Source organism: Aegilops tauschii, chromosome 3 (assembly GCF_002575655.3).
Source record: "Aegilops tauschii subsp. strangulata cultivar AL8/78 chromosome 3, Aet v6.0, whole genome shotgun sequence".
NCBI lineage: Eukaryota > Viridiplantae > Streptophyta > Magnoliopsida > Poales > Poaceae > Aegilops > Aegilops tauschii.
In genome coordinates, this window is record NC_053037.3 from 365,381,893 (window position 1) to 365,453,981 (window position 72,089).

General features: G+C 45.5%; 1 protein-coding gene across 1 annotated transcript; it reads right to left on the minus strand.

The window, feature by feature from the left end:
* Positions 1 to 27,063: 27,063 nt before the first annotated feature.
* Positions 27,064 to 29,323, minus strand: LOC109768685 (transcription factor ABA-INDUCIBLE bHLH-TYPE-like). Its single transcript, XM_020327430.4, has one exon. The coding sequence runs from the start codon at positions 28,688 to 28,690 to the stop codon at positions 27,293 to 27,295; it is 1,398 nt and encodes a 465-aa protein (XP_020183019.1). The 5' UTR covers positions 28,691 to 29,323; the 3' UTR covers positions 27,064 to 27,292.
* Between the last annotated feature and the right edge of the window lie 42,766 nt (positions 29,324 to 72,089).

Genomic DNA, 72,089 nt, shown 5'->3' on the forward strand with positions numbered 1-72,089 from the left:
AGAATACCTACTAAATAAAATATGAAACTACTTTTCATGATGGATCAAATGATATAAATTTCGTATTGTTGATATTGATATCTTTTTCTAAAAAGTCGGTCAAACTTGCACTCATTTGACTTTTCAAAAACAACTACACCTTATATAAAGGAAAGGAGGGAGTATGTTGCATGTAATTGTATGGATTTGATGATTTGAAATGAGGTATGACACGTCTCCAACGTATCTATAATTTTTTTATTGTTTTATGCTATTAATTATATTATCAATCTCGCATGCTTTATATACCATTTTATATCATTTTTGGGAACTAACCTATTAACTCAGTGCCAAGTGTAAGTTGTTGTTTTCTGCTTGTTTTTGGTTTGATAGAAAAATTCAAGTGTCAGTCCGAACACGATGAAACTTTTTGATGATTTTTTTGGACCAAAAGAGACCCAGGAAGCTTTGAGGGGAATCCAGACGATACATGAGGAGGCGACAAGGTAGGGGGCATGCCCTGCCCCTTGTGCCCCCCTTGCTGCTCCCCATAAATTTCCAAATATTCATAAACCCTCGAGGGAGGTCCCGAAACTTTTATTCCACCGCCGCAAGCCTCTGTTCTTCCACGATCCCGTCTGGAGGCCTTTTTTGGTACTCTGCCAGAGGGGGTATCCATCGCGGAGGACCTCTACATCAAACTTGTTGCCATCCCAATGATGTGTTAGTAGTTCCCCACAGGACCTACGGCTCCATAGAAGTAGCTAGATGGCTCCCTCTCTCCTTTTGATCCTCAATACAATGTTCTCTTCGGAGAACGGTTCGATGTAATCCTTTTGTGGTGTGTTTGTTGGGATCTGATGAATTGTACATTTATGATAAGATTATTCATTGAAAGTAACTGAGATTTTTCTGAACTTTATTATGTGTGATTTTATAGCTATGTATGCTTTCCGATCTATGATTTTTCTTTGGCCAAGTTGATGACTAGATCTTCAGAGGAAGTGGTGCATAGTAGTAGGCTCAATCTTGCGGTATCCTCTCGCAGTGACAGAAGGGGTAGCGAGGCACGTATTTGTATTGTTGGTACTAAGGGTAAAAGGACGGGGTTTGAACCTATTATTTGGTCTTAATTTGTCTACATTATGTCATCATGCTCCAAGCATTACTCTCTTTGTTATGAACTTAATAACTTAAGATGCATGCTGGATAGCGGTCGAGTGGTGGAGTAATAGTAATAGATACATAATCGTTTCGGTCTACTTGTCACGGACGTAATGCCTATGTATTGATAATGCCATGAATAACATCATAACTATGCACTTTTCTATCAATTTCCCAACAGTAATCATATCCACCATTGTTATGCTCATGAGAGAGATGCCTCTAGTGAAAGCTATGGGTCCCGGGTTCATTCATCTTATATTACTAAAAATCCTAAATACCTTGCTGCAGTTTATTTACTTTTATTTTCATTTGTAATTTATCTATCTATCATTATCAGAATTAATCTTTGCAATTAACGAGTACAAGGGGATTGACAACCCTCTTCCCGTGTTGGGTGCAAGTATTTGTTTTGTGTGTGTAGGTATTGTTGACATTTGTTTGCGTGAGTCTCCTATTGGTTTGATAACCTCAGTTCTTAGCTGAGGGGGATACTTTCTGCTACTATACTACATCACCCTTCCTCTCCGGGGAAAACCCAACGCCTATCACAAGTAGCTGGTTTCCGGTTGTGGAATAGAATATTTGACTCCTGACCGGTCATTGTCTGCGGACACACCCTAGCGCGTCTGCGGACGTTTGGGGGCGGATTTTGCTAGGTCCAGTTGTAGATGTTCACTGTTAGTTTAATCTCAAAGATCTTATACAAGAGAAAAAGTCCACAAAGAGGGAAAAATCCTAGCTAACACCCACAAAACCCTAGTCCTTGTCGGGTGATTTTGGCAGCCTCCCGTGTTTCTGGTGGTTTGTTTCGATGTTGCAAGGCAGTGTGCACAGGGAGACAATGTGTAACACCCCGGATGTAACTTGCCATATTTGTAACTCCGACTCTTGCCATTCTCGGCTATGTGCTATGATATTCCCTTCGTGGGCGGGTTTTGTTTTTCGTTTTGTATTTTGTTCATGTCATGCATTTCATATCATGTCATCATGTGCATTGCATTCGCATACGTGTTCGTCTCTTGCATCCGAGCATTTTCCCCGTTGTCCGTTTTCCAATCCGGCGCTCCTATCTCCTCCGGTGCAGCCCTCTTGTTTTCATTCATGTGCGGGTGTCAAACATTCTCGGAATGGACCGAGGCTTGTCAAGTGGCCCTAGTATACCACCCAGAGACCACCGGTCAAGTTTCGTTCCATTTGGAGGTCGTTTGGTACTCCAACGGTTAACCGGGCATCCGCAAAGTCCATTTGAGTGTCCAGCCAAAACCCCCTCAAAAACCAGCCCAAAACCCACCAAACTCTCTTCCATGCTCTAGGTCGTTCGATCACGATCGTGTGGGCGAAAACCGCACCTCATTTGGACTCTCCTAGCTCCCTCTACCTATTTATATGCATCTCCCCCGAAAACGAATCGCAGATCGAACCCTAACCCTCATCCCCGTGCGCCGCCGGACGCGTCCGCCTCCCTCGCCGCTGCCACGTGGCGCGCCTCCGTACGTCGCCGCCGCCGAGGCCCGCCGGCCCGCCCGCGGCCCTCCCCGGCCCGCGTGCCCGCGCCTGCCCGAGTCGCGCGCCTCGCCTCGCCGCCACCGGCGCCGCCGTGCTCGCCGGCCGGCCCCGCCGTCCTCGCCCCGCCGCGGCCGGACCTCGCCGTCGTCGCCGCACCGCACCGCCGTCGCCGCGTCCTCTCCCTCCGGCGCCGCCGCGTCCTCCTCCTCCCGCCGGCCCGCCGTCTCCTTCCTTCGGCGAGGGCTCCGGCCACCGCGTGCCCAAACCCTACCTAGCCCGATAGGATCTGGTGGTACTGTAGCGTTAACTTCCCCCGACCCCCTCAAATTTCTAAGTCTTTGTATTTTCTCAGCATGTGCCCATCTTCGTCAGTGCATAACTCCTTGCATGTAGCTCTGATTCGCGCGTGTAATATGTCAAATTGTTCACCTCGTGATGCTCTTCATTTTGTTCAATTGCATCATGTTCATTAGAGGTCATCTTGATGCCCAAATCTCTGTTGGAAGAGGGCTAGTTGCTGTTATCTTCTGGTTCTTATCAGAACTTGGAGATTTGTCATTTTTGTATCATTTAATCTGTGCATCTTATGGGCATGAGCTCTACATGTGTTTTGTTGTATGCCATGCAATCTTTCCAAGGGTGTATGCTATGTATTTTTGTGATCTCTGTGGTGACTAGCACAAGCATGCAAAGTAGGCTCCGTAATGTTTCTGATTTCAGGGACTTAGTGATTTCTCAAGTCTTTGTCTGCTGTTATTTTGTTGCCATGTAAACTTGATGCTACAGAGAGATCCATGCATATTTTGGAGATGTTCAGTAAGGATGTTTTGTAGATATAGTTGTAATTGATCCATTGCTGCCCTTGTTTGCAATTATGGAGTGCCATAACATGACTCAATCTTGCTCTACATTTGCTATAAAATATTTCTGGCAGATTCTTAACATGATATTCATTTTTGCCAAGCTTATTGTAGTTGATCCACACATGCTATGCTTTTGTTCTTGCCATGGTTAGCTTCATAAACATGTCATCTTGCTGTAGGTATAATTTTTTTGTCATGAATTGCTCTTTAGTGAGTGCATCAAGCTCACCAACAGGCCTTCATATTATTATTTCTGCCATGCTCTGTTTTCTGCTAAGTCTGAAACCTGATAACGAAACTTGCTATGTTTACATGCTTGCCATCATATCTTCTGGTCCTTTTTGGCTTATGGTCAGTAAGGCACTTTTGTCATATGTATTTAGTAGAACACTGCCATGCCTTGTTTTGCTATGTTAAGTTCCTGTAGCATGTTTATTTCGTGCTCTGAACATTGCTACCTGATGCTGTTTTCTGCCATGTCCAGTTTTTCACTAAGTCTGTGATCCTGTTATCTTTTGCACTTTTGCCATGCTTGTTTTAGCTTGATATTTTGTGAACTAGCAGTAGCTCAGTGTTCATCTTTCGTCAAGGATCTCCTGTAGATTACGCCATATGCATTGTTGCTATGTTGGAGTGCTGTAGCATTGTTTCTTGTTACATTTTAAGTGCTATCATGCTGTTAATCACAGATTCGTGTCATTCTTGTTTTGCTTGCCATTTGCAAACCGTGCATCCGTTTCCGGTGATCTTTATATCGATTTCGACCGAAATCATCTCATCTTTCCAGTGGCATGCTTGGTTTGCCAAGTTACTGCCATGTTCATCATTTTCCTTCCGGAGCACGCATATGCATCGCATATCATATCTCGCATATCATACATGTTTTGCATCATGTCGCTTGTGCATTCCTCGTGATTGATTGTGGTTCCGTTGCTTGTGTTCTTGTCTTGGGTAGAGCCCGGAGACGAGTTCATGAACGAGGAACCTGTTGAGTACGCTTACGAGGATCAAGCTTTCGACAACTCTGAGAACCTTGCAAGCAAGATGACCACCCCTCGAAATCACTTCTATCTTTGCTTTGCTAGTTGTTCGCTCTATTGCCATGATACGCTACCTATCACTTGCTATATCATGCCTCCCATATTGCCATGTCAGCCTCTAACCATCCTTTCCTGGCAAACCGTTGTTTGGCTAAGTTACCGCTTTTGCTCAGCCCTTCTTATAGCATTGCTAGTTGCAGGTGAAGTTGAAGTTGGTTCTATGTTGGAACATGGATATGTTGGGATATCACAATATCTCTTATTTAATTAATGCATCTATATATATTTGGTTAAGGGTGGAAGGCTCGGCCTTATGCCTGGTGTTCTGTTCCACTCTTGCCGCCCTAGTTACTGTTATACCGGGATTATGTTCCTTGAGTTTGCGTTCCGTACGCGGTCGGGTGATTTATGGGACCCCCTTGACAGTTCGCCTTGAATAAAACTCCACCAGCAAGGCCCAACCTTGGTTTTACCATTTGCCACCTAAGCCTTTTTCCCCCGGGTTTTCTAGAGCCCGAGGGTCATCTTTATTTTAAACCCCCGGGCCAGTGTTCCTCTGAGTGCTGGTCCAAACTAGAGCCCTTTGCAGCGCCACCTTGGGGAAACTCGAGGATTGGTTTTAGTTGTACGGACTGCTCATCCGGTGTGCCCTGAGAACGAGATATGTGCAGCTCCTATCGGGATTTGTCGGCACATTCGGGCGGCTTTGCTGGTCTTGTTTTACCATTGTCGAAATGTCTTGTAAACCGGGATTCCGAGACTGATCGGGTTTTTCCGGGAGAAGGTTTATCCTTCATTGACCGTGAGAGCTTATGATGGGCTAAGTTGGGACACCCCTGCAGGGTATTATCTTTCGAAAGCCGTGCCCGCGGTTAAGAGGCAGATGGGAATTTGTTAATGTCCGGTTGTAGATAACTTGTCACTTGACCCAATTAAAATACATCAACTGCGTGTGTAGCCGTGATGGTCTCTTCTCGGCGGAGTCCGAGAGGTGAACACGGTCTGAGTTATGTCTGGCGTAAGTAGGTGTTCAGGATCACTTCTTGGTCATTGCTAGATGACGACCGCTCCGTTGCTTCTCTTCTCGCTCTCTTTTGCGTATGTTAGCCACCATATATGCTTATTGCCGCTGCAGCTCCACCTCATGACACCATCCTTCCTTTAAGCTTAAATAGTCTTGATCTCGCGGGTGTGAGATTGCTGAGTCCTCGTGACTCACAGATTCTACCAAAACAGTTGCAGGTGCCGACGATGCCAGTGCAGATGATGGGGTCGATCTCAAGTGGGAGTTCGACGAGGAACGTGGTCGTTATTATGTGTCTTTTCCTGATGATCAGTAGTGGAGCCCAGTTGGGTCGATCGGGGATCTAGCATTTGGGGTTATCTTATTTTCATCTGGATTTTGACCATAGTCGGTCTATATGTTTGTATTCTGGATGATGTATGAATTTTATTTATGTATTGTGTGAAGTGGCGATTGTAAGCCAACTCTTTATCCCATTCTTGTTCATTACATGGGATTGTGTGAAGATGACCTTTCTTGCGACAAAACCACAATGCGGTTATGCCTCTAAGTCGTGCCTCGACACGTGGGAGATATAGCCGCATCGTGGGTGTTACACAATGGATCTTCACAACCGTGTGAATTTGTTTATTAGGTTTTTGTGTCTTTGTGTTGTTCGCACAAGCTGTGGAGGCGACACCCAGAAGTTCAAACTATTTCCGGCATCATCGCGGGGGAGGGGGCGTGTGAGCGTTGGTTTCCCCAGACCCGACCCATTAGGTGTGGGGGAGAGTCGTCAACCAGGATGCTTCCGCCTCGTTTGTGATACGTTCATTTTGCATCATGTTTTCCTACCGTTACTTATAATATTCTTGGTCATTTTTTAACTATATGATGCAATTCTAATGCCTTTCTATCTTAATTTGCAAGATTTACATGGAGAGGAAAATTACCGATAGTTGGAATTCTGGACCCAAAAGAGCGACAACAGAGATAGCTATTCTACGGAGCTCCAAATGACTTGAAACTTTTTGAGGATTTTTTATTGAATATATAAAAGTAATGGAGCAAATAAATACCAGAGGGGGGCCACCTACTGCTCACAAAGCAACAGGGCGCGGCCACCCCCGTTGGCCCGCCCTGATGCCTTGTGAGACTCACAGCTGGGCTCCGGTGCCCATCTTCTGCTACATGAAGGGTCTTTCCCTAAAAAATAAATGAGAAGAAGACGTTCGCGATGAAGCACCGCCGTCTTGAGGTGAAACCTGGGTGGGAGCACTTTTGCTCTCTGATATGTCTCCGTCGTATCTATAATTTTTTATTGTTCCATGCCAATATTATACAACTTTCATATACTTTTGGCAACTTTTTATACTATTTATGGGACTAACATATTGATCCAGTGCCCAGTGCCAGTTCCTGTTTGTTGCGTGTTTTTTGTTTCACAGAAAATCCATATCAAACGGAGTCCGAACGGGATAAAAACCGATGGAGAATTTTTTTGGAATATATCTGAATTTTGAGAAGTGGAATCAACGCGAGACGATGCGCGAGGGGCCCATGAGGCAGGGGGCATGCCCGAGGGGGTTGGGCGCGCCCCTGACCCTCGTGGACACCCCGTAAGGCGGTTGTGCCCTTCTTTCGCCGCAAGAAAGCTAATATCCGGAAAAAAATCATGTTCAAAGTTTCAATCCAATCGGAGTTACGGATCTCCGGGAATATAAGAAACGGTGAAAGACCAGAATCTGGGAGCGCAGAAATAGAGAGAGACAGAGAGACAGATCCAATCTCGGAGGGGTTCTTGCCCCTCCCATGCCATGGAGACCAAGGACCAGAGGGAGAACCCTTCTCCCACCTAGGGAGAAGGCCAAGGAAGAATAAGAAGGAGGGGGCTCTCTCCCCCTCGCTTCCGGTGGTGCCAGAACGCCGCCGGGGCCATCATCATCATCGCGATCTACACCAACACCTCCGTCATCTTCACCAACATCTCCACCAACTCTTTCCCCCTCTATGCAGCGGTATAACCCCTCTTTTACCCGCTGTAATCTCTACTTAAACATGGTGCTCAACGCTATATATTATTTCCCAATGATGTACGGCTATCCTATGATGTTTGAGTAAATCCGTTTTGTCCTATGGGTTAATTGATGATCGTGATTGGTTTGAGCTGCATGTTTTATTATTGGTGTTGTCCTATGGTGCTCTCCATGTCGCGCAAGCGTGAGGGATCCCCGCTGTAGGGTTTGCAATATGTTCATGGTTTGCTTATTGTTTGCGTTGCGTGAGTGACTAAAACACAAACACGGATAAGTGGGTCATGGCGTATGGGAATAAAGAGGACTTCATACTTTAATGCTATGGTTGGGTTTTACCTTAATGATCTTTAGTAGTTGCGGATGCTTGCTAGAGTTCCAATCATAAGTGCATATGATCCAAGAAGAGATAGTATGTTAGCTTATGCCTCTCCCTCAAATAAAATTGCAATAGTGATTACCGATCTAGTTATCGATTGCCTAGGGACAATTAACTTTCTCGTGACAAAAAGCTCTCTACTAAAACTATCTTTATTGCTTCTTTATCTAAACAGCCCCTACTTTTTATTTACGCGCTCTTTATTATCTTGCAAACCTATCCAAAAACACCTACAAAGTACTTCTAGTTTCATACTTGTTCTAGGTAAAGAGAACGTTAAGCGTGCGTAGAGTTGTATCGGTGGTCGATAGAACTTGAGGGAATATTTGTTCTACCTTTAGCTCCTCGTTGGGTTCGACACTCTTACTTATCGAAAAAGGGTACAATTGATCCCCTATACTTGTGGGTTATCAAGACCTTTTTCTGGCGCCGTTGCCGGGGAGTCATAGCGTGGGTTGAATATTCTCGTGTGTGCTTGTTTGCTTTATCACTAAGTAATTTTTATTTGCTGTTCTAAGTTGTTCTCTATCTTTAGTTATGGATATGGAACACGAAATACCAAAAAAATTAGGTTTACTTGCTACCCATGGAGATGGGGAACCTCCTAAAACCCTTGATGCTCATTATGTGAAAGATATTATGTACTACTTTGATAATCCTGAGAAAACCCCATTCAATTATGTTATGGGAGACACGTTGGATCAACGTGAATACTTTAGGGATTATCGCTTGACTCAAATAGGGAAACTATTATGGGATCAACTTTATATGTTGTATTGGTATGCTAGGCAACTATGCTTGAGATATTATTATACTTGTTGCTCTAGGATGAAGGCTCCACACCTTCCCTTTTCATGCAAATTTAATGATAATGAAACCTTAGCTTCTTATGCTAACGGTATATATGATTACTATGATGTGGAACGAATAGAAGAATTTGTTGCTTTTAAGGGTGCTTGTGAAATTGAATCTTTGTTTAAAGAGTTTGAAGATTTTGATGATTCAGTTTCTAGACCTGAAAATTTAGCTATCCTTAAATATTGCTATGAGAATTATAAATACAATTACGATATTGATGAATTTATTGAGAAAGTCTCCGCTGTCCAAGAAGAGACTAATATTTTGTAGGAGTCTATGGAAGAAGAGATTAATGAAACTATGAACCCATTGGATGAAAAAGATGATGAGGAGAGCGAAGAACAAAAGGAGGAAGAGCGGATTAGCTACCCGTGCCCACCTTCTAATGAGAGTAACTCTTCAACTCATACATTGTTTAATTTCCCTTCGTGCTTACCGAAGGATGATTGCTATGATGATTGTTATGATCCCGTTGATTCTTTTGAAATATCCCTTTTTGATGATGCTTGCTATGATTGTGGCCAAGATGCCAATATGAATTATGCTTATGGAGATGAACTTTCTATAGTTCCTTATGTTAAACATGAAATTGTTGCTATTGCACCCACGCATGATAGTCCTATTATCTTTTTGAATTCTCCCAACTACAATATAACGGAGAAGTTTGCCCTTATTAAGGATTATATTGATGGGTTGCGTTTTACTACTACACATGATGATTTTGATAGATATAATATGCATGTGCTTGCTGCTCCTACTTGCAATTATTATGAGAGAGGAACTACATCTCCGCCTCTCCATGTTTCCAATATGATAAAATTGCAAGAAACTATTTATACTATGCATTGGCCTTTACTATGTGTGCATGAATTGTTCTTTTATGACATGCCGATGCATAGGAAGAGAGTTAGACTTCGTCATTGCATGATATATGTTACTTTGTGCTCACTACTAAATCACAAATCGTTGTTAATTAACATTGGCTTTGATATACCTTGGGATCCGGGTGGATCCATTACTTGAGCACTATATGCCTAGCTTAATGGCTTTAAAGAAAGCGCTGCCAGGGAGACAACCTGGAAGTTTTAGAGAGTCATTTATTTCTGTTGATTGCTTTCATAAAGTTTAAAAACAAAAAAAAATAGAGGGGACCCAAAACTTTTCAAAAAGGAAAGTGAAAGTGAGAAAGATAAGCATTGTTGAAGTGGGGGAGCTCCTTGAACTTTGTTCATGCTCACGGAAACTTTGTGAATCTTAATTACAGATACTTCTCAACAAAAATAATTATCCCCTTGTACAATTCCATTGTATTATAAAAATAATTTGCCAAGGTTTGCCTTTAGGATGTTTAGATTGCTTGTTGGTTTGTGCGGTGCAAGACAGAAACTTTGGCTGTAGTGCGCGATTTTACATTTTTTACTGGAATGTCAAACGGTTCTGAAAATATTTGCACTGTCTTTATATAAATTTTTTTTATTTTTCCTAATTTTGGTAGAATTTTTTGAGTACCAGAGGTATGGTGAATGTTCAGATTACTACAGACTGTCCTGTTTAAGACAGATTCTGTTTTTGATGCATAGTTTGCTTGTTTTGATGAAACTATCAATTTCTATCAGTGGATTAAGCCATGAAAAAGTTATATTACAGTAGATACAATGCAAAAACAAAATATGAATTGGTTTGCAACAGTACTTAGAGTAGTGATTTGCTTTATTATACTAACGGAGCTTACCGAGTTTTCTGTTGAGTTTTGTGTGGATGAAGTGTTCGAAGATCGAGGAGCTCTCGATACGAGGAGAAGGAGGAGAGGCAAGAGCTCAAGCTTGGGGATTCCCAAGGCACCCCAAGTAAATATTCAAGGAGACTCAAGTGTCTAAGCTTGGGGATGCCCCAGAAGGCATCCCATCTTTCTTCAACAAGTATCGGTATGTTTTCGGATTCCTTTCGTTCATGCAATATGTGCAAATCTTGGAGCGTCTTTTGCATTTAGTTTTCACTTTTCTTTTATGCACCATGCTGGTATGAGATAGTCCTTGGTTGATTTATAGAATGCTCATTGCACTTCACTTATATCTTTTGAGTATGGCTTTATAGAATGCTTCATGTGCTTCACTTATATCATTTGAAGTTTGGATTGCCTGTTTCTCTTCACATAGAAAACCGCCATTTGTAGAATGCTCTTTTGCTTCACTTATATTTGTTAGAGAGTGGGCATATCTTTTGTAGAAAGAATTAAACTCTCTTGCTTCACTTATACCTATTTAGAGAGATGACAGGAATTGGTCATTCACATGGTTAGTCATAAAATCCTACATAAAATTTGTAGATCACTGAATATGATATGTTTGATTCCTTGCAATAGTTTTGCGATATAAAGATGGTGATATTAGAGTCATGCTAGTGGGTAGTTGTGGGCTGTAGAAATACTTGAGTTGAAGTTTGTGATTCCCATAGCATGCACGTATGGTGAACAGTTATGTAGCGAAGTCGGAGCATGATTTATTTATTGATTGTCTTCCTTATGAGTGGTGGTTGGGGACGAGCGATGGTATTTTCCTACCAATCTATCCCCCTAGGAGCATGCGCGTAGTACTTTGTTTTGATGACTAATAGATTTTTGCAATAAGTATGTGAGTTCTTTATGACTAATGTTGAGTCCATGGATTATACGCACTCTCACCCTTCCATCATTGCTAGCCTCTTCGGTACCATGCATTGCCCTTTCTCACCTCGAGAGTTGGTGCAAACTTCGCCGGTGCATCCAAACCCAGTGATACGATACACTCTATCACACATAAGCCTCCTTATATCTTCCTCAAAACAGCCACCATACCTACCTATTATGGCATTTCCATATCCATTCCGAGATATATTGCCATGCGACTTCCATCATCATCATATACATGACTTGAGCATTCATTGTCATACTGCTTTGCATGATCGTAAGATAGCTAGCATGATGTTTTCATGGCTTGTCTGTTTTTTGATGTCATTGCTACGCTAGATCATTGCACATCCCGGTACACCGCCGGAGGCATTCATATAGAGTCATACTTTGTTCTAGACATCGAGTTGTAATATTGAGTTGTAAGTAAATAAAAGTGTGATGATCATCATTATTAGAACATTGTCCCATGTGAGGTTATCAAAATAAAAGAGGCCAAAGACGCCCAAATAAAAAAGAGGCCAAAGGAGCCCACCAAAAAAAGAGAAAAAAAAGAAAACAAAAAAATGAGAGAAAAAGAGAGAAGGGGCAATGTTACTATACTTTTACCACACTTGTGCTTCAAATTAGCACCATGTTCTTCATATAGAGAGTCTCTCGAGTTATCACTTTCATATACTAGTGGAAATTTTCATTATAGAACTTGGCTTGTATATTCTGATGATGGGCTTCCTAAAATGCCCGAGGTCTTCATGAGCAAGCAAGTTGGATGCACACCCACTTAGTTTCAGTTTGAGATTTCATACACTTATAGCTCTAGTGCATTCGTTGCATGGCAATCCCTACTCCCCGCATTAACATCAATTGATGGGCATCTCCGTAGACGTTGATTAGCCGCGTCGATGTGAGACTTTCTCCTTTTTGTCTTCTCCACATAACCCCCATCATCATATTCTATTCCACCTATAGTGCTATGTCCATGGCTCACGCTCATGTATTACGTGAAAGTTGAAAAGGTTTGAGAACATCAAAAGTATGAAACAATTGCTTGGCTTGTCATCGGGGTTGTGCATGATTTGAATATTTTGTGTGGTGAAGATGGAGCATAGCGAGACTATATGATTTTGTAGGGATAACTTTCTTTGGCCATGTTATTTTGAAAAGACATGATTGCTTCATTAGTATGATTGAAGTATTATTATCTTAATGTCAAATGATAGACTATTGCTTTGAATCACTCGTGTCTTAATATTCATGCCATGATTAGATTACATGATCAAGATTATGCTAGATAGAATTCCACATCAAAAATTATCTTTTTTATCATTTACCTACTCGAGGACGAGCAGGAATTAAGCTTGGGGATGCTGATACGTCTCCGTCGTATCTATAATTTTTTATTTTTCCATGCCAATATTATACAACTTTCATATACTTTTGGCAACTTTTTATACTATTTTTGGGACTAACATATTGATCCAGTGCCCAGTGCCAGTTCCTGTTTGTTGCATGTTTTTTGTTTCACGGAAAATCCATATCAAACGGAGTCCAAACGGGATAAAAACGGACGGAGAATTTTTTTTTGGAATATATCTGAATTTTGAGAAGTGGAATCAACGCGAGACGATGCTCGAGGGGCCCGCGAGGCAGGGGGCGTGCCCGAGGGGGTGGGCGCGCCCCTGACCCTCGTGGACACCCCGTAAGGTGGTTGTGCCCTTCTTTCTCCGCAAGAAAGCTAATATCCAGAAAAAAATCATGTTCAAAGTTTCAGTCCAATCGGAGTTACGGATCTCCGGGAATATAAGAAACGGTGAAAGACCAGAATCTGGGAGCGCAGAAACAGAGAGAGACAGAGAGACAGATCCAATCTTGGAGGGGCTCTCGCCCCTCCCATGCCATGGAGACCAAGGACCAGAGGGAGAACCCTTCTCCCACCTAAGGAGAAGGCCAAGGAAGAATAAGAAGGAGGGGGGCCCTCTCCCCCTCGCTTCCGGTGGCACCGGAACGCCGCCGGGGCCATCATCATCATCGCGATCTACACCAACACCTCCATCATCTTCACCAACATCTCCACCAACTCTTTCCCCCTCTATGCAGCGGTATAACCCCTCTTTTACCCGCTGTAATCTCTACTTAAACATGGTGCTCAACGCTATATATTATTTCCCAATGATGTATGGCTATCCTATGATGTTTGAGTAAATCCGTTTTGTCCTATGGGTTAATTGATGATCGTGATTGGTTTGAGTTGCATGTTTTATTATTGGTGTTGTCCTATGGTGCTCTCCATGTCGCGCAAGCGTGAGGGATCCCTGCTGTAGGGTTTGCAATATGTTCATGGTTTGCTTATTGTCTGCGTTGCGTGAGTGACTGAAACAGAAACACGGATAAGTGGGTCATTGCGTATGGGAATAAAGAGGACTTCATGCTTTAATGCTATGGTTGGGTTTTACCTTAATGATCTTTAGTAGTTGCGAATGCTTGCTAGAGTTCCAAACATAAGTGCATATGATCCAAGAAGAGAAAGTATGTTAGCTTATGCCTCTCCCTCAAATAAAATTGCAATAGTGATTACCGGTCTAGTTATCGATTGCCTAGGGATAAATAACTTTCTTGTGACAAAAAAGCTCTCTACTAAAACTTTGCTTCTTTATCTAAACAGCCCCTACTTTTTATTTACACGCTCTTTATTATCTTGCAAACTTATCCAAAAACACCTACAAAGTACTTCTAGTTTCATACTTGTTCTAGGTAAAGCGAACGTTAAGCGTGCGTAGAGTTGTATCGGTGGTCGATAGAACTTGAGGGAATATTTGTTCTACATTTAGCTCCTCGTTGGGTTCGACACTCTTACTTATCGAAAGAGGCTACAATTGATCCCCTATACTTGTGGGTTATCACTCTCCGGCGGAGCTATTCCGCCTGGGATATATACTTCCACCCCGGGAGGGGGAAATCGAAGCCATCGATATCACCAGTGATCCTCTCATCATGGGAGGAACAATCTTCATCAACATATTCACCAGCACCATCTCCTCTCAAACCCTAATTCATCTCTTGTATTCAATATTTGTTTCAGAACCTCAGTTTGGTACCTGTGGGTTGCTAGTAGTGTTGATTATATCTGGTAGTTGATGCTAGTTGGTTTATTTGGTGGAAGATTAAATGTTCAGGTCCTCAAGCATATTCAATATACCTCTGATCTTGAACATGAATATGACTTGTAAGTAGTTACTTTTGTTCTTGAGGACACGAGAGAAGTCTTGTTATAAGTAATCATGTGAAGTTGGTATTCATTCGATACTTTGATGATATGTATGTTGTTCCTCCTTTAGTGGTGTCATGTGAACGTCGACTACATGACACTTCACCATACTTGGGACTAAGGGAAGGCATTGTGGAGTAAGAAGTAGATGACGGGTTGCGAGAGTGACAAAAGCTTAAACCCTAGTTTATGCGTTATTCCGTAAGGGGCTGATTTGGATCCATATGTTTCATGCTATGGTTAGATTTATCTTAATTCTTATTTCATAGTTGCGGATGCTTGCGAGACGGGGTAATCATAAGATGGTTGTTTGTTCAAGTAAGAACATCACCCAAGAACTGGTCCACCCACATATCAAATTATCAAAGTAGCGAATGTGAATAAACTAAACATGATGAACGTGACTAGACGAGAATTCCCATGTGTCCTCGAGACACTTTGCTTTACATAAGAGAACTTTCCAGCTTGTCCTTTGCAATAAAAATGATTGGGCCACTTTGCTGCACCTTTGTTACTATTGCTACTTGTTACTTGTTACGAATTACCTTGCTACAAAACTATCTGTTACCGCTAGTTTCAATACTTGTAGAGAATATCTTGCTGAAAACTGCTTATCATTTTCTTTTGCTCCTTGTTGGGTTCGACACTCGTACTTATCGAAAGGACTACGATTGATCCCCTATACTTGTGGGTTATTAGTTTGTGGTGGCATTGATGATCTTGTCAATAAGATCATGTGACGATGCTTTTGGTGTCAATGTGGGTTGGTTCTCCACGTTTGGCCTTCGCCATCTTATCCAGGTCGGCGATTTGTGCTTTGAAACATCGTCGCTGGCATCTCTTGGCAATCTCCGGTGATGTGGAGCAGGCATGTCATTGAACTAGGCTCGTGGAACACCATTAGTTTGTGTAGGTCGAAGATGGCAACGAATTTTCCTTCGATCTGTTTGTACTTTTATCTTTGTTGGGGGTATTCCTATAGGGCTTAGATTTGGGTAATATAGATTGTTGACCTTAATCTAAGGGTCAAAGTTGCGACTCTAAGTCAACCCGATTTTTTGAAAACTGTCAAGCCCCCGCGTCACCTTTGATTGTCCGCCCATACTCCCGTCCATCAGGCCGACTCCCCTCATCGCCGTTGGCTGCATTCGAACAAAACTCCGTGTGTCACATGGCGGCGGCGAGGCGTTCCCATTTTCCCTGTCCTCTCGTCCTCATGTCAGATCTGCACCGCTTCACGCCGCCGCTATCGGTTGCTCCACCCTCGTGGATGGATGGTGGAGCTCCGCCCAGTTGTGTCGCTCGGCCTGGAGGGACTGCAACAGCACAATGGCTAGCCGCGGGCTGGCAGCCACCGACTCGGGCCTAGTCCGGCCAACCAATGAGATCATGGTCCAATCGGCCTTGCCACTGAGGTGGTGTGTGGTTTTCGACGCGCGATGGCAGTGACAATGTGAGTCGATAGTGGAGGTTCCTGACGGATCTGATGTCGCGTGGCCGCTGCTTCAGTTGGGATCGGGGAAAAGTGGTGGCGACAACACATGACTGACTTCGATGATGGTGCTACGTACACTCGGTTTTGAGCTCCGTGGTGAAGCCTATGTCTGATCTGAGTTGGTTATACATGGCAATGACGATGTCTTTTTTGCGCCGTTATCTTGTTGTGGGCATTGCTCGGATATGCTCGGACTAATTAATCAGGGTGAAAACCTAGACTTTGGTCTTGATAGTTTGATCCGGTGACGGTGGCGCATGAGCTTCACTGTTGGAAATATGCCCTAGAGGCAATAATAAATTGGTTATTATTATATTTCCTTGTTCACGATAATCGTTTATTATCCATGTTACAATTGTATAGATAGGAAACTCAGATACATGTGTGGATACATAGACAACACCATGTCCCTAGTAAGCCTCTAGTTGACTAGCTCGTTGATCAATAGGTGGTTACGGTTTCCTGACCATGGACATTGGATGTCGTTGATAACGGGATCACATCATTTGGGAGAATGATGTGATGGACAAGACCCAATCCTAAGCCTAGCACAAGATCGTGTAATTCGTTTGCTCAGAGCTTTTCTAATGTCAAGTATCATTTCCTTAGACCATGAGATTGTGCAACTCCCGGATATCGTAGGAATGCTTTGGGTGTACCAAACGTCACAACGTAACTGGGTGACTATAAAGGTGCACTACAGGTATCTCCGAAAGTGTCTGTTGGGTTGGCACGAATCGAGACTGGGATTTGTCACTCCGTGTAAACGGAGAGGTATCACTGGGCCCACTCGGTAGGACATCATCATTATGTGCACAATGTGACCAAGGAGTTGATCACGGGATGATGTGAGTTACGGAACGAGTAAAGAGACTTGCCGGTAACGAGATTGAACAAGGTATCGGGATACCGACGATCGAATCTCGGGCAAGTAACATACCGATAGACAAAGGGAATTGAATATGGGATTGATTGAATCCCTGACATCGTGGTTCATCCGATGAGATCATCGTGGAACATGTGGGAGCCAACATGGGTATCCAGATCCCGCTGTTGGTTATTGACCGGAGAACGTCTCGGTCATGTCTGCATGGTTCCCGAACCCGTAGGGTCTACACGCTTAAGGTTCGATGACGCTAGGGTTATAGGGAAAGTATGTACGTGGTTACCGAATGTTGTTCGGAGTCCCGGATGAGATCCCCGACGTCACGAGGAGTTCCGGAATTGTCCGGAGGTAAAGATTTATATATAGGAAGTATGGTTTTGGCCACCGGAAGTGTTCCGGGCATCACCGGTAGTGTATCGGGACCACCGGAGGGGTCCGGGGGTCCACCGGGAGGGGCCACGGGGCCCCGGAGGCATACATGGGCCAAGTGTGAGAAGGGACCAGCCCCTAGGTGGGCTGGGGCGCCTCCCCACCAAGGCCCATGCGCCTGGAGAGAAGAGGGGGCAAACCCTAGGGCAGATGGGCCCTAAAGGCCCATGCCTGGTGCGCCTCCCTCTCCCCCCCACTTGGCCGCCACCCTAGATGGGTTTTGGGGCTGCTGCACCCCTTGGGGTGGAAACCCTAGAGGGGGCGCAGCCCCCTCCCTCTCCCCTATATATAGTTGAGGTATTGGGGGCTGCAAACACATGAGTTTTCCTCTCCCTGGCGCAGCCCTACCTCCTCCTCGTCCTCTCCCGCGGTGCTTGGCGAAGCCCTGCGGGATTGCCACGCTCCTCCATCACCACCACGCCGTAGTGCTGCTGCTGGACGGAGTCTTCCCCAACCTCTCCCTCTCTCCTTGCTGGATCAAGGCGTGGGAGACGTCACCGGGCTGCACGTGTGTTGAACGCGGAGGCACCGTTCTTCGGTGCTTAGATCGGAATCAACCGCGATCTGAATCGCTACGAGTACGACTCCCTCATCCGCGTTCTTGCAACGCTTCCGCATCGCGATCTACAAGGGTATGTAGATGCACTCCCCTTCCCCTCGTTGCTAGATTACTCCATAGATTGATCTTGGTGATGCGTAGAAAATTTTGAATTTCTGCTACGTTCCCCGACAGTGGCATCATGAGCTAGGTCTATGCGTAGTTTCTATGCACGAGTAGAACACAAAGTAGTTGTGGGCGTAGATGTTGCCAATTCTTCTTGCCGCTACTAGTCTTATCTTGTTTCGGCGGCATTGTGGGATGAAGCGGCCCGGACCGACCTTACACGTACGCTTACGTGAGACAGGTTCCACCGACTGACATGCACTAGTTGCATAAGGTGGCTAGCGGGTGTCTGTCTCTCCCACTTTAGTCGGAACGGATTCGATGAAAAGGGTCCTTATGAAGGGTAAATAGAAATTGGCATATCACGTTGTGGTCTTACGTAGGTAAGAAACGTTCTTGCTAGAAACCTATCCAAGCCACGTAAAAACTTGCAACAACAATTAGAGGACGTCTAACTTGTTTTTGCAGCATGTGCTATGTGATGTGATATGGCCAGAAGATGTGATGAATGATATATGTGATGTATGAGATTGATCATATTCTTGTAATAGGAATCACGACTTGCATGTCGATGAGTATGACAACCGGCAGGAGCCATAGGAGTTGTCTTTATTTTTTGTATGACCTGCGTGTCATTGAATAACGCCATGTAAATTACTTTACTTTATTGCTAAGCGCGTTAGCCATAGAAGTAGAAGTAATCGTTGGCGTGACAACTTCATGAAGACACAATAATGGAGATCATGATGATGGAGATCATGGTGTCATGCCGGTGACAAAGATGATCATGGTGCCCCGAAGATGGAGATCAAAGGAGCAAAATGATATTGGCCATATCATGTCACTATTTGATTGCATGTGATGTTTATCATGATCACATCTTATTTGCTTAGAACGACGGTAGCATAAATAAGATGACCCCTCACTAAAATTTCAAGAGACGTGTTCCCCCTAACTGTGCACCGTTGCGAAGGTTCGTTGTTTCGAAGCACCACGTGATGATCGGGTGTGATAGATTCTAACGTTCAAATACAACGGGTGTTGACGAGCCTAGCATGTACAGACATGGCCTCGGAACACATGCGAAACACTTAGGTTGACTTGACGAGCCTAGCATGTACATACATGGCCTCGGAACACAAGAGACCGAAAGGTCGAACATGAGTCGTATAGCAGATACGATCAACATGGAGATGTTCACCGATGATGACTAGTCCGTCTCACGTGATGATCGGACACGGCCTAGTTTGACTCGGATCATGTATCACTTAGATGACTAGAGGGATGTCTATCTGAGTGGGAGTTCATTAAATAATCAGATGAACTTCATTATCAAGAACATAGTCAAAAGGTCTTTGCAAATTATGTCATACGCTTTAGTTCTACTGTTTAAGATATGTTCCTAGAGAAAATTTAGTTGAAAGTTGGTAGTAGCAATTATGCGGACTGGGTCCGTAAATTGAGGATTGTCCTCATTGCTGCACAGAAGGCTTATGTCCTTAATGCACCGCTCGGTGTGCTGAACCTCAGCGTCGTCTGTAGATGTTGCGAAACATCTGACATACACGTTTTGATGACTGCGTGATAGTTCAGTGCGTAATGCTAACAGTTTAGAATTGTGGCACCAAAGACAGTTTTTTGAAACGTCGCAGAACATATGAGATGTTCCGAAGACTGAAATTGGGATTTCGGACTAGTGCCCACGTCAAGAGGTATGAGACCTCTGACAAGTTTCTTAAGCCTGCAAACTAAGGGAGAAAAGCTCAATCGTTGAGCATGTGCTCAGATTGTCTGAGCACTACAATCACTTGAATCGAGTGGGAGTTAATCTTCCAGATGAGATAGTGATGGTTCTCCATAATCACTGCCACCAAGCTATTAGAGCTTCGTGATGAACTATAAATATCAAGGATAGATGATGATCCTTGAGCAACTCGCGATGTTTGACACCGCGAAAGTAGAAATCAAGAAGGAGCATCAATTGTTGATGGTTAGTAAAACCACTAGTTTCTAGAAGGGCAAGGGCAAAAGGGATACTTCATGAAACAGCAAATCATTTGCTGCTCTAGTAAAGAATCCCAAGGTTGAACCCAAACCCGAGACTAAGTGCTTCTGTAATGAGGGGAACGGTCACTGAAGCGGAACTACCCTAGATACTTGGTAGATGAGAAGGCAGGCAACGTCGACAGAAGTATATTGGATATACATTATATGAATGTGTACTTTACTAGTACTCCTAGCAGCACCAGGGTATTAGATACCGGTTCGGTTGCTAAGTGTTAGTAACTCGAAATAAAAGCTGCGGAATAAACGGAGACTAGCTAAAGGTGAGATGACGATATGTGTTGGAAGTGTTTCCAAGGTTGATGTGATCAAGCACCGCATGCTCCCTCTACCATCGAGATTTGGTGTTTGCGTTCAGCATGATTGGATTATGTTTATCGCAATATGGTTATTCATTTAAGGAGAATAATGGTTACTCTGTTTATTTGAATAATACCTTCAATGGTCTTGCACCTAAAATGAATCTCGATCGTAGTGATACACATGTTCGTGCCAAAAGATATAAAATAGTAATGATAGTTCCACATACTTGTGGCACTGCCATTTGAGTCATATTGGTATAGAACGCATGAAGAAGCTCCATGTAGATGGATCTTTGGACTCACTCGTTTTTGAAAAGATTGAGACATGCGAACCATGTCTATTGGTATATATGCATGAAGAAACTCCATGCAGATGGATCGTTTGGACTCACTTGATTTTGAATCACTTGAGACATGCAAATCATACCACATGGGCAAGATGACTGAAAGGCCTCGTTTTCAATAAAATGGAACAAGAGAGCAACTTATTGGAAGTAATACATTTTGATGTATGCAGTCCAATGAGTGCTGAGGCATGCAGTGGATATCGTTATGTTCTTACTTCACAGATGATTTGAGTAGATGCTGAGTGTATTTACTTGATGAAACACAAGTCTGAATTATTGAAAGGTTCAAGTAATTTCAGAGTGAAGTTGAAGATCGTCATGACAAGAGGATAAAATGTCTATGATATGATCATAGAGATATCTGAGTTACGAGTTTGGCACACAATTAAGACATTGTGGAAAGTGTTTCACAATTAATACCGCCTGGAACACCATAGTGTGATGGTGTGTCCGAACATCATAACTGCACCCTATTGGATATGGTGCATACCATGATGTCTCTTATCGAATTACCACTATCATTTATGGGTTAGGCATTAGAGACAACCGCATTCACTTTAAAGGGGCACCACGCAATTCCGTTGAGACGACACCGTTTAGAGAAACCTAAGTTGTCGTTTCTTAAAAGTTTGGGGCTGCGATGCTTATGTGAAAAGTTTCAGGCTGATAAGCTCGAACCCAAAGCGGATAAATGCATCTTCATAGAATACCCAAAACAGTTGGGTATACCTCCTATTTCAGATCTGGAAGCAAAAGTAATTGCTTCTAGAAACAGGTCCTTTCTCGAGGAAAAGTTTCTCTCGAAAGAATTGAGTGGGAGGATGGTGAAGACTTGATAAGGTTATTGAACCGTCACTTCAACTAGTGTGTAGCAGGGCACAGGAAGTTGTTCCTGTGGCACCTACACCAATTGAAGTCGAAGCTTATGATAGTGATCATGAAACTTCGGATCAATTCACTACCAAACCTCGTAGGACGACGAGGATGCGTACTACTTCAGAGTGGTACGTGATTCTGTCTTGGAAGTCATGTTGCTAGACAACAATGAACCTACGAGCTATGGAGAAGCGATGGTGGGCCCATATTCCAACAAATGGTTAAAAGCCATGAAATCCGAGATAAATGGATCTTTAAGAAGAAGACGGACGTGGACGGTAATGTTACCGTCTATGAAGCTCGACTTGTGGCAAAGAGTATTTTCACAAGTTCAAGGAGTTGACTACGATGAGATTTTCCTCATCCGTAGCGATGCTTAAGTCCGTCGGAATCATGTTAGCATTAGCTGCATTTATGAAATCTGGCAGATGGATGTCAAAACAAGTTTCCTTACCAGTTTTCGTAAGGAAAGGTTGTATGTGATACAATCAGAAAGGTTTTGTCGATCCTAAGGATGCTAAAAGGTATGCTAGCTCTAGCGATCCTTCCATGGACTAGAGCAAGCATCTCGGAGTCAGAATATACGCTTTGATGGTGTGATCAAAGTTTTTGGGTTTATACAAAGTTTGTTAGAAACTTGTATTTACAATAAAGTGAGTGGGAGCGCTACAACATTTCTGATAAGTATATGTGAATGACATATTGTTGATCCGAAATGATTTCTGGAAAGCATAAAGGGTTGTTTGAAAGGAGTTTTTCAAAGGAAGACCTGGATAAAGCTGCTTACATATTGGGCATCAAGATCTATAGAGATAGATCAAGACGCCCGATGATACTTTCAAAGAACACACACCTTGACATGATTTTGAAAGAGTTCAAAATAGATCAGTCAAAGAAGGAGTTCTTACCTGAGTTATAAGGTGTGAAATTGAGTAAGACTCAAAGCTTGACCACGGGAGAAGAGAGAAAGGACGAAGGTCGTCCCCTATGCTTCAGACGTAGGCTCTACAGTATGCTATGCTGTGCACCGCACATGAAGTGTGCCTTGCCATGAGTTGGTCAAGGGGTACAATAGTGATCCGGGAATGGATCACATGACAGCGGTCGAACTTATCCTTAGTATCTAGTGGACTAAGGAATTTTCTCGATTATGGAGGTGAAAAGGAGTTCGTCGTAAAGGGTTACGTCGATGCGAACTTTGACACTAATCCGGATGACTCTGAGTAGTAAACCGGATTCGTATAGTAGAGAAATTATTTGAAATGGCTCCAAATAGCGCGTGGTAGCATCCACAAGATGACATAGATATTCGTAAAGCACACACGGATCTGAAGGGTTCAGACCCGTTGACTAAATAACCTCTCTCACAAGCATAACATGATCAAACCAGAACTCATTGAGTGCTAATCACATAGAGATGTGAACTAGATTGTTGACTCTAGTAAACTCTTTGGATGTTGGTCACATGGTGATGTGACCTATGAGTGTTAATCACATGGTGATGTGGACTAGATTATTGACTCTAGTGCAAGTGGGATACTGTTGGAAATATGCCCTAGAGGCAATAATAAATTGGTTATTATTATATTTCCTTGTTCACGATAATCGTTTATTATCCATGTTACAATTGTATAGATAGGAAACTCAGATACATGTGTGGATACATAGACAACACCATGTCCCTAGTAAGCCTCTAGTTGACTAGCTCGTTGATCAATAGATGGTTACGGTTTCCTGACCATGGACACTGGATGTCGTTGATAACGGGATCACATCATTGGGAGAATGATGTGATGGACAAGACCCAATCCTAAGCCTATCACAAGATCGTGTAATTCGTTTGCTCAGAGCTTTTCTAATGTCAAGTATCATTTCCTTAGACCATGAGATTGTGCAACTCCCGGATATCGAAGGAATGCTTTGGGTGTACCAAAAGTCACAACGTAACTGGGTGACTATAAAGGTGCACTACAGGTATCTCCGAAAGTGTCTGTTGGGTTGGCACGAATCGAGACTGGGATTTGTCACTCCGTGTAAACGGAGAGGTATCTCTGGGCCCACTCGGTAGGACATCATCATTATGTGCACAATATGACCAAGGAGTTGATCACGGGATGATGTGAGTTACGGAACGAGTAAAGAGACTTGCCGGTAACGAGATTGAACAAGGTATCGGGATACCGACGATCGAATCTCGGGCAAGTAACATACCGATAGACAAAGGGAATTGAATACGGGATTGATTGAATCCCCGACATCGTGGTTCATCCGATGAGATCATCGTGGAACATGTGGGAGCCAACATGGGTATCCAGATCCCGCTGTTGGTTATTGACCGGAGAACGTCTCGGTCATGTCTGCATGGTTCCCGAACCCGTAGGGTCTACACGCTTAAGGTTCGATGACGCTAGGGTTATAGGGAAAGTATGTACGTGGTTACCGAATGTTGTTCGGAGTCCCGGATGAGATCCCGGACGTCACGAGGAGTTCCGTAATGGTCCGGAGGTAAAGAATTATATATAGGAAGTATGGTTTTGGCCACCGAAAGTGTTCCGGGCATCACCGGTAGTGTACCGGGACCACCGGAGGGGTCCGGGGGTCCACCGGGAGGGGCCACGGGGCCCCGGAGGCATACATGGGCCAAGTGTGAGAAGGGACCAGCCCCTAGGTGGGCTGGGGCGCCTCCCCACCAAGGCCCATGCGCCTGGAGAGAAGAGGGGGCAAACCCTAGGGCAGATGGGCCCTAAAGGCCCATGCCTTGTGCGCCTCCCTCTCCCCCCCCCCCCCCACTTGGCCGCCACCCTAGATGGGTTTTGGGGCTGCCGCACCCCTTGGGGTGGAAACCCTAGAGGGGGCGCAACCCCCTCCCTCTCCCCTATATATAGTTGAGGTATTGGGGGCTGCAAACACATGAGTTTTCCTCTCCCTGGCGCAGCCCTACCTCCTCCTCCTCCTCTCCCGCGGTGCTTGGCGAAGCCCTGCGGGATTGCCACGCTCCTCCATCACCACCACGCCGTTGTGCTGCTGCTGGACGGAGTCTTCCCCAACCTCTCCCTCTCTCCTTGCTGGATCAAGGCGTGGGAGACGTCACCGGGCTGCACGTGTGTTGAACGCGGAGGCACCGTTCTTCGGTGCTTAGATCGGAATCAACCGCGATCTGAATCGCTACGAGTACGAATCACTCATCCGCGTTCTTGCAACGCTTCCGCATCGCGATCTACAAAGGTATGTAGATGCAGTCCCCTTCCCCTCGTTGCTAGATTACTCCATAGATTGATCTTGGTGATGCGTAGAAAATTTTGAATTTCTGCTACGTTCCCCGACATTCACTTCCTTCCTGAATGCATTGTCGTCGAAGAGCTTCGTCGTCCTCATGGTGTCATGAGATGGTTGGCATGGATATGATCATTGTTACAGTTTGCCAGATCACGGATCTGAACGTTTTTTTTTCTTGCCTACACATGTCTTTGTTCTTATATGTCTTTACTAGTTGTCGATGTATTTCTTATGTGCGCGTTGGTGTTAGCTGTGTGCATCCTAACTGTGCAGAGGCCAGGTATGTGAGTTTATAATGTTTGTATTCTCTTGATGCTCCACTCTTGGCCAATAAAATCCTCCTTTGTCGAAAAATAGACTGTTGGCCTTAGCAGAAAATTAATAATCATCAAAAGTTATATTCCACAATTTTCTATCATCAGATGATTTAAAAGGTTTTAATAATATATATTTTTGATTAACACATATTTTTGTTGATCAAATGATAGTCAAAGTTTTGCTCAAAATACAAGGGCATTGTATATTGATACAGAGGGAGTACAGTTTACTTCCATTGCTACTTTATATTCTTTGAATAAATATACATGATGATTGCATTTCCTGAATTTATTTCAGATTTTTCGGCGATACTTGTACAATGGGAGGAGATGTTTCCGTCGACTACGGAGACGTCTGTGATGACTTCGTCAATGTCAAGATGACGTGCCGCTCAGTCTTTCAAAGGTAACTCATAGGGTAAGGTGTGTGTGCATGTGTTCAAGGTGAGTGTATGAGCGCATACATGAGCGCCTGTGTCTGAACTATGTTAAAATAAATAAATATACATGACCAAGTTTCTACAAAAAATCCGCATTCGTGATTTCCCCGGTAGTTTTACATATAATGTGTATAAAAGAATGAATCGTTACTAAGTTTGAAAGTTGCTGTGTCATAATTGTATAGTTGAAGAGCTTTTTTGTTTTGTTTTAGTGAGCTAGTTGAGTAATCAAATCAGTTGGCTCCATAGCCCCCACTCTTTACACGGTGAAGCATTAGCAGTCTTTTTTCTTATGAAAAAATCAGATCTATTATAAAAGTTTATCACGACAACTCTTTTTTCTACAACAAATTCAATCGATCTGGCACTAGGTTATTAAAGACAAGGCATCTCAAATATTATAAAAGTTGCATCGAGATTTCACGACCAGACGATCACTGCTGCCGCCACCGTGCTTTTAGTTACTTCTTAATGGCACTGGATGGGAGCTGGTGATTAAGATTTCGCGACCTCGACTGATTGTAACTTGATTAAAGCGTGACGCGCGTCGGAGCATGGGCGAGTGAGTTCACGAAAAGGCGCAGCGAGATGAGCCAGCCGTGGTGCCACGGCACATCATCAAGTCCTGAGCTGAAAGGGTTGCTGTTTAAGGTTGTTGGCGCGTAACGTCGGTCCCATTGGCCGGGCGCGCGCGCCCTGCAGCTGACACACCGCCTGCCTCCGGACCACCGGTTACATCTTACATCTCCATCAACCGTGCACGACACGAGTACCCGAGCCGATCGGAGGCGTGCACACGACACGAGCCCCGGTTGTTGGGTTGCGGTCATACGATGCGACGACACCGGCCGGGCTACCAGAGGCGGCGAGGCGAGAGGCGAGTCCCGTGGTCACGCGCCGCAAGAGAAGTTGTCACAAAGTCGCAAGCAACGCGCGTGCGGCGTCACGCGAAGACGCGGTGCGGGCCGGCGACTGTCAAGTCCAGACGCGGGACGGCGGTTTTCGCGCCCGCGCGAGAGAGACGTCGACGACGACCCGACGAAGAAAACTTTCAGTCCAGCGGGTGTAGGTGGAGATCTGAAACGGAGAGAGCGCGTGCGGTCGGTCAAAGTAAACCCCCACCGCCACGCACGACGCGCTCAAATTCCACGGTCTCTTCTCCAAAGAAACACGGAGTCATCCACAAGGCTGAGAATTACTGCATCTTCCTATACATAACAATTTTCCGTAGATTTGATCTACTGTGTACTGGGTGCAAATTGATAACCAGGTGCACTACATGAATCTACCACTGGCAATCTGGGATACTGCCACTCGAGGAAAGGAGTTTCACCTTCCTCCTGCGCGCCACGTGGCATGCAGTCACGAGGAGCATGCTCACCTAAACTTACCCTAACGGTTGACAGTTGCCTGCCGCGCGATTGTTACAGCTGCATGGTCACGGGGAGGGGGTGGCGCTCATCATCACCCCACGGGAAATCGCGGCCAGCACGGTCTCGGCCGTGAGCCGCTCGGGGCCCGCCGACCGCACCACGAGCTTGTGCGTGACGGTGTCGTCCGCCACCGCCATGCTCGACGCCACCACGCTCAGCTGGGAGTCCCGCATGGCGCTCAGCGCCCCGGAGATGGGGTGCGCGTCCAGGGGGGTGCTGACGCGCAGCACCACCTCGTCCTGCATTGCCTTCACCTCCACGGACGGGCCGGCCTCCGCCCGCGCCGGCGCCGGCCCCGCCGCGCCGCCCCGGAGGCGCTCCTCCAGCTCCTGGATGTACGCGATGGCGTCGCTCAGCAGCGACGCCTTGTCCATCTTGGAGATCTTGGGCACCACCGCGCGCAGCGCGTAGAACCGCTGGTTCAGCTTCTCCCGCCGCTGCCGCTCCGCCTCCACGTGGTTCAGGGGCTCCTCCCGCCCGTTCGCCGGCTTGCGCCCCCGCTTCCGCGGCCTCCGCTCCTCGCCGCCCGCCTGCTTCTGCGCGTCGCTGAAGCTTATGCTCTTGGGAGGCTCCTGCTGGGGTTTCGGTTTGACTGCCGCCGCCTCCTGCTTGGTCGGGCGCGCCACCATGGCTTGCCCGCCGAGCCGCAGCGCCCAACTGGCGTCGCTCCCCGTGGTTTGCACCGGCGGCAATGGGGGGCTGCGGGAAACGTCCTTCCCGAAGATCCTCATGCGATCGTCCGGCGCGACGGCCTCGACGTGGAAGACAGATTGGATGGCGCGCAGGACCTCGGGGTTCTCGCGCATGGCCACGGCGGAACCGAGCTCAAGGACGCCGCCCTTGCAAGGGAGGAAGACGACGGTGCGTAAGCCGGCGGACTGGGCGAGGGACGCACGGACGTACCACCCGGGTGAGCCGGGCAGGTGGGGATCGACGGCGGCCCAGGCGTGGTGGCCGGAGGTGAGCGCGCGGCCCGGCCCGCCGGCGTCCTCGCGGAACGAGAAGTACATGGACGCCAGGAAGTACATCTCAACGCCAGTGACCCGGTCGAGGCGGAGCGCGTAGTCGGCGCCGTCCTCGTCCCCGCCGCCATACAGCGCGTGGAGCCGCAACAGCGCGCGCTTACGCGCCAGGCTCCTGTCCGCGGCCCCGGCTTGCTCGGCCGGGCCGTCGCGGCAGTGCCCGTCGCCCCAGCCGAGCACGGCGCTTGCCCGGGACTCCTGCCAGTAGATGCCGTAGGTCCAGGCTCCTCCCCGCTCGACGAGGTCGTACAGGCGCGCCTGCAGCTCGGGCGACGACGAGGCCGGGCCGTCGAGGTGCGGCGGCGTGGTGGCCAGGTGGCGCGCGGCGTCGTGGCCCAGGACGGCCGCGAAGAGCGCCGCGTCCGTGTCAGACCACGACATGCGGTGCGGCCGTGCGTGTCCTGCGAGAGCGTTTGGTTGGTCTGTCGAAGAAATGGACCCGGCCAAGACGCTAGCGCTGCGCTGCCTTTGGTGGCTCTGCTCTCGGTCGGCTTGCTGGTTTTCACGGTCTGTGGTTTTATATAGAGCCGAGCCGGTTCCCGGCCCTGGAGCTGGATATGACAGCGGAAGCTCACGTGCGCCAAGAAGTTGATTTTCTGGGTTGCGAGAGACTCGTCGCGAGTGCGTTGGTCACTGGACTACAAGCTACTACTACAAGTAATAACTGTGCTGTGGTCTGTGGAGTGGATGCGCCCCCGTTAAAAACGAGACGCGGCCGTACGACAAGGAAGGAAGGTACGGGAGCCAGGTGGATTCGGCGCACCGGGACGGGGGACGATTTGCCCCGAGAGCGCACTGGTTGCCGTGTCACGTGAATCATGTTGGCAATGCATGCAGTACTGAGCAGCGAGTGAAGATTTCATGTACTATGTCGGAATCGGGAGTAGGGTGTTCTAGATGCCGAGAACCTGCTGCCTGTGCTGCTACATGCATGCATCGCGTACCTTTGTTCGGCCACATCGGATGGATCATTTGCACAAGTTCGGTGTATATACGGACGGTGCCTTTTGATGGTCGGGCCGGCGAGTAATGATTTGGGGAGAGCTGGGCAGAAGAGGGCGCAAACCGCACGCAAAATGGAACTCGGTGCACGCGCGCACGCACCAAAAATGACACGGCAAACGCAGAGCGCGTAGTACGCGGTTTCGTCGCAGATATCTCATATTAGCTCCAAAATTCTAGGTTCCCAAGTTAACCCAGGAGCTGAAGACGGTTGGTTAATGACTAGCCAAAATAGCCAAACATTGCTGCTACACGGCTGGGACTAGTTCGGTACGTTGGCAACTGCTCTGGACCATGCCCACACGCTGAGACAGCGAGCATCATGTTTGATCCGCCTTCATTTCATCTGCAGCCCGGAAAGAAAACGATAATAGGAGCAAATCGAGCACGCACGCACGCACGGAGCTCAAGGGAACACGCGACGTTTTCACACAGAGACGTGTGTGTCTGCAGCAACCGCTTCCGCTGTCTGTGCATGTGCGCGTGAAAGGGAGATGCTCCTACTTGGCGGCACCTTTGGCTGTCCTTCCGTCCTGCAGATATTTCAGCTTTCATCTTTACTCCCACCATTCCTAAATATTTGTCTCTTTAGAAATTTTAACAAATGACTACATACAGAATAAAATGAGTGAATCTACACTTTAAAATATGTCTATATACATCCGTATATGATAGTCCATTTGAAATCTCCAAAAAGACAAATATTTAGGAACAGAGGGAGTACCATACATATTTTGTGCATGTGCGATGCTCTAAATAATATATCAAGGGATTTTAATTTCTGTGCCCCTGGTTCATTAGTTATACTCATTTATCCCCACTCTGTTAACTTTTGCTCACTTTTCCCCAGTCCCTTGCCCGAAACCCTTAGAACAGGTTACAACGGACGTTGCCGTCGGGTCAATGCCTTTGACCGTTAACTCTGACGAGTGGGGCCGCGTATACGTGGGCGCATGCAACTGACCGCGGTCGTGGGGTAGCACGTGTCCATGGACATGCCCGAAACATCCAATCATATAAAGAGGGGCAACCACCTCCATCGCCCCTACCATTTCCCCCCAAATCCCCTCCCTGCCACATCGTCTTCCTCTCCCTCACCGGCGTCGTCTCGCTCTCCTCCACTGCCTCCACCGCACCGTCTCGCTCTCCCCCACCACATCCTCTTCCTCATCTTCATCGCCTCCATCTATTAGATGACCGAACCTCGTGGCGACGCCGGCACAGCGGCCGGAGATGTGGTGAAGCTGCAGGGCGCGGTGAGCGGGGATGTCGGCGGCATCCACGGCGGTGCGGGGAAACTCGCAACCACTATGGATGTGGAGAAGGATGTGGCGGGCTCCGCCTCAGCGCTGCAGAGGGTGACGGCGTCGAGTGGCGCAGCCCATCCCGATACCCCCGATGCGCAGCCTAACATGGAGCAGCAGGTATTTGCACTTGCTTAGCTTGTAGAGTTAGTTGCTCCCTAGTTGCATTGGTTAGATTGTGATTCATACGGTAGTTCAGATGATTAGAGTAGTTGGTTTGACGGATGGGCCGGGGTTTTTTGTATTGGGGGGATGGGGGTTTTTGGACTAGGGTTTGTTGGATAAATTCATTGCAAAAATGCTAGATAGATCTGTATGAGAGATAGGTATCTCTGTGCTTCAATGCTACACAGATGTATGCTTATTAGATTTGTTTTTAATGCTCATAGATTGGGTTTTTTTAATGTTACTCAGATTCGTTGCCTTAGATTGGGTCCCTATTAGATTTGTTTTTGAATGCTACTCACATTGGGGTTTTGAATGTCATATGCCCAAATGGAATCCATTGATTAAGAAGTTATTTGATTCATTAGTATATAAATTTGTCCACAATATGTAGTTATATTAGCTCTGTTGTTCAATTTGTGTGCATGACAATGAAAAATGAAAAACAATGATCATAGTATATTGGGAGTATATTAGCCCTATGATCAATGTGTCATGTGTGCATATCTAAATTTTCAATTGGATTCCTTATTTACTAGTGATGGATGTAATTGTATATTCAGGAGGATGATGGTTGGGGGGGGTAGAAAGAGGAAGCTGGCCCACTACAACTCGTATGATCCAGAGGAAAGTGATGACGAAGAATATGAGGTAAGCCTACTTGAAATTTAGATTGTTCATTTAGTTCCTTTGACATGGTGTATCCATGAATCTATAATGTATTAATGTAACTCATTCATGTGTGCAGTATGATTCTGGAGAAGAAGTGTACAAGGGCAACGTCGCGTCCTTCACAACCAAGGAGGTGGTGAAGATCAAGGGCAAGGGAGTTGCTTCGTTCTACAACCGCAAGACCAAGAAGTGGCACTGCCCCTACTGCACCACCAAGCCAAAGCCAAGGAATGGCCGCTTCGACCACCTTCTGTCTCATGCAGAGGATGTAGCGATTCACCGGGAGGACTACATGATCAGGGGGCAGCATGCCGCCCTCGTGAAGGCCCTGACTCCGGCGTGAAGTGATGATGTGATGCTGTGATGAACTGAATCTTTATCTTTATCTGTTGGGTTACTTTTGGTTTGTTGAACTGAATCTGGTTGTTTATGGTTTGCTGAACTGAATCTATGGTGATGCTCGTAATGTATTATGCTATCTATATTTGTCTGTCCTTAAATTTGCCTGTGGTGTATGGTTAGTTATGTTTAGATGTTGTGAACTATGATTTTAGGTGATGCAATGATCACACATGTTGTTTCAGTGTTGCTTCACTGATCACACATGTTGTTTCAGTGTTGCTTCACTGATCACACATGTTGTTTCAGTGTTGCTTCACTGATCACACATGTTATTTCAGTGTTGCTTCAGTGATCACACATGCTGTTTTTTCACAGATCATAAAGGAGTATTATCCTAATTATTTGTCTCATATTTATTAATCAAATAAAATGCAATCTTTTTCCCACCAGCATGTTTCATTATCCGATGTTTTCAACTGACATGCGACTGGACAGTATAAATTCAAGAAAATGCAAAAAACAAATAAAACCTTGGCAAACTATCTATGTTTGTGTAGGAGATCATGTGTGCAAAATTTGAAGTGATTTAGAGAAGGTCAAATAAATTTGAATTTGAAAAATGAGCTCCCAGGCTAGGGTAAACAACACATGTAATCAAGTTTTTTTGGACCTACTCTAAATGAGCCAAATGTTTTTTTATTAACACATATTTACTTTCCATAGTGTAGATTTGAAGTCTCACTATTTTTTGAATTAATCTTCATCTTTTTACATTTTCTTTTGAAAACATATGCTTTAATATAAAAATGATAAAAACACGTTTAAAATATGAAAATGGAAAACTAAGTTCAGATCCTTCTTATTCACTTTGAAATAAAGCTTTGGTGATTTTTTTTGATTTTTTTAAAATTTTCAAAAACAGAAGGTAACCCTACCTCCTCTCCTTGAACTCTATGAAATCATGTACGTGATAGCTCATATGTGTGAAGGTTTTCTCATAAAAATGACCATAGACCAAGTTTATGATTTTTGGTTGGTAACATGTCACATAAGACAACATTGTGCGCGGGTTTTATATTTTTCTTATTTTTTTTAAAATTAATGGTGCTCATTTGACCTCGATCATGCCAGCTAGGGTTTTTTCATGAAAATGACCATAGACCAAGTTTAGTATTTTTCCTCGTTAGTGTGTCTTATAAAACGACGAACGACGAAGGTTTCATATTTTTTTTCATTTTTTTAAATTAGTTATGCTCAGTTAAAGCCTTCGAAACCCCGTTGACCAGCTCAAAACCCCGCGGGGTTTCGCCTAACCCTAGCTCCCAACGTCAGCCATCCGATCATACCCTGACGCCAAGCGACAACCCTCAGATCTGGTCTTCTAGAAGGAATTAGGTGGGCAGGCTCCGCGCCGTTGGATCACAAGGACGGCTCCGCATTGTTGGATCGTGGGGCAATCCGCGAGAGGCGATCCTATTGGTTGTGCTCGGCTGCTCGCCCATCACTGATTACGCGAAAAAATGTTGTTATTGGACCTAAAAGGAAACCAAGCTCTGGTTGGGCCATCGAATTGCGTCTTTTTTTGCAGCGTTTGCTTTGTTTTTTATGAACGTGTTGGCTCTGTTTTTTTGCATCGTTTGAAATCAATTGACATTGCGTAGCAAAATTTAGTTCTTTTTGTTCTATACAAATGCAAAATGACCAAATTTTTAAGGGCCAAATTTATTTTTATCATGTAAAATGGCCACAAACTATTCAAAAATTGTCTCTTTTTGTTCATATAATATATATGACCACGGATTCCCACGTGTGCAATTAGCTTCTTTTTCTACTTCTTTTTAAACCACTGTTTTCCACGCGTGTACACTCCCGATGCTGCGGTGGGTTTGAAAACGGGCTACTTCACATTTGACCCCATTATTGCCACGGCCAAATAACACGTAGCACTACGGCTATTTAAGCCATCCTCTGCCTCTGCCATCCCTCATCCATCTCCCATCCTCTCTGCCATCTGCCCTTCTTGCTCTTTGACCACCTCTTCTTCTTCTAGCACATCCTCAGCCATGCAGTACACCGGACCAACCTACCACTTCCCACCCACCGTGCCGGAGAGGATCTACCTTCCTGGCGTGTACGTTGAGCGCACACTACGTGTGTGGGCGATATCAAGGTGGAGGACCGCAAGGAACTTCACCGAGTTCTTCCTCGCGTCCGGCTACCACCAGCTCCCGTGGGGATCTCCAAGGATGTTCCGTGTCGAGGAGGTCATCCAAAACAGGGTGGTGGTTGCTCTCCTTGCCCACTTCAGCAACACATTCAACGCCTTCTACCTCCTCGGCCGGGTGTTTTGGTGTGGTTGCGAGTTCATCGCTTTCACCACCCACAACATGTTCACGGAGTACACCAACATCTTCCCCACCGCATCGCGCATGCACACTCTTCTGTACCCCATCGACAACGCCCTAGAGGAGTAGTGAAGGGCGCTCAGAGGAGGAGCGAGGTGGAGAAGGCGGCTTCTAGGGTTCTAAACCCTCTATCTATTTTTCTTTTTTTAGTCTATGTTATGTTAAGTTGTAATTGAACTATGTTGGAGATGTTATGGGCTTGTTGGCCCTTTTATTAAGTTATATTATTAAGTTTTCTATCTATTCTATTATGAAGTTCTTCCTAGTTTCAACTATGTGATAGTGCTATGGGCTTGTTGGCCCTATCTACATATTTGTTGATTGTTTTCTTAGAGGGCTCACTTTGTTAGTAACCACCTAGTGCATGCAGCCACAACGAACCCTTCTTTTTTTACACAAACCACAAATATGTAGCCACCTAGCTGGTGCATGCAGCCACAAAAATATAAAACATATTTGTTCAATTTATTTGTCGTAGCAAAACGGGTTAAGATGCGAGTGGATCGAAAAGGCTGCAACTGATCGTAAAAAATGATGCTCTAAATCAAGGAGACAAGTGTGCGAGAAGAGAGGAAACAGCGGCAGCGACCGTCGCTGCATCCGTGGCGGCTGGCGTGCACGAAAGCAGCTCGGTCAGTGCATCATGGTTGCATGCATCGGCGCATGCAAGCTCGGTCGGCGCATCGTGGCGACGCGCATCGACGCATCCAGGCAGGCTTGTTGGGTGCATGCATAGCAGGCTTCTGTCGTGGAGGCGCGCGCATGCGTTTAATGCAAGGGACGACCCAAGGAAACCACGGCCCAACGGTCGAACAACGACACAACCCAACACGGCCCCACTCGTTAGAGTTAACGGTCAAAGCACTGACCCGACAACAACGTCCATTGTGACCTGTTCTGAGGGTTTCGGGCAAGGGAGTGGGGAAAACTGAGCAAAAGTTAAGAGCGTGGGGATGAATGAGTAGATCTAAGGAACCATGGGCACAGATGTAAAAACCCATATATCAAACTCATGTCAAGTAAAACATGAATAATACGTAGTTATTACGTAGTTCATCAGTCCACAATACGTAGTTCAACATGATTGTTCATCAAACATAACACAAAACATAGAAGTAGAATTAGTGATCATGTCGGGACATTTCACCTCCAGCACTCCTTGATGAGATATTCTTAAAGCCCTTTGATGAATATCCACATCTCAAATTTCATGGTACACTTGAAGAAAGTATCTAGTGCCATCTTCACTCCTACACGGATTCAACACCCTTCCCATGAAGTCATATAGCAAGAGTAGTCCAAATTTTGGGCACGCTCATTCTCGATTTTCATATTATACAAGATCACACAAGCAATCATGATCATGCAACAACGTATGTTGGTCTCCTTGCACAACAGCAATCTGGGCTTACAAAATCCCGAGGGGTGGGAGGGAATGGATTCACAAAGGTTGCCCACTTTGGGTATATCCTAGCGGTAGCATGTGTTATATGTGTGACCATTTGCTTGAAACTCCATCGATGATGATCCTCCATTGACTAACCGTGCAAAGGGTGGTGAGCTGCAACAACCTAAAAAGGATGGTTGGATCTTTCGAATGGCCAATGAACTATCAATGCTATGTCGTAGGGCAATTCTTCCGCTTCTATTGCATGCAATCAATTGAGCCAAGTATCCCTGGAAACTTTGTTCATCTCCAAAAGTATTCGAGTGTCATATGCATCGGATGTTCTCAAATACCGTGGCCCAACTTTGAGTTGTTTCTTAGAATTGGAAAGTGCTATTATGTTATTATTTTGTCACTGATTAGCTCAATCTCGTGCTTCATTCCTAGAAATTTTAAAGGATGGGCTTAATATTATACATGTAGACTAAAGCAATATACCAAGCCTACAACAAATGACAAAAACTAGAAGCACAACTAGTGAAGAACAAAATGACCCATGCTCGCTTCTGCCCATAGCTTGGCGTCAACAATAACTTGATCAAAGATCTTCATCATTGGCATGTGAGAATTCTCAAAAACCATACCATTCCTCTCCCGCCATATGCTCCAGGTGAACAGCAACACCAAGTTGTCCATGGAGTTTCTTTTGGTTCCTTGAACTCTAGCTCTGGCATCTTGCCACCACTCTTCTAAAGTTCGATCAGCCTGAAGTACGACTTCCTTTATCCCAACAATGAAGGACCAAACTCCATAAAATAAAGATTATGTTGGTGCAAGGATAGGCCCCTTATGTTTTGGAGTTTGTTGACATAAACAATATGGGACTTATGTGTTTGCTAGTGCACATAGAGTAATAGGTCCCCAAGATATCAAGAAGTTTGATACAAACGACGAAGATAATCTCCCTGTATTGCAGCGAAGGTTATCACCGAAGATGATGCTAACAAGAGTGACCCCTAAAAATTGCTGAAGTGAAGCAATTGGTTCGGTGTCTGTCCGAAGAAAAATGGTTGCGTCCGAGGAGAATGAAGACGAAGTGAAGACGTAGCATTTGTTTTGTTGTTCTTCTTCTTCTTATTGAGTCATAGGACCACCGTACTATTAAGAGGGGTATAGCGTTAGAAACTTTGATTCTCTGATGCTAAACCCAAATCCTATGAAAGTTGTGAGAGAAATCTCTTTGTGTTCCAAGCAAATACTTGCCAGCAAGAGACTGTGATCTTCTTTGCTGTGAGAGGTTTGTCTCAGACCGAGGAGTTAGCATTACTTGTTCCTCAAGTAATGTTACCGTTGCTCCAAAATCCGACCGTTGTGAACGTGTCGGTTGGCCATTGGATGGACCACATGTCCAAAATGGTCATTTCCCATCTGGGAAGGCTGCGGCTATAAATAGCCACCCCGCGCCGGCTTTGTCCGGTGGCTGCTCCTTTTGATTCTGAAAAGATTATTGAGCAACCCACTCTCTGGGCGATTTGGGTTTAAAATCCATCAAGAGAAAACCCCTAGAGCCGACATCACTCGAATCTAAGTCTAGTACGCTCCGCCTATTACTCTTGAGAGCTGCAAAACTCTCTAGACGGTTAGGTGTCAATTTCTTTAGAGACCAAGAGTGGTTGTGTGTGACGCCCGTATAATTAAGCTACAGTGAACCTCTGCTAAAGATGCCACGTCACTTTGATTACTATTGCTAATCTCGCGTTAGTTCGAAACCGATTTAAATTCAAAGTCAAAATCAAGCAAACAATAAAAGTTTTCAAATATTAAAACTAAAATGTTCATCATGTGGCAAATAATCCCTAACTAGTTTTGGTAATGGAACCAACCTTTTACAAAGTGTTTAAATGCCCTAAACTAATTAAAAAACAGTGGCTAAAATAATAATTTAATTGCTTTTGAAAATATAAAAATATTAAACTAATTTATTTTGGGTCCAAACTAGGTTTGGCAGTGGCCTATTTTGATGATACTAATTTAGGTGCTAACTTGGTATTTTAAAGAAACTAAAATAATTAGGAACTAAAAGAAAACAGAAAAGTGAAAAAATAAGAAAAAGTAAAAGAAAACAAAACAAACAAAAAAAGAAAGAGAACCCCACCACTGGGCCAGTTGGCCCAGCTACTAGCCAAACCGGCCCAGGCCGCCCTCCCCACTCCCCATATCCCCCCACCCCGGTCAAACCCTAACTCGTAACCCCCACTACCCCCCCACTACGCTCTCCTTCCCCCCGATCCGATCTGGATCGGGGCTTGCCTTGTCGCCCCTGACGTCGTGCGTCGCCGCACCGCCGGCGCCCGTCGCTCCGACTCGCCGGGCCACCTCGCCGCTCGTCGAACGCCTCCCCGCTGTGCCCCGACGACCACGACTCGCCGCCCGGCGCTGCCCGACGTCGTCTTCCCCGCGCTCGTCGCCGGATCGCCAAGCGCCGCGCCTCCTCATCACCACCTCGTCGGACTGCCGCGCCGGAACGTCGTCCCCGTCCTCCTCCCCACGCCCCACTGCCCCGTGCCCTACAACCCCGGTGAGGCCCTCGGCCTCTCCTCCTCTCCCCGCACTCGCCGTCCGCCCGATGCTGCCCCATGGCCGCGGCCTCCTCCCCGCGTCACGATTGGACCGGCGTCCCGCGCGCGCCCACCGTGGCCGGGTCCTCGCACGCGCGCCCTGCCTCGCTCCGGGGCCATGCCCTGCCTCGCTCCGGGGACGCGCTTGTCGCGCCTGCGCTCGGAGTTCTGCTCCCCTGCGCCTGATCCACTCCCTCCGCGACCTGGCCGCACCCACCCGCGCCCAGCCGCGCGTGCCCGTCTCGCGCCACCGTGCCCGCAGCCGCCGGCCGGGTTCGCTTGCCCCGCCGCCTCGGGTCCGCCTGATGGGCGCCTCGCCTGCAACGGCGCCCGCTGCCCAGCGCCAGCTGGGGTGACACCCGCACCCGAGCGCCCGAACCCGTTAAGGCCCGTGGCCCAATGACAGTCGGGCCCCGCCCCAGTACCAGAACGATAAAAAAAGGAATTAAAGAAAATAGTAAATAAGAAATAAAAATATTAACCAATAAATTAATTAACTAAATTAATTAAACTTAATTAATCCCGTTTAATTAACCTAATTAGCTAATTAACCTAATTAACTAATGTTAATTAACTAAACAGTCAATGACATGCGGGACCCTCCCGTCAGCTTGACCCAGTCAACACCTCTGTTGACTGATGACGTCATGCTGACGTCATGCTGATGCAGTAATGCCATTTTCGAATTAAATTAGTAATAATAATTTATAAATTGATTTAAATCTTTAAAAATGAATATAAAATAAATCGTAACTCGGATGAAAATGTTTTGTCCATGAAAGTTGCTCAGAACGACGAGACGAATCCGGATACGCAGCCCGTTCGTCCGCCACACATCCCTAGCATAGCAAACTCGCAACTTTTCCCCTTCGATTCATCTGTCCGAAAACGCGAAACACCGGGAATACTTTCCCGGATGTTTTCCCCCTTCGTCGGTACCACCTCCTACCGCGTTAGGGCACACCTAGCACCGCGCATTGTCATGTCTTCCATCGTCATGCTTATGTTTGCATTATATTCATTGTTTCTTCCCCCTCTTCTCTCCGGTAGACTACGAGACCGACGTCGCTGCTGGTGCCCCGACCGACTACGCTGTTGACGACCCCTACTTGCCAGAGCAACCAGGCAAGCCCCCCCTTGATCACCAGATATCGCCTATTCTTCTCTATACAGCTTGCATTAGAGTAGTGTAGCATGTTACTGCTTTCGGTTAATCCTATTCTGCTGCATAGCCTGTCATTGTTGCTACAGTTGTTACCCTTACCTGCTATCCTACTGCTTAGTATAGGATGCTAGTGTTCCATCAGTGGCCCCACACTCTTGTCTGTCTGCCATGCTATACTACTAGGCCGTGATCACTTCGGGAGGTGATCACGGGTATATACTATATACTTTATATACATGACACATGTGGTGACTAAAGTCGGGTCAGCTCGTTGAGTACCCGCAAGTGATTCTGATGAGGGGGCTGAAAGGACAGGTGGCTCCATCCCGGTAGAGGTGGGCCTGGGTTCCTGACGGCCCCCAACTATTACTTTGTGGCGGAGCGACAGGGCAGGTTGAGACCACCTAGGAGAGAGGTGGGCCTAGCCCTGGTCGGCGTTCGCGGATACTTAACACGCTTAACGAGATCTTGGTATTTGATCTGAGTCTGGCCATTTGGTCTATACGCACTAACCAACTACGGGAACAGTTATGGGCACTCGGCGTCGTGGTATCAGCCGAAGCTCTTTTTGACGTCAGCGACTGAGTGGCGCGCGCCGCATTGGACCGTAAGCTCGCGCTTGTATTAAGGGGGCTAGGTCTGCTTCCGGCCGTGTACGCAACATGCAGGTGTGCAATGGGCGATGGGCCCAGACCCCTGCGCGCATAGGATTTAGACCGGCGTGCTGACCTCTCTGTTGAGCCTAGGTGGGGCTGCGACGTGTTGATCTTCCGAGGCCAGGCATGACCCAGGAAAGTGTGTCCGACCAAATGGGATCGAGCGTGTTGGAAAATGTGGTGCACCCCTGCAGGGAAGTTTATCTATTCGAATAGCCGTGTCCCTCGGTAAAAGGACGACCCGGAGTTGTACCTTGACCTTATGACAACTAGAACTGGATACTTAATGAAACACACCCTTCCAAGTGCCAGATATAACCCGGTGATCGCTCTCTAACAGGGCGACGAGGAGGGGATCACCGGGTAGGATTATGCTATACGATGCTACTTGGAGGACTTCAATCTACTCTCTTCTACATGCTGCAAGATGGAGGCTGCCAGAAGCGTAGTCTTCGACAGGACTAGCTATCCCCCCTTATTCTGGCATTCTGCAGTTCAGTCCACCGATATGGCCCTTTACACATATACCCATGCATATGTAGTGTAGCTCCTTGCTTGCGAGTACTTTGGATGAGTACTCACGGTTGCTTTTCTCCCTCTTTTCCCTCTTTCCCTTCTACCTGGTTGTCGCAACCAGATGCCGGAGCCCAGGAGCCAGACGCCACCGTCGGTGACGACTCCTACTACACGGGAGGTGCCTACTACTACGTGCAGCCCGCTGACAACGACCAGGAGTAGTTAGGAGGATCCCAGGCAGGAGGCCTGCGCCTCTTTCGATTTGTATCCCAGTTTGTGCTAGCCTTCTTAAGGCAAACTTGTTTAACTTATGTCTGTACTCAGATATTGTTGCTTCCGCTGACTCGTCTATGATCGAGCACTTGTATTCGAGCCCTCGAGGCCCCTGGCTTGTATTATGATGCTTGTATGACTTATTTATGTTTTAGAGTTGTGTTGTGATATCTTCCCGTGAGTCCCTGATCTTGATCGTACACGTTTGCGTGCATGATTAGTGTACGATTGAATCGGGGGCGTCACATTGTGGTTCTCAAAGAATAAGTCTGTAAAGGTTTAGAGATCGCCTTCAAGTATCTACCACAAGTAATCAACATCAGTTGATGAATCGATTGTCGAGGAGAATAGGGTGGAGAGAGTTTATCTTCCGTGTTAAGTCACAGCCCCTCCAACTAGACGTAGTCCTTGTGCAGAAGGATGAACTGGTCGAACAAATTCCCTGTCGCCATCGAGCACCTATGGTTATCTTTGTTACTCATGTTTCCATTCAATATGTTTCCCATCATGTGATTTACTTCGATGCATGTTTAGTTTCCATTCGGTACTTAGTTTTAGCTCGTTGTAGTTTGGTTTTCTTTAGTTTCCGCTGCTGGGTTATGAGAGTTTTGAGTTTTCCGAAGAAAAATTAAAACTCCCATTCACCCTCCCTCTGGTAGACATACTTCGTTCCTACAATTGGTATTAGAGCAAGGTACCCTTGACTCTGCTCATTTTGGTGTAACCACCTTGGAGTTTAAGTATGTCTTCGGTGAGCTACAAGTCGCATCTCAAGATTCCCATCGTCGACGGGACGGACTATCCCTTCTGGAAGGAGAAGATGAAGATCCGTCTTCGAGCAATTGATGATGAAATGTGGAATGTGGTGCAAGTTGGATTCACAGTTGTAATACCTCAAGCCCCCACCAATGAGTAGAAGAAACTCATTCAGATGGATGCTCAAGCCAAAGATGAAATTGGTGGCCATCTCTCTGATGCACAATTTCTTTGCTATCGCCAGTGTGAAACTGCGAAGGAATTGTGGGACGTCCTCGAAAAGATAAATGAAGGTGTTTCAACTCAGAAAGAAGCTCGAATTAACACCCTCCAAGCAAAATTCAATCGATTCAAGTGCATTGGAAATGAAAGCTGTCAGCAAACGTTCGATCGTCTGAGTGACATAGCAAATGGGACTCAAGGTCTCAGCACCGACATCACTAACCATGAAGTTGAGAAGAAACTGGTCCGATCTCTTGACAATTCATTCAACACACTTGTCTTGATGATTCGAGAACGAGCTGATTTCAAGTCGCTCGACTCTGCTGATATCATGGAAAGACTGAACACCCACGATGAACAAGAAGAAAAGAAAAGAGATCTGTATGGCTCAAGTCAATGCAAAAATCATGCTCTCAAGGTTGTGGCTGATTCTTCCTCCGATGGAAATGCCGAAGAAGATTCAGATGACCCAAAAAGGCTCAGCAAAGATCTTGCACTAATCACGAAAAGATTCCAGCGCGTTCACAGGAAGAGCTAGTTCTAGAAGAAAGGTTCAAGCAACTATGGTGGTTCAAAATCTTCATCAAAACCTACAGGAGAATACGCCTGCTTCAAGTGCAAAAAGCATGTACATTTCATTTCGGACTGCCCTCTCTGGGAAGCTGAAATCCGTGCTAGTGGAAGATATGATTCTGGCAACTATCGAGGCTAAAGCAAGAGCAAGAACTACGACTTCGACGATGAGAAGAAAATGAAGAAGTTCTTCAAGAAGAAGGACAACCCCTGTTCAAAATCTTCGTCAAGATCTTCCTCGAGAAATCCTTCCAAGTCCTCCTCCAACTGCAAGAATAACTCTCGCAAGGCCAAGGCGTACATCGGCAAGGAAATGGATTCTGATGAAGAAGAATCATCACGATCCGAAGAAGCTGAGGAATCTGATGAGGATTCTGGCTCTGGCATGGCCGACATTGCTTATGCTTCCTCCACTACAACAAACTTCTTTGGGAATCCGTCAAGCGACGATGAATCTCCTACCTACTGCTTCATGGCCAAGGCCTCGAAAGAAAAGGTATCCTCCAAACATCACAAGGTTCACCATGCTAAGTTGATCAAAATTGCCAACATTCAACAAAACTCTCTTGAGAAAATTGAGAAAACCCTCAGGAAATCTGAAGGGTTGTTGGTTGAGGAGATGGAGAAAAATCAATCATTGACCAAAGAGTATTCCACTCTCAAGTCTTGAATGCAAGAACTGACAAATCGTCATGATTTTGTCTCGGCCGACCACGAAAGATTGACCTATGATTACCTGAAAAGGAAACATGGACTCGAGGCGCTGAGAGAAGCTCATGAGGATTTGATCAGGGAAAGTTCTCTTCTCACCCAACAACTTAAAGAGAAACCTGAAGTGTTTGAACCACCCTGCTTAAAATGCCTTGAACGAGCCAATGCTGAATAATCTGTTAGTGCTAACCCCTCGGTCGAGGAAAATAGTTCTGTTTCTGATGAGAATGCTAGGTTGAAGGAGCTTCTTCACACATGTATGTTCAAATCTCTCAAAGGGCATCAAACCCTCTGTGACGTTTTGAAGAAATCGATTCTTCACAAAAATCCCAGGAAAGAAGGCATCGGTTTCGAAAGGAAATTGAATGAAGATAGTTCATACTAGGAACCTCATCAATATCCTCTCACTGTGTGGGTCCCTTCAAAGAGAAAATGCTCTATCCCGCATTACTTTTGGGACATAAATCTCCCATTCCTGAATATCCTGATGATGATTCTCTGGGCAATTATAAGCTGTTCAAGAACCAACATGGTGAGACTGTTGCTCGCTATGTTGGACCAAACAACAGAAATGGCCTGATACGTCTCCAACGTATCTATAATTTATGAAGAATTCATGCTGTTATATTATCATTCTTGGATGTTTTACAATCATTTTATAGCAACTTTATATCATTTTTTGGGACTAACCTGTTGACATAGTGCCCAGTGCCAGTTGCTATTTTTTGCCTTTTTTTTTACTTCGTAGAAAATCAATACCAAACGGAGTCCAAACGCAACGAGACTTTTTGGAGATTTTTTTGGACCAGAAGACATCCAGTGGGCCAAAGAAGTACCAGAGGGGAGCTTCGAGGGGGGCACAACCCACCAGGCCTCTAGGCGTGCCCAAGTGGTTTGTGCCCACCTTGGTGGCCTCCCGCACCGCCTCTTCGCCCTATAAATTGCCAAAATATTCCAAAAACCCTAGGGGAGTCGATAGATCGGAAGTTCCGCCGTCGCAAGCCTCTGTAGCCACGAAAAACCAATCTAGACCCTGTTCCGGCACCTTGACTGAGGGGGAAATCATCACGGGTGGCATCTTTATCATCCCGGCGGCCACCATGATGAGGAGGAAGTAGTCCACCCTTGGGGTTGAGGGTTTGGACCAGTAGCTATGTGTTTAATCTCCCTCTCTCTCTCGTGTTCTTGAGATGGCACGATCTTGATGTATCGCGGGCTTTGTTAATATAGTTGGATCATATGGTGTTTCTCCCTCTCTATCTTGTTGTGATGAATTGAGATTTCTAGAAGAAGGAAATACCAAGGAGTTAAGGATGATCAAGTGTCGGCATACAAGAGTTCTTAACCCGGAGCATAATCTGTCAAAATTGTTCTTGTGTTTGTTTTACAGAATCATTTTAACATGGATGAATCCAAATTAAACTGGGGGCTAATGTCGGGGATATACCCCGCGGTATGACCCGGCCGGAGATATGACCCGGCTGGGACTTGATGTTTCATTGGTGACCCGGCAGATTATAAGCCGACGGATAGTTAAGCATTGTAAGCCGGTGGACAGTTAAGCAGGTTAAGCCGGCAGACAGTTAAGCAGGTTAAACCGGCGGACAGTTAAGCATGATAAGCCGACAGACAGTTAAGCATGGTAAGCCGGCGGACAGTTAAGCTAGACAGTAAAGCCAGATAGTTAAGCCAGACAGTTAAGCCAGATTGTAAGACAGATTGTAAGCCGGATTGTAGGCCGACTTATGTTAAGAAGCCCAAGACGTTAAGAAGCCCATGGTAAGACGTCAAAATAGGTTAAGTCCTAATCCGAGTTTGACTCTACATGTAACCCGCCCCTTCAACTTATATAAGGAGGGGCGGGGCACCCCAAGGGAGCAGGAAAAGAATCCTTAAGGCTAGACACAACTAGAGGAGAGCCGGTTATGCGGCGTCTCCCTCATGAGCATAATGAGACCTAGCCACAAACAACATGTAGGGCTATTACCGATGATGTTTCCCGGGGCCCGAAGCTGTCTAAATCCTTGTCTTGTGTGTTGATCCGCCTTGCGTCTCCCGTCCCGATCAACCCCTCTCAAGCTACCACATAGATGCGTTGGCCTCACGACTAAGTCCTCACACTAGGACATCTGCCGTGACGTTTCCACGACAGTTGGCGCCCACCGTGGGGCTCGCGCACGGTGGTGTTGAGTTCTTGGAGGGATCTCTTTCAGAGATCGAGAAATTCGCAATTTTCCAGATAAAGAAAGACTCTGTTCGGAAGGTCTGCATAAGCTTCGAATTTATCGGTTCAGATTTTACGATCCAGGAGATTCAAATCAAAGAAGAGAAATTAGGGTTGCTTCTGTATGCACCGTCACACGCGACCGGGTGATCCATCATGGCCGGATCACTTTCCGCTGCATCGCCGCAAGAAGCCAAGTGCAAAAGAGTTTCATCCGAGTCACCGAGAACGTCAATTTGTCCGAAACATTTTTTGTTGATTAACAGTTCAAGTTTCCCGAAGACATCAACCGGTACAATTATTACTGCTCCCCAGCGCAGAAGCCAAAAGCAACAACGGCGGAGGTTGTGGATCAAGTTAAAAGTATTCCATCACATCAAGCATCAAACCCAATGGTTTCAATACTAGTGTACTTTCGGCTAGTACATCACCTGAAGCCAAATCGGTTTTCTTTTGTCAAACTCTGATTACTACATGCATACAAGGAATCTACCAGCAGGTTTAGCACATGAATACAAAGGAAAAAGAGATTGATCAGAGGCGAGCTATCAGCGCACAAGTTCCAGCAGGCCTTGGTTAATACAGAGTAGTTTCAAAGAAAGGAAAAAGGAAGGCCACGACTTGGAGGAAGACACAGACAATCAAACCACAACGACCAAGATGAGGATACAGACGGGTGGTTAGACTCAGACTCTGCATCATCGCCGTCCCGCCCCCGCTGTCGCGGCCGCACCTCACCGGCGCGCCTCCGTGGTCGAGCCGCCCCTGCACGGTCTCGCCTTTGCCCTGAAGTTGCGTCGAGCCGCCATGCTGCCGCAAGCCGCCGTCTAGTTGACCCGCCTTCACCGTGGCTCGCCTTGCCGGCTTGCCGGCTTGCTGCCGGAGTGCTGAATAATGTGATGGTTCTTTTGGAAGAGTCGTGGAATGGCTGTGTTCATACGACGACAGAGCACTTTCCCAGGTCATCAAGTTTGCCTTACCAACATCTAATGGAACTGACTAAATTGACCCTGATTGTAGCAGGATTGAACAATGGGTGTACCGAGCAGGCTGACGTACACAAATATATTTTGAACCTCAGTGAGTAAAGGATGGAAGTCTCTGGCGGATTTTTGCCCTGGTTTTAATAAAGTCACTTGGCAGATGGTGCTTATGCTTGAAAAATACAGAGTGAAAAACATTGTTGTGATACAACATGGTTTCCGTGGATTTTTTAAGATCATTTAGCAGAAAGCACCGCTTAATAGATATGTCCAACATATCAATCTTGTTGGTGGCAGTAGGGCACACTGCTTAATGTATGTTGGCAGTTTTGGATGGAATGATCACGTGCATGGTTGTTATCAGGGAAGGGTAGCCGCCGAGATATTAAGTTGAGGTGCTATCAACATCAAACAATCCCTATAGAGCTTATATGCAGTTTTTCAGTGCAACCGTGGCCTCGCCTGCAATTCGCCTCTGCCTTGAGTTGTTTCTGCCGGCCGTCTTCAAGCAAGTCGCCACTCCAGCCGCTCGAAAACCAGTTCATTGACTTGGATGGAAAAATAACCGAAGTAATCAATTTCATGTCAGTTGAAAAAAACAGTGATTTGCACCACTGGCTCAGCATCTGACAAGGCATATCAGGTGATATCCATCTAAGTTTATTTTGATTAACACATATTGTTTTTGTAAAAAAAATTGCTTTGGTGTGTATATTTTTATGCAGGACAATTGTTCACTGCAAGAGCGGTGGTCGTGTCATGGATGTATAGCTCGCGCCATCATTATCATGCGCTAGCATTTGACCGTGCCATGATGCTCAACGAATATATGCGCAAACCGCCGCTTTACGGCCCAATTTACATCAAGATGACGTGGTTGACTCGCCCGTCCGCGTGGCTTACTGCGCCTGCGATTGACTCGCCCATCCGCGCTGGCTTACAACGCCGCGGCCGGCTCATCTGTCTGCTCCCGCGGCCGACTCAGTCGTACTTAATTTCAGCTTCACCGTGGTGATCATCAATTCCGCGGTGGATAAATGCTGGCCTGACGTATCAGGTGAAATCCATCCAGTATATTTTTATTATATATTGCTTTATTTAAAATAGTAATTACTCTAGCTTGCAAGTTCTCCAATGCAGGACAAGTTGTTTACTGCAAAAGGGAAATGTGTCTCTCACTGAAACTCTCAAATATCCGGTTTAAAATCCGGCTCAAGGGAAATCTGTCTCTCACTGAAGCTCTCAAATATCCGGTTTAAAATCCGACTCAAGAAAAATTTGTCTCTCACAAAGTTTTGAAGCTCTCAATATCCTGTTTAAAATTCCGGCTCAAGAAGAATTTATCTCTCGCAAAGCTTGAGTTCTCAGGAAAAATTAAAGGGACCAAAGAGAGTTTGTTGCAAAGCACAACTCAAACATAGGTACCCTGCTTCAATGATCACCTGGGGGGCTTGATCATTGATAACGCACAAGTATAGGGGATCAATTGTAGCCTCTTTCGATAAGTAAGAGTGTCGAACCCAACGAGGAGCTAAAGGTAGAACAAATATTCACTCAAGTTCTATCGACCACCGATACAACTCTACGCACGCTTGACGTTCGCTTTACCTAGAACAAATATGAAACTAGAAGTACTTTGTAGGTGTTGTTGGATAGAATTGCAAGATAATAAAGAGCATGTAACTAAAAAGTAGGGGCTGTTTAGATAAAGAAGCAACTAAGTTAGTTTTAGTAGAGAGCTTTTTGTCATGAGAAAGTTATTTGTCCCTAGGCAATCGATAACTAGACCGGTAATTACTATTGCAATTTTATTTGAGGGAGAGGCATAAGCTAACATACTTTCTCTTCTTGGATTATATGCACTTATGATTGGAACTCTAGCAAGCATCCGCAACTACTAAAGATCATTAAGGTAAAACCCAACCATAGCATTAAAGTATCAAGTCCCCTTTATCCCATATGCCACAACCCCCTTACTCGGGTTTATGCTTCTGTCACTCAAGCAACCCACTATAAGCGAATCACGAACATATTGCAACACCCTACAGCGGGAATCCCTCATGCTTGCGCGACACGGAGGGCACAATAGGACAGCACCAATAATAAAACATGCAACTCAAACCAATCATGATCATCAATTAACCCATAGGACAAAACGGATCTACTCAAACATCATAGGATAGCCATACATCATTGGGAAATAATATATAGCTTTGAGCACCATGTTTAAGTAGAGATTACAGCGGGTAAAAGAGAGGTTACACCACTGCATAGAGGGGGGAAGAATTGGTGATGAGGGCGGTGAAGTTGTTGGTGTAGATCGCGGTGACGATGATGGCCCCCGGCAGCGCTCCGGCGCCACCGGAAGCAAGGGGGAGAGAGCCCCCCTTCTTCTTCTTCTTCCTTGACCTCCTCCCTAGATGGGAGAAGGGTTTCCCCTCTGGTCCATGGTCTCCATGGCGTGGGAGGGGCGAGAGCCCCTCCGAGATTGGATCTGTCTCTCTGTCTCTCTCTGTTTCTGCGTTCCCGGATTCCGTCCTTTCATCGTTTCTTTTATATCCGGAGATCCGTAACTCCGATTGGATTGAAACCTTCGCCCAGATTTTTCTCCAAAAATTAGCTTTCTTGCGGCAAAAGAAGAGCGTCAACCACCTTACGGGGTGCCCACGAGGGTCAGGGGCGCGCCTGCCCCCCTAGGGCGTGCCCCCGTGCCTCGTGGCACCCTCGGGCACCGTCTCGCGTTGGTTTTTCTTCCCAAAAATCATAAATATTCCAAAAATGATCTCCGTCCATTTTTATCCCGTTTGGACTCTGTTTGATATTGGGTTTCTACGAAACATAAAACATGCAAAAAACAGGAACTGGCACTGGATCAATATGTTAGTCCCAAAAATAATATAAAAAGTTGCCAAAAGTATATGAAAGTTGTAGAATATTGGCATGGAACAATCAAAAATTATAGATACGACGGAGACGCATCAGCATCCCCAAGCTTAATTCCTACTCGTCCTCGAGTAGGTAAATGATAAAAAAGATATTTTTGATGTGGAATGCTACCTAGCATAATCTTGATCATATGTCTAATCATGGCACGAATATTAAGACACGAGTGATTCAAAGCAATAGTCTATCATTTGACATAAAAACAATAATACTTCAAGCATGCCAACCAAGCAATTATGTCTTATCAAATAACATAGCCAAAGAAAGCTTATCCCTACAAAATCATATAGTTTGGCCATGCTTCATTTTCGTCACACAAAATGCTCCCATTATGCACAACCCCGGTTTCAGCCAAGCAATTGGTTCATACTTTTTAACGCGCTTCAGCTTTTTCAACTCTCACGCAATACATGAGTGGAAGCCATGGACATAGCACTATATGTGGAATCGGGTGGTGGTTGTGAAGACAAAAAGGGAGAAGATAGTCTCACATCAACTAGGCGTATCAACGGGCTATGGAGATGCCCATTAATAGATATCGATGTGAGTGAGTAGGGATTGCCATGCAACGGATGCACCGGAGCTATAAGTGTATGAAAGCTCGAACTGAAACTAAGTGGGTATGCATCCAACTTGCTTGCTCATGAAGACCTCGGGCATTTGAGGAAGCCCATCATCGGAATATACAAGCCAAGTTCTATAATGAAAATTCCCACTAGTATATGAAAGTGATAACTCAAGAGACTCTCTATATGAAGAACATGGTGCTATTTGAAGCACAAGTGTGGTAAAAGGATAGTAACATTGCCCCTTCTCTCTTTTTCTCTCATTTTTTTTATTTTTTATTTTTTTGGTGGGCTTCTTTGGCCTCTTTTTTTATTTGGGCTTCTTTGGCCTCTTTTATTTTTCATAAAGTCCGGAGTCTCATCCCGACTTGTGGGGGAATCATAGTCTCCATCATCCTTTCCTCACTGGGGCAATGCTCTAATAATGATGATCATCACACTTTTATTTACTTACAACTCAATATTACAACTCGATATCTAGAACAAAGATATGACTCTATCTGAATGCCTCCGGCGGTGTACCGGGATGTGCAATGATCTAGCATAGCAAAGATATCAAAAAAGGGACAAGCCATGAAAACATCATGCGAGCTATCTTACGATCATGCAAAGCAATATGACAATGAATGCTCAAGTCATGTATATGATGATGATGGAAGTTGCATGGCAATATATCTTGGAATGGCTATGGAAATGCCATAATAGGTAGGTATGGTGGCTGTTTTGAGGAAGGTAAATGGTGGGTGCATGATACCGGCGAAAGTTGTGCGGTATAATAGAGGCTAGCAATGGTGGAAGGGTGAGAGTGCGTATAATCCATGGACTCACATTAGTCATAAAGAACTCATATACTTATTGCAAAAGTCTACTTGCCCTCGAAGCAAAGTACTACTACGCATGCTCCTAGGGGAAGGGTTGGTAGGAGTTAACCATCGCACGATCCCGACCTCCACTCATAAGGAGGACAATCAAAGAGACACCCCATGCTTCAAATTTGTCACACAACGGTTACCATATGTGCATGCTACGGGACTTGCAAACCTCAACACAAGTATTTCTCAATTTCTCAATTACTCAACTAGCACGACTCTAATATCACCACCCTTATATCGCAAAACTATTGCAAGGAATCAAACATATCATATTCAGTGATCTACAAGTTTTATGTAGGATTTTATGACTAACCATGTGAATGACCAATTCCTGTCATCTCTCTAAATAAATATAAGTGAAGCAAGAGAGTTTAATTCTTTCTACAAAAGATATGCCCACTCTCTAACAAATATAAGTGAAGCAAAAGAGCATTCTACAAATGGCGGTTTTCTATGTGAAGAGAAACAGGCAATCCAAACTTCAAATGATATAAGTGAAGCACATGAAGCATTCTATCAAGCCATACTCAAAAGATTTAAGTGAAGTGCAATGAGCATTCTATAAATCAACCAAGGACTATCTCATACCAGCATGGTGCATAAAAGAAAAGTGAAAACTAAATGCAAAAGATGCTCTAAGACTTGCACATATCGCATGAACGAAACGAATCCGAAAACATACCGATACTTGTTGAAGAAAGAGGGGATGCCTTCCGGGGCATCCCCAAGCTTAGACGTTTGAGTCTCCTTGAATATTTACTTGGGGTGCCTTGGTCATCCCCAAGCTTGAGCTCTTGCCTCTCCTCGTTTTCCTCATATCGAGACCTCCTCGATCAAACACTTCATCCACACAAAACTTCAACAGAAAACTCGGTAAGATCCGTTAGTATAATAAAGCAAATCACTATTCTAAGTACTGTTGCAAACCAATTCATATTTTGTTTTTGCATTATAGATACTGTAATATAACTTTTTCATGGCTTAATCCACTGATAGAAATTGATAGTTTCATCAAAACAAGCAAACTATGCATCAAAAGCAGAATCTGTCAAAAACAGAACAGTCTGTAGTAATCTGAACATTCACCATACTTATGGTACCCCAAAAATTCTACCAAAATTAGGAAAATAAAAAATTTGTACAGCACGACAGTGCAAAAGGAATCAGAACCATTTGACGTTCTAGTAAAAAAATGTAAAATCGCGCACTACAGCCAAAGTTTCTGTCCTGCACCGTACAAACCAACAAGCATTGTAAACATCCTAAAGGCAAACCTTAGCACATTATTTTTTATAATACAATGGAATTGTACAAGGGGATAATTATTTTTTGTTGAAAAGTTTCTGTAATCAAGATTCACAAAGTTTCCGTGAGCATGAACAAAGTTCAAGGCTAGCTCCCACTTTAACAATGCTCGTCTTTCTCACTTTCTCTTTCCTTTTTGAAAAATTTTGGGTTCCCCTCTTTATTTTTTTGTTTTTAGACTATATAAGAGCACTCAACAGAAATAAATGACTCTCTAAAACTTTCGGGTTGTCTCCCTGGCAGCGCTTTCTTTAAAGCCATTAAGCTAGGCATATATTGCTCAAGTAATGAATCCACCCGGATCCCAAGGTATATCAAAGCCAATTTTAATTAACAATGATTTGTAATTTAGTAGTGAGCACAAAGTAACATATATCACGCAACAACGAAGTCTAACTCTCTTCCTATGCATCGACATGTCATAAAAGAACAATTCATGCACACCAAGTAAAGGCCAATGCATAGTATAAGCAGTTTCTTGCAATTCTATCATATTGGAAACATAGAGAGGTGGAGATATAGTTCCTCTCTCATAGTAATTGCAAGTAGGAGCAGCAAGCACATGCATAAAAATGGAAACTTCTACTGGATCAAAATCATCATGTGTAATAGTAAAAGGCAACCCATCAATATAATCCTTAATAAGCACAAACTTCTCTGATAAAGTGTAGTTTGGAGAATTCAAAAAGATAATAGGACTATCATGCGTGGGTGCAATAGAAACAATTTCATGTTTAACATAAGGAACTATAGCAAGTTCATCTCCATAAGCATAATTCATATTGGCATCTTGGCCACAAGCATAGCAAGCATCATCAAAAAGGGGTATTTCAAGAGAATCAACGGGATCATAACAATCATCCTTCGGTAAGCATGAAGGGGAATTAAACAATGTATGAGTTGAAGAGTTACTCTCATTAGAAGGTGGGCACGGGTAGCTAATCTGCTCTTCCTCCCTTTGTTCTTCGCTCTCCTCATCATCTTTTTCATCCAATGAGCTCACAGTTTCATCAATTTGTTCCTCCATAGACTCCTGCAAAATATTAGTCTCCTCTTGGACAGCGGAGGAGTCCTCAATATATAGTTTAACATATGCATTAGAAGCATAATTATCATAAAAATATTTAAATATGGCAAAATTTTCAGATTTGTAGAGAGTAGCATCATACTTTTCAATCAAAGAAGCAATTTCATAAGCAGCCTTAAAAGCAACAAATTCTTCAATTTGTTGAACATCATAGTAATTATAAACACCCTTAGCATACGAAGATACGATTCCATTATCACTAAAATCACATTGGTAGGGAAGGTGTTTCTTAGGGTTTTCAGAACAACAAGTAAAATCGTATATTTCACATAAATTCCAAGCATAGCATTGCAAACGATGAATTTGATCCAGTAGAAGTTTCCCTTTTTTAGATATACGGTGTCGCACATAACAAGCATGCTCATCTAAAGATTTGCCCTTAACTAAGCTAGTTGGGGTTTCAGCACGAGCACATAGGGATCGAAGATGATCCAAGTAAAAAGCTTCAAGAGTGTGATAGATTTTGAGTGGTTCTTCAACCATAGGTTCAGTAGGTCCAACTAATTTTTTTGGTATTTTGCGTTTCCTACCCATAACTAAAGATAGAAAACAACTAAGAACATCAAATAAAAATTACTTAGTGATGAAGCAAACAAGCACACATGAGAATATTCACCCCACGCTATGACTCCCCGGCAACGGCGCCAGGAAAAGGTCTTGATAACCCACAAGTATAGGGGATCAATTGTAGCCTCTTTCGATAAGTAAGAGTGTCGAACCCAACGAGGAGCTAAAGGTAGAACAAATATTCCCTCAAGTTCTATCGACCACCGATACAACTCTACGCACACTTGACGTTCGCTTTACCTAGAACAAGTATGAAACTAGAAGTACTTTGTAGGTGTTGTTGGATAGAATTGCAAGATAATAAAGAGCATGTAAATAAAAGTAGGGGCTGTTTAGATAAAGAAGCAACTAAGTTAGTTTTAGTAGAGAGCTTTTTGTCACGAGAAAGTTATTTGTCCCTAGGCAATCGATAAGTAGACCGGTAATCACTATTGCAATTTTATTTGAGGGAGAGGCATAAGCTAACATACTTTCTCTTCTTGGATTATATGCACTTATGATTGGAACTCTAGCAAGCATCCGCAACTACTAAAGATCATTCAGGTAAAACCCAACCATAGCATTAAAGTATCAAGTCCCCTTTATCCCATACGCCACAACCCCCTTACTCGCGTATATGCTTCTGTCACTCAAGCAACCCACTATAAGCGAATCATGAACATATTGCAACACCCTACAGTGGGAATCCCTCACGCTTGCGCGACACGGAGGGCATAATAGGACAGCGCCAATAATAAAACATGCAACTCAAACCAATCATGATCATCAATTAACCCATAGGACAAAACGGATCTACTCAAACATCACAGGATAGCCATACATCATTGGGAAATAATATATAGCGTTGAGCGCCATGTTTAAGTAGAGATTACAGCGGGTAAAAGAGAGGTTACACCGCTGCATAGAGGGGGGAAGAATTGGTGATGAGGGCGGTGAAGTTGTTGGTGTAGATCGCGGTGATGATGATGGCCCCCGGCAGCGCTCCGGCGCCACCGGAAGCAAGGGGGAGAGAGCCCCCCTTCTTCTTCTTCCTTGACCTCCTCCCTAGATGGGAGAAGGGTTTCCCCTCTGGTCCACGGTCTCCATGGCGTGGGAGGGGCGAGAGCCCCTCCGTGATTGGATCTGCCTCTCTGTCTCTCTCTGTTTCTGCGTTCCCGGATTCTGCCCTTTCACTGTTTCTTTTATATCCGGAGATCCGTAACTCCGATTGGATTGAAACCTTCGCCCAGATTTTTCTCCGAAAATTAGCTTTATTGCAGCAAAAGAAGAGCGTCAACCGCCTTACGGGGTGCCCACGAGGGTCAGGGGCGCGCCTGCGCCCTGGGGCGCGCCCCCTGCCTCGTGGCACCCTCGGGCACCGTCCCGCGTTGGTTTTTCTTCCCAAAAACCATAAATATTCCAAAAATGATCTCCGTCCGTTTTTATCCCGTTTGGACTCTGTTTGATATTGGGTTTCTGCGAAACATTAAACATGCAAAAAATAGGAACTGGCACTGGATCAATATGTTAGTCCCAAAAAAAATATAAAAAGTTGCCAAAAGTATATGAAAGTTGTAGAATATTGGCATGGAACGATCAAAAATTATAGATACGATGGAGACGTATCAATTGTATTCAAATCATTGCCATTAACCCTTTTGGTCCGGCTTCCTGATCGTATTCAAATCATAGCCATAAACCATCACAAACCACTTGGGGGCTTGATCGTATTCGAATCATTGCCATTAACCCTTTTGGTCCGGCTTCCTGATCGTATTCGAATCATAGCCATTAAACATTATGGTCACTGGGGGGCTTCCTGATCATATTCGAATCATAGCTGTCGGTACGCCTTTGATCGGCGCAATGCCACAAACCACTTGGGGGCTTCATGATCGTATTCGAATCATAGCCATTTTTGGTCCGGCTTCCAGCTCGTATTCGAAGCATAGCCTCGTCTTTTCTCTCTTTTTGGTTTGAATTTTTGAATAGTTTTTCGGTTTTTCTTGATACTCTCTTGCCTTTGGGTTTAAAGTGATTCAGGACATGTAGCCTCAATTCTCACAGCTCATATTTGAAGCATATTCGTGGTTTCTGGTAACCCGGCCTGGCTCTGGACGATAAGTCGCCAGCATATGACAATATTAAATACTTGCAAGTATTGGCTTCTAAGTTTTGGGTTATCACCCTTACTGCATTGGTATCATAAGCCGGCAGTACGATTTAATATCACAGGTATGATATTTTTTGTTATAATTATATCTATTATGATTAAACTGGCACATTTCACAGGAACCGATTTTCAAACCGGATTATATTATTCAAATCTTTAATAGCCAACATGGCTGGATTTTTATTATGGTTATCAATAACCGATATTATGATAGGGGTCTTCAAAGTCGCTTCAGCGCAATGGCTATTATTTTATCAATGGATATGATTTATTTTACAATGGAGGGAATAGTTCCGAGTCGCTGTAGGCTTATGACCCGGCACCTAGGGGCTACATTATTCAAGTTGAAATTACATCAAATATGCAAGTCCCATGTCACTGCCAGCATGCACCATGGCACTTGGGGGCTAATGCAAAGTCATTTTTTACTCAACTTATTGAAGACCCGACTCATCCCATTGTAATGAGCCGTCCCTTGGGGGCTACACGTTGTTGTTCAAGTCTACATGATTATATCTATAAAGTCCTTGCTCATTGTTGCATAATGACCTGGCCCTTGGGGGCTACACTGGTTGAAGTTTTTATGAGCATAAGGCAATTACAAGTCCCAGGTTGCTGCAAGCATAACAACCCGACACTTGGGGGATACATATGTGGTATATTCAGTTTTGACTAGTGACTAAGATGAACAACATGGATTTCTTCAAGGTTGCAACTTTTATACTGAAGCAAGTCTTAAGCTGTTACTACGTTACCTTCTTAAGACTTGGGGGCTACAAGTGATATGCATATAAGGGAGGTACATTTTCAAGTTTGATGTTAGCAAAAATTATGAGCCGGTGCTATTAATATTTACAAACCGGATATTTTGGCAATGATAAACCGGCAAGTTCTACATCTTCAAGCTAGCTGAAAATCAGATGAGTATTTCATGACCAATGTTTTTTCTGTCAGCAAATTGACCCGGATTTTCTAGAAGAAGGAAATACCAAGGAGTTAAGGATGATCAGGTGCCGGCTTACAAGAGTTCTTAACCCGGAGCATTCTGTCAAAATTGTTCTTGTGTTTGTTTTACATAATCAGTTTAACATGGATGAATCCAAATTAAACTGGGCGCTAATGTCGGGGATATACCCCACGGCATGACCCGTTCGGAGATATGACCCGGCTGGGACTCGATGTTTCATTGGTGACCCGGCAGATTATAAGCTAGCGGATAGTTAAGCATTGTAAGCCGGCGGACAGTTAAGCAGGTTAAGCGGGCAGACAGTTAAGCATGGTAAGCCGGCAGACAGTTAAGCAGGTTAAGCCGGCGGACAGTTAAGCATGGTAAGCCGGCAGACAGTTAAGCATGGTAAGCCAGCAGATAGTTAAGCCAGACAGTTAAGTCAGATTGTAAGACCGATTGTAAGCCGGATTGTAGGCCGGCTTACGTTAAGAAGCCCAAGACGTTAAGAAGCCCATGGTGAGAAGCCCATGGTAAGACGTCAAAATAGGTTAAGTCCTAATCCGAGTTTGACTCTACATGTAACCCGCCCCTTTAACTTATATAAGGAGGGGCGGGGCTCCCCAAGAGAGCAGGAAAAGAATCGTTAAGGCTAGACAGAACTAGAGGAGAGCCGGTTATGCGGCGTCTCCCTCATGAGCATAATGAGACCTAGCCACAAACAGCATGTAGGGCTATTACCGGATGATGTTTCCCGGGGCCCGAAGCTATCTAAATCCTTGTCTTGTGTGTTGATCCGCCTCGTGTCTCTCATCCCGATCAACCCCTCTCAAGCTACCACATAGATGCGTTGGCCTCACGACTAAGTCCTCACACTAGGACATCTGCTGTGACGTTTCCATGACAGTTTCCCTTTGAGATTTCGTTCTTATCGGATTGAATACTTTTATGGATTTGAGAGCACTTGCACTACAAAAAAAAGACACATCCGTGACATTTTGGGCCGAACGGAATTTTTTTCTGTCATACTTATGACACTTCTATGACAATAATTGTGACAAAACCCGGTATCATCATAGATGTGGTGGGCTCCTACTTCTATGACAAAAAATCATGACAGAAAATGGGCTTTTCGTCCTGGGCGGGCCGGAGACGCAGCTGCATGACATTCTTTGGGCCGTCCATGACGGAAAAAACCATGGTAGAAGCAAGGGCGAGGAAAATATCGGGGTGTTCCCGGTTACGGTGGGTGGTCGGGGGCCGAGCGATGCGCGTTTCTCTCGTACCGTACGCGCGTGGGTGCGAGGCATTGGGCTCTAACTGAACCCGAGCGAGGCGTCGCCTAACTGAACCCGAGCGATTGCACTGGAGGCTACGCGTTACTGAACCCGAGCGATTGAGCGATTCCTTCACTACTACTGCTAACTAAAGCCGATCGATGCTGCCTCTGAATGAACAGTGAGTGTTGCTGGGGGGGGGGGTTGGATGAACAGTGAGCATTGCTGGGGGGTTGGATGAACAGTTCCCGGTGGGGGTGGATGAGCAGGACCCCGTGGTGTTGCCTCTGGATGAACAGGACCCCGATCGATCTAGCCGGTTGGCGCTGGATGAACAGGACCGTGGAAGGCTGGATGAACAGGACGACCCCGTGGAGGGCTGGTTGAACAGTAGATGGTGGAGGGCTGGATGAACAGTAGCCCATGGAGGGGTGGTTGAACAGGAGCCCGTGGAGAGGGCTGGTTGAACAGTAGCCGGTGGAGTAGCGTGTGGTGGAGGCTGGATGAACAGGAACCCGTGGATGAACAGTCGTAGGTGGAGGCTGGAGGAGGTTGATGGTGGATGAATAGTAGCCCGTGGAGGCTGGAGGAGGTCGACGGTGGAGATGAACAGTATCCTGTGGAGTCCCGTTATGCGGTACGCCACACCCGTCCTGATGAACAGGACCCCTGTTTCGACCGTAGCGCTCCAACACAAGTCTGTTTCCTCCGTTTTGCGGTATGCCACACCCCTCCCGATCAACAGGACCCCATTTCGACCATAGGAGGTCCAACACAAGTCCGTTTCCTCCGTTTTGTGGTACGCCATACCACTCCCGATGAACAAGATCCCATTTTGAACGTGGCCGGTCGAACACAAGGCCGTTTCCTCCGTTGTGCGGTACGCCAGGCCTCGTTTCCATTGGCTGTTCCGTCCAAGCCCTCCCGATGAACACGACGACGCATTCTGTTTCGACCCAGCCGGTGGGCTCCCCATGAACACGACGACGACGTTGTTTCTCCGTTCCGACCCAACCATGTACACGAGCCCTGGCTGTACGTATGCGCGAGTAGGCGTTTGAGACCCCGCCCATATGTACGTACGTGGCCGTATTTTCTTTCCCGCACACTGGCCACTATACGTACGTGTACATGCTACGTGCGCGCCTCTACATCGACCAGTATGTACGTACACGTTTGCGACCGTAATGACAACGCTACGTACGCTTCGACCAGGTGGGTCCCGACTGTCAGGCACTTCCTTGTGTGCGAAGATGTAGCTGGTGGGTCCAAGCAGTCAGGGGGGCGAATCATTTTTTTGTTGCCCGGACGCACTTCCTTGCGTGCGAAGATGTAGCTGGTGGGTCCCAGCAGTCAGGGGGGAAACATTTTTTCGCGAAATATGGGGGCCCATCTGGTGGGTCCCCGCTGTCAGGTGGAGGAATAATTATTTTGCGCGTCATAAGGAGGCACTTCCTTGCGGCCGCCGTGGACCCAGCTGTCAGCCTCTCCACGTACAGTACTCTTCCGATGGAAGTCGTTGCTTGACCACGTTGACCACGCCACGCCGAGAGCACCAGGGCAGTGGACGACGGCGAGGCCTAGGAAGGGGATGACACGGAGCCGGGGAAGACGCGACAGTGGAAGCCCGCGCAGAGAGGAGTACGAGGGTTCACTGGTTCGGCTGTGGTGTGAGGCTGCCGTCGCCGCAGGGCCTGGCCAATGGTGGGAATAGTAGGGGGAGGTGAGGCCTCCGCGGCAGCACAGCCGGCCATGGGAGGCAGGAGCATGCGACACGACCGGCGCTGCTTTGGGCGGCTGGAGCACGAAGACCAGAGGTTGAAGAAGCACTACGGCCGTTGGATGGACATCGTACGGTCACTGGAGCTAGAATCGTTCATATTGACTAAGTTGACAAAGCCCTCCGTCCCCGTCAACTTAGTAGGCCCACAAGTCAGCCTCCCACCAAGGTGGGTCCCAGCTAGCAGGGGGAGTATTCATTTTCTTGTGCGTAATAAGGAGGCACTTCCGGTGGGTCCGAGCTGACAGCGGGGGGAACTTTTTTTCGTGAAATACAGAGGCCCTTCCGGTGGGTCCCAGCTATCAGGTGGAGGAATCATTATTTTGCGCGTAATAAGGAGGCATTTCCCTGTGTGGGCCCCTACTCTCAGCCTCTTCCGATGGCTGTTGTTTGTTGACCATGTTGACCTCGCCGTGCCGAGAGCACAAACGCGGTGGACGAGGGCGAGGCCCAGGAAGGGAACCACCCGGAGCCGGTGAAGCCACCGCAGCAGATGCCCACGCTGAGGGGAGTACGAGCGCTGATTGGTCGGCTGCGGGGTGAGGCTGACGTCGCCGGAAAATAGCAGGATGTGTGGGTGGTTAGAGGGATGGCCTGGCGGCAGCACAGCCAGCCACGGGAGGAGGGAGCAGGCAGTCCCGCTGGCGCTGGTTTGGGCAGCTGGAGCAGGAAGATCAGAGATTGAAGAAGCACGGCGGCCGTTGGATGGACATCCAACAGTCACTGCTGTGTGTTGACTAAGTTGACAAAGCCTTGCGTACGCGTCAAATTTTTTTTAGGACAACGTCATCATCAACCTAGTAGGCCCAAAATTCAGCCTCCAAATCTGTGGAAAACAACATACATCCCATTAGCCATTATTTTCAATAATTTACGACCCATTTGCTAATTCTAAAGGATATTTGAAGCCCATATTCTTTTTATTAGCATTACAGACCATATATTCTGGGCACTGCTAAAAAATTCAACGAAATTTTGCATATTTTGGTGGGATCCGAACTCTTTTAATCACGAAATTTCGAGTCACGTTAAAAATAATTTTCAAAAAAGTATATCAAAATAAAATTCAAAAAACAATTCTCCGCCAAAAAATGAATGAAAATTAGAATCTTAACTAGCAAGATGTCTGTTCGTTGCACGGAACATGAAGATGCATTTGTATGAGTAGTTTACCTTGTGGGAGAAAAGATGATATTTTAATGTAATTGCCAGTTGGCTTTGGTTTTTATAAGAGTAGAGAGTAGAGAAATCCTGAAAAATGATATTTTAATGCAATTGCCGGTTGGCTTTGGTTTAAAAATTTACAACCCATTTCTTACAACTTATAGCCCATTTTCCGGGGAAGCCCATTTCTTACTACTTACATCCCTCCTCGTCTTGAAAGATTTCCAGCCCAGCAGGGTTGAGAAAAGCAAGTAGGCCTCGGTTTTGGTATTCTCCAAAAAAAAAGAACTGGGCTAGCCATTTTTAGAAAGAAAAAATATATCAACTGGGCTCGTCATGTGCTTAACAAAAGCGTAAGCGTGGGCTAGACGGGCCACAGCCCCCGCACAGCGTGCAGTTGAGCTCCGTCTCTAAAACTAAAAAACAACTAGGCGAGCTGCAGGGTCCCTGGTGTTATCCGCTCGTTGTGTAATTTTCTCGTTTATTGACTACATTGACAATGGCGTGGGACCTAGTTGTCAAACAATTAGGAGGAAGTATTTTTTTTTGGCTTGTAATAACGAGGCACCTGCTTGCGAAATGCAATGACCCTGGTGGGTCCCTACCGTCAGCCTCTCCACGTACAGTCATCTCCTGATTCCTCTTGGTTGTTGACCATGTTGAAAACGCCAGACGGCGGCGCGCACAACAATCGAACCAAGGCAGAGAATGACGGCGAGGCCTCGGACGGGAACAAACAGCAGCCGTGGAAGATGCGGCAGTGTAGTGGCAGGTGGAGGGGAGTACGAGGGCAACAACAAGCAACTGAAGCATACAAATGGTACAAAAAGCCCAAGGATTAATTGTTCATCAAATTTTTAGACAAAACCTAGATTGAACATGGCAGTAACATCTAGCCCAACCACTCTTTTTTACAGTCACAAACAAATGGATCGGTCTGATCCATAAAATCAACATCCTGTGCAAAAAAAATTATTTCAGGATGACAACAACTTGTTGTAAATAGAAGCCGAGCATGTTTAGAAGCCCATTTGTTCACCTAAAACTTCTTTTTTTTGCTGTTCAACATGTCTGTCCGTGAGAAATCTCTTGCGGTAAAAATTAAGCCTCATGGACAATAGTAACCTCGCATTCAACAGGAAGCATGTGAGAAAGCTTCTGTTTGCCTGGTTGGATGCATATCCTTCCATCGTTATTGTCCTCAAACAAATGCCATGAGAACTGAGAAAATCCTGGTGCTTATTACGCCACCGATTGGTTATATGTTTTGCTCCATGTGGTTCTGCCTAAGTAGACATGAAGATTGAAAACAGTTAAGGTCTGAAAAAGAGTATGTCGAAAGAACGACAGCTGAACAGTTAATTCTAGTACAATATATACGGGCTTTCAATGTGCATGAAATCATCACCTCTATATATAAATTCTCCAGAGATCGAAAGCATCGCAGCAAACCAATAATTATATTCAAATCAAAACTAAACATTCTAATATATATGATCTTGATAGAATCCAGCAGCATTGATAGGCTATCAATGGATGAACTCTTCATTGAGCATATAACATAATATTAGTACCCAAAGTGTACTCCAAGATGATATAAAACTTATGCGCACAAATGAAAAATGCAGCTTATGATTACAAATGTGTAGATGATAATATACTGTACCTGAAAAAGTGAGGAGCCAAACACCAACTCCTTGTGATCATTAAACGGGTCACGAATTACACCCAAGGTCTCTAGTTTGGGTGCAGAGACGACAGTTATTTGTGAAGGTCTATAACAATTATCAAGGAGCAACCTTTGAAGTGAAGGGGCATCTTCGATGATGAGCTACTGTCCTTCAAAACAAATTCCAATGCTTTTAAGGTGAGGCGACTTTATTTGGAGACAACTAATATGGATTTCTATTCCCAAAACTTTATATGGCCTTGGATAGGAAATGCTCATAATTGAGGAACTCATCATTTTAACATTTCAAAAAGAAAACTCCAGAAATTAAGCATCACTCGGAACAAGATCATAGCAATTCTATTCTACCATATCATATCTCACAATAACCTAGGCATGGATCAGCTTTTCGCTACCCACAAGTTTCAAGCTAAGATTTGATCATGCAAGCCAACAAACTCAAAACTTAAGTAGGATACTAAGTTGTAAGCAAGACATATGAGAAGAATAAACAGAGCAACTATTCATCATTTCAACCATGGAGACAAAGCATTCTTACCTTGCATAGGAAAGTAGTAAATATTTTCGGTCTTATTATAATTTTGTAGATTTTTATGTGTTTTTAGCATGCATATTCTGAAAACAAATAAAGATACAAGGTACCTCAGAGTGGGGTCCTCCCCCAAGCTAGCTTCAGGCTCACTGCTGCGGAGGGGGATGAAATCCCATCCACGTGTAGTAAGCCCTCTGCTCCTCCATCTGCTGCTACTGCATCTGCTACATGGTGTTGATCCTCATGCCAGTCTGTATCTGCCAAGCCTGGGAAGACTCGATGTGCGTGTTCAGTGACTCTTCCATGTCCGAGGCACGGACGGTGAGCTTGCCTAGCTGCTGCGCGAGATAGGCATCTCGAGCGGTAGCTGACGAGTGCCGTCTGGTGGACGTGGAAGGACCACCTCCTGAGCTGGAACTAGCGGGCATGGGCATAGCCCAAGCACCACTACCTGCACTGGGCCAAGCCGAGCTACACGCACCCTGCTGATAGGAAGGCTGATCCCAACCAGGAGCATGTCCAGATGCAAATCCAGGCATGTACCCAATCGGAGCCCATCCTGCTAGCGTCAGAGGCATAGTAGGCTAAGGCTGCAACTGTGGTAGCGGCTGTGGCGGATGCTGCTGTGGCATGGGTACTCCCCTTGATGCGCTCCTAGTAACCCTGCCACCAGACACACTAGCATGACGGGCTTCCTCTTGTGCAACAAGGGGAATGGTTAGCGACTGGAAACTATATAACTGAACTCCCGAGTTAGGTAACAGAATCTCATTTGCATAGCCAGGGAAGAAGGAAGTCAAAGAATCATTCGGACCCCTCTTAAGTGTATGCCCCTGAATTAGGTATGCCTCGTCGATGTGGAATCGGTCAGTCGTAATGAAGGGAATGGACTTCCCTCCTAGAATCTCGGGCCTTGAGACGATATGAGTAATCAAAGATGTACACTCAATAGGACCTGTCATCTTAAAATTCGTCAACCACTGCCGAATCATACCCTTGACAGGGGAGACCTTGATCTTGTGAACCACGGCACATAGAAGCATCAGCTCATCGATGCGCACGGGCTGAACATCCTCTCATGGAAAGAGAGTAATGGTGAGCCACTTGTGCATCAAACGAAGAGTTGGGTACTGAATATCATTGCACCAAGGTGCGAACTTGCCATGGGACACTAAACCAGAATATCACCCCCAAAAAGCATCATGAGAAAAATCCCGGCAAGCCTTCGATAGAGAAAGAACGCAATGAGAACTAAAACCGAGGTGACGACTAAGATCCTTCCATGAAACCCGATACTCAATCCTGCAAAATCAAAACTTAATACCATTCGCCTCCTCTTGAAGAGAGCAAAGAAACTAGATGGTGAGGGGCCGAGAACCTAACTCCTCAACCGGTTCGAAATCCTCCAAAACAAGAGCATGCCAAATAGAAGCGAACTCAGAGTCCATACCTATTTTCTCCAGACAGGACGAGTCGAAGTCCTTGGTGTGGGTGAAGATGTTGACGGTTGTTAACTCTCTATTTTCGACCCTCAACTTTGTATAAAAGTCACTCCATCAAAGAATGCACCATAGTTGTAGGGCTCTAATCCAACAAATTCCACAAGCTGCGATGAATATTTGGGTGCATGTGAAAATGAGACATTATATCACAAAATAGAGGATATTCACAAACAAGCTCAAATGCCAACATGGAAAGCACCATTGTGATGTACTCTCCGAGTTGATCGAAATGGAGTTTTAGTTCACCCATTTCAGAGTCCAGATGCAAAAGTTATGCCTCCCGGAAGATTGTGACACGAGACGTGCCGGGAGGAGGTGTGGCCGGCCCTAACAGGTGCGACCGGCCCTATGAACCTTCTCAGATCAGCATCAAACTTTGCCAGATAACTCTACACTCAGCATAATATCCAAGGGGATCAAGTCCATGGGCCAGAAACCATAAAAGAAGGTGCGGGCGTACCTACTAGGTGCGAGCGCACCTACCAACTTCGTGCCCCCGGTTCCAGGCCATAACCAATCTAACAAACACATCAAGGGTACATCAGAAGCATTGGTTATATGGAGGTTTGATCAAAAGGGTCAATGGTTGAGTCACTTGGATCCATGGACCTACTTATCCATGCAAAGAAACACATCCAACTTCCACAACCGCTAGAGCAATCCAAGACGTCCCTCAGCTGTGTCGGTGCATCACACGATGACCGATTAGGGCCGGCCGCACCTACTAGGTGTGGCCGCACCTGGTCTCCCAGAGACCTCACTCCACTGACTTGGCAACCGCCTCATAACCGACTAAGGAGTGCTAATCAGGGACGTGCATGATCAAAGGCGGTGGATCACAGGGCCGAGGTGCGGACGCACCACCGACTTTGCCACTGTGGCTCCCTCTCGCCTACAAGAACCCCCTGCTGCAGCCACCGACCTATTGGGGCTATAAATAGCCCTCGGAACCTCATTGAAGGACACACAAGGTGCATTGAAGCAAGTGGTGGAGCCCTCCAAAAATAGTATCTAGACAAGATAGTAGGGAGAGAGAGTTGAGGTGTGAGTGCTGGAGTGGAAGCCGGAGTGTCAGCTCTCTTCTCCTTGTACCTCGGCAGGTGCGGTACGAGTATAGTCGTCAACACTCGGGATATTCTGTAAGTCTGGATCTGTGAGTAACCAAGTCTCAATTCATACTCTTGTTCGCTCTTAGGTTCTTTGATTACTATTAAGTAGTTATGCTGCTTATCATGATTGCTTTGCTCTGTCATCGAGTAAAGTGGTGCTTGGTTAGTATAGGTGTGGTGTCTAGACTCTCCAGTACCTTGGAATGCTCCTCTGATCAACGGAATAGTTGTGGTACCCTAGGGAGGTGACAGCTCCGGACGGGCTTTGTAATCCACCACGTTAGTTCAGACTGTTAGGAAAATGACATTAAAGCCCCCTTCTCATCCCTTCCCGCGGCTCTTTTCCCTCTGGCCCCGATGAGCGACGAGACTTGAATTGTTTCTACTGTGACTCTAACAATCCTTGATTTCCTCAGCTTATCCCCTCTCGACCCAAAATCTCCCCTTGCCTCTTTACCCTTCGTCATCAAATCCCCTGGACGAATTAGTTCAGGTTTAGTACACTTCTCTTTCCCCGTGGAAATTGATACCTTGGAATACTCCCGGGTGAAAGCTACAGTGGTATCCGTGCACTTGTGGATTCTGGCGCCGTTGCAAATCTAGTAATGATGCTAGCAAGTGCCAACAAGCTTTTTGGCACCGTTGCCAGGGAACGGTAGCTGTTCTGATCCCGAACCCAGTTCATCCGTGTACCATTCCACCTTTCATATGGACTACCAATCTACCCTATTTAATTTTTCCACTCCAAAGGGTGATTTAAGCCCCCATCATCATCACATCCCATCAAAACACCTGGCTATGAGCTTCGCCCTGCTCTTATTGCCATGGTCCGAGAGAATTCGTTCACTAGAACATAAGAGGAGAGCCTGTACATTCATTTGTGAGGGTTCGAGCGGATTTGCTCGCTAATCGTAATTCAGGGAATGACCCCATAAACCCTCAAATGGAAGCTTTTCCCATTTTACTCAATGGTTGGAGTGAAGAAATGGTACTCTACCTCAGTCAGAAGCATGAGAGAAGTTGGGAAGTACTTAAAGAAATTTTTAGTCTCACCTTCTTCCCTATGTCTCGAGTAGTGACCCTACGGCTAAAAATCCTCTCTTTCAAACAACTAGAAAAGGAGTCGCTAGGGGCCGCTTGGGCACGATTCACCAATTCTTTGGCCTCTGGACCAGACCTTGGAATCCCAGAACCTATCCTTCTACAACATTTCATAATGGGTCTGATGTCGAGTTGGCTTAATTTTTGGATACTTCATCTGGGGGTTCGTTCGCTCATTTGACACCTAGTGAGGGGAAGGTGGTTCTAGGAAAAATCCTAGAAAACACTCCCTACATGGGAATTTTTGATGAATTCCTAGACGAAGAAGAACCCAAGCTGGACGCTCTCTCGGAACCAAAACCCACGAAGGAGGAACCTGTACACTCAGAATCCAATCCCAAAGATACTCCTCCTTCCACTAGCACCATTTGGCACGAAGAACCACTCTTATATCCCCGTGTGTACCCAGCTGATTAGTTGTATGACTTCAATGAGGAATCAACATACTCTGATCCACTCTCTGAATCGGAATTCATAGAGGAGGAACCTGTCCTAGAAAAATTCATATCCACAAACACCCATCCTCCTCTTACCAAAATCTGGTTCACAGGAGAACCATTCCAACCTTATCGGGAGTTCGATGACCCCTCGTGTGACTTCATCTATGAATTCTATGATGAATTATTTGTTAAACATTGGACGGAGAAATACTTCCCGAAAAGAAAAAGAGACTCAAATCATGAGAGTGAAGAAGTCCACATACCCAACCCAGAAGAGGTGAAAAGATGGAGAGAAAAGTTGGAATACATCTCCGTAATCATTAGCCGAGAATGGTTGAGAGAAGCAGAAGGCATGGATCAAGTCATCCAGCTATATCCCGAGCTTAAGTTACTCTCGTGCCAAGTAGGAAACCTCTCTTACTAGGATGTGATCTATGACCCTAGGGTTGGAATCAATATCATTCTTAAATCTCTAGTATTAGAGGCCTTTCCCGATGAACCCCTCTCATTCTCTCACAAGCGTCTCCAATGGATTTCGGGGCAAATCATAGAGACCGACGGAATTCTTAGAGTTATCCGAACAAAGATTGGAGAGTATGAGATCTTCTTAGATTATCATATCTTTGACATCCCAAAAGGAGATCCACCCTTCATTCTCATCGGAAGACCCATTGAAGGGATATTGAGTAGTGTGCTCGATCAAGAAGGAAATCAACCATATCATCTTGAGGTCCAAGATACACTTCTCCAATGTCATAGACATGAGGTCAGGCAAGAACACGTGTGGTCTATGGACATTCTTGAGGTGTTGACTCTGGACTCTGAAAAAGGACTCGAGCATGAAAGTTTTACACTGGTAGGATCACAACCCCATGCTCACATCAAAAGTTTCCAGAGTCATCAAACCCTATTGCCTACAACCTCCGCAAGCTCCTTGTTCATGCTAACTTTGATAGGATGGTTGTAGATGCTTTTGTTTATCATGAGCATTGCAAATTTCATAGTCATTTCTACTACTAATCGTGCAGCTAGAACTACGATGGAGGAAGTTTCATCATCTCGATTGGCTGCAAGATGAAGGTTTCTCATGGTCAAGCTTATGACAAAAAACAAAGCACTATCTGGAGATAGCCCGAATAATCATTTAGATATCCCTTTTCAAATAAAAGCAAGAGCACAGCTTTAGGATAACTTGTCCTTCGGGTATTTTTGGTCGCTAACCATTTCAGGTGGAGATTGAAAGGAATCGATGGATAGGTGACACCTAAAAACATGAGAGCTACACTGACTACAACACCTTGGTAATTTTTGGTGAGAGAACAACAAGAAGGATGCTTGAACTCCACACACTTGGGTTATGTTGCTTAACAATGCAAACTCCAAGTGTGGGAGAGATATGTGAGTATCCCTAGTAAGTCCCTCTCATGCTAAATCTTATTTTGGTTTGAAGATGGTGTTATTTCTAGCATCTTGCTCTCTTTTTAAAAAACCCACAAAAATATTTGAATTTGAATAAAGGCTTCCTAGCTCTCGAGCTAGCAGAGCCCCCTTTTTCTATCTTTTTGTTTGAATAATAACACCAGGTACAAGCACAAGTGTGGGGGAGATCTCTCAAGCTTGACGATACACACAATTGAGATCTCCCGCCAAGGTGTCGCACAACATTGACTATGCTAATACGACGAGGGACAAGGTAAGTGCACTAGAGAGAGTCGGTCACCCGAATGGTTCTGGCGAACCACCACTGGTTTACCTCGATCCCCATTTTCTTCAAGAGCGACGATATGTGTACTCTCCACCTCTCTACTCTTTGTTTCGTCAGTTTGAATGAAATTAAAATTTGATCATCTAAATCAAACTGAATTGAATCAACATGCTCCTCATGCTCTACATGTTTCCTACGGTTGGCTTGCATATATCTTATTCCATGCTTATCATCTTGATGCTTGTGAACAAAATCTATAGGCAACCATGATCATGTAAGTAGTTGATGTTTGAGATATGGTTAGATGATAAGATCTTCACTCTACATGTTAAGTGCTTGGGAAATTTATTTGAATTTTTTTGAAAAGCCTTTGCGAAGCTCCTCTTTGATATGCCAAGTCCTACCAAAGCCATATGATGAGATATCTTAAAAACCTCATACACATATGCTGCTTGTCTTTGCATTGAGCTTTGTCAAATTGTTGTGACCCTTGTGAGAATTCTTTTCATGCTTTCATGATCAAGATACGCGTACATGCCATATCCTTCGTGCTACACTCATTTGAGAGCCAACAGTGTTCCATCCATCTATTCCACCAAATAAAAACTCCACCATATGTGTTGGTCTCTCTCTCCAAGTTATTTTTACAAAAGAGAAATGGCTATGAAAAAAATGGACACATGAAGGTCCAAGTTGAGGACCCAAGTGTCCGAGGATTGGTGGATGGTCGCTCCTCAGTGTGATGAGTGATTGACAACGTTGTGTGGACTGACTCTTGGCCTAGTATTGCAGGTGCAGGGTGCGGCTTGATTTGCGTTGGTGCAGGTGAAGAACAAGCGTGAAAGGTCTTAGCCAGAGTGGCCTCCAAGGAGTGGAGAGACAAGTAGACTTGGTTCGAGGGACCCGATGGCCAGATGGGATCAAGTGCGGTCCGCATGGTGCAAGAAGAGCAAGATGAAGTCGTGGACATGGAGCCGGTGCGAGGTAGTGGCTAACAACCGAAGCTCGTACATGGGGTTTGTTGGTTTGGCCACAAAACCATCAGATGGAGGGTTTTCTTGGTTTGGGCCTCAAAACCAAGGCTGAGGACCCGGCGTGACTGAGACGGCGAAACCAGTCTGACCGGTTTGGGAAACCGGTCTAACCGGTTTGGGTCGAGGTGCGACGGGGAGCTTCGATCGGAGGACATGCAGCGTGATCATGAAGCTTGCGTCGGAGGGAAGCAAGTTCGCGGTGGATGCGGTCTCAGCCGAAGAATATTCGTTGCAAATTCCAAATTTACCCCTGAGGGGTGTGTATCTCTTTAGGGGTAGTTTAGTCTTTCGGCTCCACCACTTGGACTCTATAGATAGGACCCCTTGGGGGTTGGTGGCAGCCATCCATTCTATTTTCTAGCACTTGGACTTTTGTTTTCCTTTCTCTAGTTTTTCTCAGGCTAGCTAGTGCTTCATCTGCAGATCATCAAGAGGGTAGGAAGTTGGGAGGATTGCTAGCCTCTTTGTAAAGAATCATTCCTCGTCATGTATGGAAGATTTGGAGTTCCTACTTGTTTCCTCTTGTGATTTGCTAGTTCATCCCGTGGTTATTTTGGCTATTTTCTTGGATTTTTCGTTCATCAGATTTGAGAGCGATTCCTTGTGTGTTTACTTGAGGGATTCACACATGAGTCCGTGGAGGCTCTTTTCTTGGTGATTTGCCCCTCTCAAACTCTCGGAAATGCTTTGAATTTGGCGGATTTTGGATGAACTCAGGAAAAGGTGGTTTTGGTGTTTGACTCTCGATTCCGCAAGATTTGTTGGGTTTGGGGACTTGATCTCTTAGATATGGGTTGTCCATGAGGCATATCTACTATCCCCAAAGTCTCACTTGAATCCGTTGCGTGGTTTGAGAGATCGATTGAGGTGAAATTTGAGTTCTTCCGGCGGGTTAGATTTTTCCCGAAGCACCCAGGCAAAACCGGCCTGACCGGTTTCGCAAACCGGTCTGACCGGTTTCGCAAAACGGTCTGACCGATTTGGTCAACAGCGTGTTTTTGGGCTGATCTTCTAGGGTTAGGTTTGTTTTGCCTTGAAGTTGCTCTGGTCCAAGTTTCGTCGAGTTTCGAGTTCGTTTGCTCAGACTGTGGCTTTTTCTCTCTTTGGGGACTTCTGTGCAAAACCGGCCTGACCGGTTTCACCCAGCCCGTGAGAGACCAAGTATGAGTAAACCGGTCTGACCGGTTTGGGAATCCGGTCGGACTGGTTTTGGTCTGGCAGCTGAGTTGATTTTTCTCAAGTGTTTGCTTCCGCGTGTTTTGGTTTTGGGAAAGATCTCTACTTGTTCCTAGGGTCAGTAGCATCTCTATTGCTATGTGATCTTGGAAAGTTTGTGTTGGATACTTTGATTGTGATATTAGGACATAGGCCGAGTTCTTTTGAGAAGATTTTTTATCGGCTCCCATTCACTCACCCACTCTTTGGTCGCCTAATCGGTCCTTCAATTGGTATCAGAGCAGGTTCAGGTCTTTGTGACTCTAACCAGTCTAAGATCCAAAGATGGCATACCAAGAACGGGGTTCCGGTCCTCCGCACTTTGATGGGAAGAACTATCAAATGTGGGAAGCTCGTATGAGTGCTTTTCTTCGTGGCAAGGGTCAGTTGCTTTGGGATGTGACGGTTGACACCACCTATGACATTCCCGCAAACTTCCTTACCCCAGGCTCCAGGGATAGTTTCAATGCCAACAACAAGGCAATGGATTACTTGTATCGCGCTCTCTCTGAACATGAATTCAATCGTGTTTTGGGAGAGAAGTTGGCTTGCAAGATTTGGGAAAGGTTGAAGGTTGCCCATGGTGGCAATAACCAAGTGAAAGCTCGGTTGTTCTCGTCTTACCGGAGAGAGTATGAGAACTTCACTCATCTCCCCGGTGAGTCTATTGATGTGATGTTTCAGCGCTTTACTTGCATAGTGAACAACATGAGAGCCAATATTACTGTCCACCCGTACGATGATCATGATAGAGCTTTGAAGCTTTTACACTCTCTAGATCGTACCATGTGGAGTGCTAAGGTTGAGGCCATCATGGAG

Excerpts from the sequence above, each read along its gene's own strand:
- LOC109768685 (XM_020327430.4), bottom strand. The coding sequence starts at position 28,690 with ATGTCGTGGTCTGACACGGACGCGGCGCTCTTCGCGGCCGTCCTGGGC.